The 72,089-nt window shown below is 45.2% G+C and overlaps 2 protein-coding genes across 2 annotated transcripts; one reads left to right on the top strand and one right to left on the bottom strand.

Annotated features, from left to right (window-relative positions):
- The first annotated feature begins 18,212 nt into the window (after window positions 1–18,212).
- MCFD2 (multiple coagulation factor deficiency 2, ER cargo receptor complex subunit) lies at window positions 18,213–28,172 on the top strand. The gene is made up of 4 exons (XM_069954500.1): window positions 18,213–18,344; window positions 24,198–24,362; window positions 25,393–25,552; window positions 28,023–28,172. The coding sequence occupies exons 2-4, from the start codon at window positions 24,205–24,207 to the stop codon at window positions 28,152–28,154; spliced, it is 450 nt and encodes a 149-aa protein (XP_069810601.1). The 5' UTR covers window positions 18,213–18,344; window positions 24,198–24,204; the 3' UTR covers window positions 28,155–28,172.
- Window positions 28,173–34,575: 6,403 nt separating this feature from the next.
- LOC138774590 (homeobox protein unc-42-like) lies at window positions 34,576–41,533 on the bottom strand. The gene is made up of 3 exons (XM_069955616.1): window positions 41,443–41,533; window positions 36,460–36,701; window positions 34,576–34,971 (listed from the first exon to the last, which is right to left on the bottom strand). Exons 1-3 carry the CDS (start codon window positions 41,531–41,533, stop codon window positions 34,576–34,578), a joined length of 729 nt encoding a protein of 242 aa, XP_069811717.1.
- Between the last annotated feature and the right edge of the window lie 30,556 nt (window positions 41,534–72,089).

Raw genomic sequence — 72,089 nt, 5'->3', positions numbered from 1 at the left:
AACAGGTATGACATTGCAGCTTGCTCCACAATCCAGCTGAAATCTTATGGGCTGTTCATCCAACATAAATGTGGCAAAGAGCTGCTTTGCATCATTGGCTACGGGCTGTTTTACTACATTGACATTCTCTGTTGCATGCTGCAGCTGCAGCCATGTAATGTCCTCTGTGCTGTCACTGTCTGTGGTCTGGGTCACTGTGTGGACTTGTCTGTGCTGTTTGCCTGGTCTCAGTCTGCACACAGCAGATAAGTGATTCATCTTCCCACAAGTCCTGCAGCTCTCCCCATATGCCGGACATTTCTCTTTGTTTCTCTCATGTCTTTTGCCACAGTATTTGCACTGGACTGAGCTTGCAGGAAGCCTGGGCCTTGCTTTCACTTTCACAGATACTGCATGTATTGAGGTATCACTGGGCCCTTCTATCATCTTCAGGCTGTCTTTAGTCAGCTCAGCAGCCCTGCAGATGTGCACACATTTCTCTAATGTCAGTTCTTCCTCCTTCAGTAATCTTCCTCTGAGGTGGGGGTCTCTGATACCCAGGGCCGGCCTTAGGTTAAATGGCGCCCTGTGCGAAACCTTTCTTGGCGCCCCCCCCCCCTTAAAGGGGTTCTCCAGCGCTACACAAAAATGGCCACTTTCTTCCAGAAACAGCCGCTCTCTTGTCTCCAGTTTGGGTGGGGTTTTGTAACTCATTTCCAATGAAGTGAATGGAGCTTACTTGCAAAGCACACCTGAACTGGAGACAAGAGTCATGCTGTCTCTGGAAGAAAGTGGCCATTTTTTTGTAGCGCTAGATAACCCCTTTAAGGTAGCATAAAACTTCTTCAGCTTCCCATCCCTCCAAATGACATACAGCAACCATTACCTGACCCCCCCCCAGCCATAAACACAACTACCCCTCAGCCATTTACGCAACTACTACTTCCCCCTCAAGCCATACAAAAAACTACCCCTTTAGCCCCCAGCCATACAAACAACTACCCCCCCCCCCCAGGCCATACAGCTACACCCCCCTCCAGTCATTCACACAACTACAACGACCTTTAGTTTTAACATAAAATAAAAGTTTAAATTTTTTAAATAATTGTGGTTAAAATTACCCTATTCTATTCCAGCTTTTAGGCTATGCTGGGGTTGTAGTCGTGTCATATTTCAGCTATCCGGCTATGCTGGGGGTTGTAGTCTTGTAATATTTCAGCTATCCGGCTATGCTGGGGGTTGTAGTCTTGTAATATTTCAGCTATCCGGCTATGCTGGGGGTTGTAGTCTTGTAATATTTTAGCTATCAGGCTATGCTGGGGGTTGTAGTCTTGTAATATTTAAGCTATCAAGCTATGCTGGGAGTTGTAGTTCACCGGCAGCCACAGGTTGGGAACACTATGAGATACAATAACATCTACTGACAGTCTGTACTTGAGATTATCAAAACTACCCAGAAAGTCTGATACAATGGCTGCAGCCATCACCATCAACAGGGACTGTGCCAGAGTCTATTTTATCCACTAGCATAGCTCTGCTAAACCAGGTGCCAGGATCACTGATACAGCTTTGCTACAGTAGTCATTATCATTAATACAATTCTGCTATTCCAAACAGCCTGATCACTAAAACTCTGTTAAAAATATCTTTACTAACACAGCTCTACTGCATCAGCTACCCTGACCACCCCAACAGCTCTGCTACAACAGCTACTGTCCACACCAGTTATTACAGACACCATTTAGCTGCATTAGTTTCCGTGATCACTAGGTTGTGCAGCCATTTTTTTTTTCTCCTCAGGTTCCTCTGCCCTGAGAGCAGAGGTCAGAGGTTATCTCTGTACTGATAATCTCCGTGCAGGACTTCAGTGCAGAGAAAACCATGTGCTGCAGCTGCCAGGATCCCGCACTATATCCAGAGCAAGTCCGATACCCCAGTCACCCCCACATCACTGATACTTCTGACAGCCCCCACCTCACAGCCACCTGGATCCTCGCATCTCCTCCCCCGCTCTCTGCACATCCACTGGCTGTCCTCTGACCTCCTGTCCCGGACTGCCCGCTCTCCCTCTTCTCTCTCCAGCCGTCCATGCACCTCGGCTCTGAGTCTGGCTGAGCCTATTATCAGAGAGATGCAGGCCGCGCTACCCGGCCAGGCAGACAGAGCTGCACACCTAACTTAGTAATAGCAGTTAGATGTGCTGTGTGCAGGAGCGCCCTGAACGAACCACCAGGGGAGGGGGGCGGGCGGGCGGCCAGCTGGGGGGGCGCTCCTGCACACAGCACATCTAACTGCTATTACTAAGTTAGGTGTGCAGCTCTGTCTGCCGGAGCGCCCCCTGCCTGGCCGGGAGTGAGGCGCCCTGTGCAAGCGCACAGGTCGCACACCCCAAAGGCCGGCCCTGCTGATACCACACAGTACCCTGTCTCTGATGAGGGAATCTCTAATGTCCCCAAACCCACAGGTTGCAGCCAGTCTCCTCAGCTCTGTCACATATCTTTTCACACTTTCCCCAGCTTCCTGATTCCTTGAGAAGAACTTGTATCTCTCCACTGTCTCATTCTTTTTGGGGTCACAATGTTTATCAAATGCCTGAAGTATGTCTGTCAGTGCCAGGCTGTCTGTGCTGACTGGGAGCAGGGTTATTGGGCTATCTGGGCTATTTCTCTGCCTTTTTCCCCAACTAAGTAGTAAAACAGCTTTTCTTTCCTCTGCTCATCTCTGGCGGCCACTGTCAGATCCACATACAGAGTAAACTCTTCCTTCCAGTGTCTCCATGTCTGTGAGAGATTAGAAGAAGTGACATCCAGTCTCTGAAGGGGGTTCAGGCCAATCTCCATAGTGCAGTATGTGAGGCATACCTCCCAACTGTCCCGTTTTCGGGGTGCTGTCCCGCGGTCCCGGAATGGCCCCCCGTGTCCCGCATTAAATGTGGCCCCAGCGAAAAAAACAATTAACCAGTAACTCACCTGTCTGCCGGTCCCAGCAGCTCCTCTCCTGGCAGAGCGCGCACTCCCGTCATCCTCCGGGGCGGGCAGCGTGGTACAGAGACACTGACTGTACCGGAAGTGATTCATGATGGAGGCTGCAGGTCACTTCCGGCACAGTCAGTGTCTCTGTACCCCCCTGCCCGCCCCGGAGCATGACGGGAGTGCGCGCTCTGCCGGGAGAGGAGCTGCTTGGACCCGAGGACAGGTGAGTTACTGGTTTATTGTTTTTTTTCGCTGGGGCCACACTAATGGGGGGTTTGGCTACTCTGTGGGGCGCTATATGGGGGATTGGATAATATGTGGGGCACTATATGGGGGATTGGCTACTATGTGGGGCTCTATATGGGGGCATAGGCTACTATGTGGGGCTCTATATGGGGGCATTGGCTACTATGTTGGGCACCATATGGGGCATTGGATACTATGTGGGATACTATATGGGGCATTGGATACTATGTGGGGGATTGTATACTATGTGGGGCACTATGTGGGGGATTGGATACTATGTGGGGCACTATATGGGGGACTGGCTACTATGTGGGACACTATATGGGGGCATTGGATACTATGTGGGGCACTATAATGGGGGATTGGATACTATATAGGGCATTTTTGGGGGGATTGGATACTGTATAGGGCACTATTCAGTCAGCAGCATGTGGTGACTGTAGGGGAGTGTCTATGGAGGGTTGCTATGGGGGCATGGCTATGGAGGGTTGCTATGGGGTGTGTGGCTATGGAGGGTCGCTATGGGGGCGTGGCTATGGAGGGTTGCTATGGGGGTGTGGCTATGGAGGGCGGCTATGGGGGCGTGGCTATGGGGACCGCGGCGCACATGTCCCTCTTTGCTCTTTGCAAAAGTTGGGAGGTATGTGTGAGGGGATCTGTACTTACAGTTGCTATGATTCACTGTACAGTTGTATCTTCACACAAGCTGTATTCACAGACATCAGACTTTCTATTCAGAGGTCCTGTGCCCAGCTGCCACCATGTTCTGTTAGTTGGTGCTTTATCCAGAGGCTCAGACAGTGTTGTGAGTAGCAGACATTTTATTCAGCTGCCATTTCACATGAGGTAAACTACTGAACAACTACCAACAAGATAACACAGTACAGTTGAACCATATGAACAATATAAGTAGTGAGACCCCTAGAGGCCATACAGAGCATATACATATTGCTACACACAGGAAACCCGTGTCTGCCCCCGCGCTGATCCCTCTGTCGCTCTGGCCAGGGGATATGGAACTTAGATTCCAGATCCCCGGGCAAGCCCTGAAGATGCGGGGGTTGCAGGGCAGGTGCTGTTGGGCGCCGCCGGGCACACCCTAGCTGTGGGCGCCCCGTGCGGTGGCCCAGCTCACCTGGTCCTAGAAACGGCCCTGTACAGTGGTACCTCGGTTCTCGAACTTAATTGGCTCCAGAAGGCAGTTTGGGAACCCAGCAGTGCTTTCCCATAGGAAAAAATGTAAATGTGTATAATTGGTTCCAGCACCCATCAATTATTACCTACAGTACCCATATATTACATTGTATAGTGACCAGTGTAATCTCTACAGTACCCATATATTACATTGTATAGTGCCCAGTGTAATCTCTACAGTACCCATATATTACATTGTATAGTGCCCAGTGTAATCTCTACAGTACCCATATATTACATTGTATAGTGACCAGTGTAATCTCTACAGTACCCATATATTACATTGTATAGTGCCCAGTGTAATCTCTACAGTACCCATATATTACATTGTATAGTGACCAGTGTAATCTCTACAGTACCCATATATTACATTGTATAGTGACCAGTGTAATCTCTACAGTACCCATATATTACATTGTATAGTGCCCAGTGTAATCTCTACAGTACCCATATATTACATTGTATAGTGCCCAGTGTAATCTCTACAGTACCCATATATTACATTGTATAGTGCCCAGTGTAATCTCTACAGTACCCATATATTACATTGTATAGTGCCCAGTGTAATCTCTACAGTACCCATATATTACATTGTATAGTGCCCAGTGTAATCTCTACAGTACCCATATATTACATTGTATAGTGCCCAGTGTAATCTCTACAGTACCCATATATTACATTGTATAGTGCCCAGTGTAATCTCTACAGTACCCATATATTACATTGTATAGTGACCAGTGTAATCTCTACAGTACCCATATATTACATTGTATAGTGACCAGTATAATCCAGTAACCCAGTAAACATTCAACAAAATTAGCCATTATAGGACAGTAGTCACTAACTCCTTTACTATATCGAGTCCCCCCATCTCAGCACTGTAATGTATGGGAGATGGTGGCGCACTGACTGTACTACTACTGGGCTGTATATGCCCTCCAGCAGTCTTATACAGTACTGTATGTGAAGCCTCACCAGTGCTAAACCCACCAGGTAGAACCCACTACTAACGCTGCTAAACGCTAAAAAGTCCATTTAAAATTCAAGAGCTTATTTAATCATTTACAGAGAATTACAGGAACACAGCAATTACAGCCATATTTGTGCTTTTCTTATTAGTATTGACAGTTCTGTCTGTATATTAAGGAGTTAATCTATTTCCCCTGGCCGGGGGGCTCCTCCACTCCTCAGTACATTCTGTTCAGTCAGTCATTTCTTGTAGCCTGTGAATGAAGTCTACAGTGATGGAAAAAGCAATTAGACTTGTTAATTGGCGACTAATCTGCTTAGCATAAAATCAAACTCCGCTCCCCGCTTTATATTGATCTCTCCCTTTCACCAGGTATCAATTAAGGCTGTCACCGGCGGAAACGTAGAACTCTACAGAGAAAACGGCTCTCAGCTCAATGGGTTCCTGCTGTAAAAAGATTGAAAATTTTCAACTTTTTGATTCAAATTGTTTATAAGAGATGAGATGCAAGATGGGATGCACACTTCTCCCGACCCCTTCTCTTCATTGGTGGGGAACCCCCACAGATCAAAACTTTTAACATATCCTGGGACGTGTCACACAGGTTTTTTTTTTCTGAGGACAGGCACCCTTTAATTTGAATGTAAAACAACAAAAAATTCTCGGGTGCTCCTGTTATTTCATGCAATATTCATGTAATGTAATTCAAAGCTGTCATGTAATGTCATGTAAAGCTGTCGTGTGAACAGGAGGAGAGACGCTATTTCTGGTCATTATATAAGTTGTATATGACATTTTCTTCTAGTTTTCCCCTCTGCAGGCTTCCTTTGTATTGGGTGAAGCATAACCTCTATGATGAGTCCCATACACTGTACACAGTACCTGCCCATCTACATCCTTATACGCACCCTAAGAAGCAGCAGCATGGAGGTCATTATAGAGCAGTGTAACCTGGAAATCCAGACCAGGGGTGAGGTCTATAGGCACTCATAAGCTCCTGTAGTCTCTTTGCAGTCTGTTTGTTTCTCTTTCCAGCCACTCCTCCTCCCCTTCCAACCTCCCACTTCTATGGACAGCATGTAACTGATCCCTCAGTAAGCTTAGTTACTCTTGCCTCACAGGATGTATATGAGCTGTTTTTCAGAGTGAAAAATAAGTTTAGGAGGGATAGGGCAAGAAGTAATAAATAGAGAAAAATGTTTATATTTTCTTGTACTATTAATTTATGCAGGTTTTTTTTGTTTTAACAAGGTGACCACTTAATCCCTTAACAACATGGGGCATACATTTACGCCCCCGCACCCTGGACTTTGGCGTAAATGTACGCCCTGCCGGGGTACAGGGTTATGGAGCTGGTTCAGGAGCTGAGCTTGCTCCATAGTGGGTGAGGGCCCTCAATGGCGGGCTGCTGCGATCGCGCGGCTGTCCGCCATTGACCCCTTAAATGTGCGATCACCGTGTGTCTGTGGGGCTCCTGATCGCACTGCCTGACTGCCGGAGGTATTCTCCTTACCTCTGTGCACTCTGATCTTCTGATAGAGTCTGCCACAGGCCACAGGCAGACTCTAGCAGAAGATCACAGATACAGTAACACTGATCCCTGCTATGCTATGGCATAGCAGTGATCAGTGTATGGAATCTAATGTATTGATGTAAAAGTCCCCTAAGGGGACTATAATGGTGCGTTCACACCTACAGGATCTGCAGCTGATTTTCTGCAGCAGATTTCATTTAAATAACTAAACATAGCATCAAATCTGCTGCAGATCTGTTGCAGATCCTGTAGGTGTGAACGCACCCTAAAAGTTTTAAAAAAAAGCTGTCTATCAATCATGCTGGGACTGGGCTAGGAGGTAGAGAAAGATGATGTTTGCTTACAACATTTCAGAGGCCTGGGAAAACCTCTCTGCTCAGAAGAATAAAAGCATTTCTATACAGTATGGAAGCACAGACAGATATATGAAAGGTACTATGTGTGGCCTTGACCTAACAACTATCTAACAGTGTCAGCAGATTGTTAATTGCAGCTGACAGATTTACTTTAAAGAGTTGCGTGTCCTAAAACAAGACATTCTCAAAAGCAAGATGTGCATTAAGATGAACAGGGTGAACATAAACAAATCGCTATAAGTTATATATAATCCCTGAGGTGGGCTGTTTTTTTTGATTGTTCTGCCAGCTCACGTAACATACAAAGTTTCCTCACAAACATCTTGGTGTTCTTCTGATTCTGACAATCTATTTTCTACGACTTGCTGTCTCTGGCCACAGATCTCACCATGCTCCCCAGCTGTTTTGTTGTTGTCTGTATTCATAGTCTCATTGCTTTGAGTGTCAATATAGTGTTCCAAGAAAGGTAACAAGGATTAACATAAGTGGGGACCAGAGAGGTGATGGGGAATCACAGAAGTGGGGATCGGAGAGGTGGGGGGGATCAGAGAGGTGATGGGGAATTACAGAAGTGGGGATCGGAGAGGTGGGGGGGATCAGAGAGGTGATGGGAAACCACAGAAGTGGGGATCGGAGAGGTGGGGGGGGATCAGAGAGGTGATGGGAAATCACAGAAGTGGGGATCGGAGAGGTGGGGGGGATCAGAGAGGTGATGGGGAATCACAGAAGTGGGGATCGGAGAGGTGGGGGGGATCAGAGAGGTGATGGGAAATCACAGAAGTGGGGATCGGAGAGGTGGGGGGGATCAGAGAGGTGATGGGAAATCACAGAAGTGGGGATCGGAGAGGTGGGGGGGATCAGAGAGGTGATGGGGAATCACAGAAGTGGGGATCGGAGAGGTGGGGGGGATCAGAGAGGTGATGGAAAATCACAGAAGTGGGGATCGGAGAGGTGGGGGGGATCAGAGAGGTGATGGGAAATCACAGAAGTGGGGATCGGAGAGGTGGGGGGGATCAGAGAGGTGATGGGAAATCACAGAAGTGGGGATCGGAGAGGTGGGGGGGATCAGAGAGGTGATGGGGAATCACAGAAGTGGGGATCTGAGAGATGGTGGTGGATCAGAGGTGATGGGAAATCACAGAAGTGGGGATCGGAGAGGTGGTGGGGGATCAGAGGTAATGGGAAATCACAGAAGTGGGGATCGGAGAGGTGGTGAAGGATCAGAGAGGTGATGAGGAATCACAGAAGTGGGGATCAGAGAGGTGGGGGGGGATCAGAGAGGTGATGGGAAATCACAGAAGTGGGGATCAGAGAGGTGTGGGGGGGATCAGAGAGGCGATGGGAAATCACAGAAGTGGGGATCGGAGAGGTGGGGGGGGATCAGAGAGGTGATGGGAAATCACAGAAGTGGGGATCGGAGAGGTGGTGAAGGATCAGAGAGGTGATGGGAAATCACAGAAGTGGGGATCGGAGTGGTGGGGGGGGATCAGAGAGGTGATGAGGAATCACAGAAGTGGGGATCGGAGAGATGGTGAAGGATTAGAGAGGTGATGGGAAACCACAGAAGCCGGGATCAGAGAGGTGGGGGGGGGTCAGAGAGGTGATTGGAAACCACAGAAGTGGGGATTGGAGAGGTGGGGGGGATCAGAGAGGTTATGAGAAATCACAGAAGTGGGGATTGGAGAGGTGGGGGGGATCAGAGAGGTTATGGGAAACCACAGAAGTGGGGATCAGAGAGGTTATGGGAAATCACAGAAGTGGGGATCGGAGAGGTGGGGGGGATCAGAGTGGCAATGGGAAATCACAGAAGTAGGGATCGGAAAGTATGGCCCGGGGGGGGGGGGGGGGCGGGGGATCAGAGAGGCGATGGGAAATCACAGAAGTGGGGATCGGAGAGGTGGTGAAGGATCAGAGAGGTGATGGGAAATCACAAAAGCGGGGATCAGAGAGGTGGGGGGGGATCAGAGAGGTGATGGGAAACCACAGAAGTGGGGATTGGAGAGGTGGGGGGGATCAGAGAGCTTATGGGAAATCACAGAAGTAGGGATTGGAGAGGTGGCAGGGAATCTCAGAAGTGTCAGGGAATCAGAGAGGTTGCAGAAAAGCAGGATCGTCAGAGATCAGAAAGGTGAGGGATTGGAGAGGTTGTGGGGGAACAGAGAGGTGACAGCTCATTGCAGTATCACACTACAGAACAACCAACAAAATGCGACAATAGATTTGAACCAATATAAACCAATAATAAACCAAGTATTTCAACCTCTAGGGGCCGTATACGGCATTTACATATTTCTACAAGAATGAAACCCTACTGGACATATGTGACTATTTGTACTTATCAGCTGCTGTATGTCCTACAGGAAGTGGTGTATTCTTTCCAGTCTGACACAGTGCTCTCTGCTGCCACCTCTGTCCATGTCCAGAGCAGAAGAAAATCCTCATAGAAAACCTTTCCTGCTCTGGACAGTCCCTGACATGGACAGAGGTGTCAGCAGAGAGCATTTTGTCAGACTTAAAAAAATGCACTACTTTCTGCAGAACATACTGCAGCTAATAAGTACTGGATAACTTTTTTCATTTACAAATCTGTACAACTTTCTGACCCCACTGGATCTAAAAACTTTTTTTTTCTCTGGAGTTCCCCTTTAATATAAGCTTTAATTTTGAAGAAGCTCTCTGTCTTGGCATATCTTTCGCGTTGATAAGGTTGTTAGTTTGTATGGTCTCACATGACGACTCTCGCCTAGACACTTAATACACAATATTGTTCAATAGACAAACAGCGCAGCTCACTCCGCCATTGTATTCATGACGTCATGTCACCAATACCGGCATTATAACGAACACTGGCAGGAGAGACATGAAACCTGAAGACGCTGCTTAGAATGCTGAGCTTTGGCTTCCTTTGTCTCGGGCCTCGAATGCACATAACTTTGCTGATCTGCGCAGATCAGGCTGATGTAAAAGAGTTAAGAGAAAATTACTTATTTCTAATTTGTCATTTAAACTTCAAGCCTGGACTGAAATGCCAACGTTTCCCCTCCGCCCGTGGATTAGAAGGACTTTCACAAAGTTCTGCTAAATGGTAAATTGATCGCTCGCTGGTTTCACTTCCAATAATTTAATATCGTGAGAAAGGACGTGCAGCTCATAGCGGTGGCGGCTGACAATGGTACTAATTTATCTAGAAGGCTCTCTGGATTTACAAGGGTTTTCATTAGGAATACTTTTAGAAGGGAGTGACCTGGGAACGGGACAAGAGTTAAGAATTTTAGACCCCTTTTTACTGGCAGACTTCTTAAAGGAACAGTATAGAATATTTTTAGGAACAAGTTTAGGCAGTTTTGCACTTAAATATGATTGCCAAACCCCTGTAATACTGAACATAGGTAGAAGACTTGTAGGACTTGGGGGTCCTGTCTAGGTAGTGCAGAACTCTGTTAGGGCGAATGTAATACCTGACTGTTGATAGAAGAATACCCGTACTCACAGTTTAGAGAATACTGTCTCTTGCCGTAAGAGATCACAGAGTGCCAGATCTAGGAACATGGGCCCTGGGCTTGAACAACTGGTCGGAGCTAATCCCTTAAGATTACCCATGGAGATCAAGTGAGGTTCAGTGGGATACTTCGGCTTAACTTGCTGCTTTGCCAACCACTGGGGATAGTCCTGGTCAGCTGAAGGACTTCCTGAGAATACTTTGTACAACGTAGTCACCTCAGATGTATACAGATTGTGGACCCCATTAACAGTAGTTGCCCCACTTAGAAGTTAAGCAGGCCATAGTTAGTTGGTTGTAGCTTTGAAGAAATGAAGAGTCCAGCAGGACTGGGCACCTGACCATAAGGGCAAGGCCCTGAGGAAACTCTCTCTGTAACAGCAGACTAAGAACCAGACTGACAGAACACTTTCCTACTAAAGGGCTAGGACTGAGCTAATCCCCTATTAGTGAAGGAGAATCTGAGGCCATTCGATTTCCCACTAGTGGAAACCTGTTTCAGGACATTACACATCGACAGGAATACAGCTGTGTTCTGTATGGGGAGAGGTTGGGTAAGCCGAAGCCAGAGAGACTCCAACTTATGTCTCAGAAAACAAGGGGGTAAGGAAGTGATTTTCCAACACGCCCAACCCCTATCTCCACCAACATCATCTGGTGGTGGACGGTCGGAGAGCCCCATAAAAGAGTGGTGGGTACAGCCGACAAAAGTATCAAGTATATGGGGACCTTTAGAGGCAACGCTGGAAAAGGTTGCAGTCTACCTCAATAGAATAGTAGACTGGTTGTGCCAGTCCTGTTTCCTGGCTGCAGTCAGTTTGCAAAAAGTGTAAATGTAGCCCAAGACCTTCAACCTAAAGGGGCTTAAAGGGGAACTATCAGCAGGTTAGAGAAATCTAACCTGCCGATAGCCCCCTATTGGGCACGGGTGCTGACAAGGAAAGTATGTCTTTTACCTTCCTCCTTACTGCTGATCCCATGCCGTTAGAAGTGTAATCCTCAGTCCGGAGGACTGCTCCACCCCCATTGCACGAGCCAACTCGCTCTAACAATAATTAATAAAGCAGGCAGGGCAGTGCTCCTAACGGTGCTCTGGATTGAGGATTATACTGCTAACAGCGAGGGAATGACACTAAGGAGAAAGGTAAGAGTCATACCTTCCTCCTTGGTGGCCCATGTGCAATAGGGAGCTACCAGCGGGATGAACTGGCCCTAAGGCTAACTGTACACAGATGTAATAAGGCCCAAGTGCGTTTCTCATTACCTGGACTGACAGCTGTCTAGCCAGGTTTTACAGCCACAATACGCCCAGGTGAAACCAGCTTAAAGGAGAAGTCCAGGAAATTTTTTTATTAAAGCATTTTATTGCCCCTAAAAGTTATACTAATCACCAATATTCACTTATTATGGGAAACACTTATAAATTGCTTTTTTCCCTGCACTTACTACTGCATCAAGGCTTCACTTCCTGGATAACATGGTGATGTCACTTCCTGGATAACATGGCGATGTCACTTCCTGGATAATATGGTGATGCCACTTCCTGGATAAAATGGTGATTTCATGACCCGACTCCCAGAGCTGTGTCGGCTGTGGCTGCTGGAGAGGATGATGGCAGGGGGACACTGAGGGACACAGGGCACTGGAGGGACACTGAGCATCCCCCTGCCATCATCATCTCCAGCAGCCACAGCCCGCACAGCTCTGGGAGTCGGGTCGTGACATCACCATTTTATCCAGGAAGTGACATCACCATTTTATCCAGGAAGTGACATCACCATTTAATCCAGGAAGTGTATATTGGTGATTTGTATAACTTTTGGGGGACAATACAACTCTTTAATAAAAATTTTTGCCGGACTTCTCCTTTAAAGAGTAAATTCACGTCGCAGATTTGCTGCAGAACTTTCCGCTACTTTCGTAAACTATACATTGCCATCTGAAGTAACTATAGGTAGCTATTAAGGATCACCTCTCTCCTATCCCTTTGAGACAATCCTACGTGACCGCCCAATCTAGTCTACACCCAATTCCCTACCTGCATTGCTGATTAAAGTCACCTATGATATCTTGTTTGAGCACAAACAACCCTTCAAGTGCCACTCTCACCTTTCCCCCTTACTGCAGACCAGAGACCTCTTAGGGGCCTATTCCACGGAGCGATAATCGGCCGTATCGGCCCGATTTGGCCGATTATTGTTCGGTGGAATAGAGAAAACGATCTGCCGATGATCGTGTCATCGGCTGATCGTTTATTTAGGCCCAAACCTAAAATCATCGGTCACCCACCGCGCATCGCTTTGTGGAATAGCAATGCGCGGCGGGCGACCGACCATTTGAGAAGCACCATACATTACCTAGCAGGGCTTCTCCTCCGCTCCATCTTCCTCCCCGGGTCCCGTGGCGCAGTATCAGCTTCGGTGCGACCTGACTAAGCTGTCAGACCGCTCAGCCAATCAGTGGCCGGGACCGCCGCGGCCAGTGATTGGCTGAGTGGTCTGACAGCTCAGTCAGGCCGCTCCGGAGTTGATGGTGCGCCGCGGGACCCGGGGAGGAAAATGCAGTGGAGGAGAAGCCCTGCTAGGTAATGTCTGCTGCAAGGGCTGCAAGGACATCGGTAACGATGTCCCTGCAGCCCTCGCTAACGATTGTCGGGCCGTGGAATAGGCCCAGTAAACAAGCACCGATCTAGCAGATCGGCGCTCGTTTACATTGTTGATGGGCCCTGCTCGGCCCATGGAATAGGACCCTTAGATACTTCGGCCCATGTACCAAAGTCTTCTTACCTCCTCCCCCACTCTCTGCTCCCAGTGGGTCTACTCCCCACACATAAAGAGAAGTGCCAGCTCATCAACAGCCCCAAACTAGACTTTTTATCTTACACCAGATTACTCAACACACTCAAACCTCAACCCACCTATGTTAGTATTGATTAAACTGAAAAGCAGAGGATGAGTGCTAATCTCATGGATATGCGGCCATGTCTGTTTTATTTTTATTTTTTTTTGTCTTCATCGAATTTTTATAGAAAAGGGTTTCGGGGATATATCCTATAATGAAAAAAAGAACAAAAAGAAAGGCACAGGCGCCTAGTGCGTTATCCAAGGTACAGAGAAAGGTAAAGGCGAGGTAAATGCTCACCTTGTAGCCACTTGGGCTTGATGCATATCACCCTAAACGGGTACAATGGTGCAATAATCCACAATCCGGGACTAGAAAAGGGGGACTGCAAGCTGGTGATACCTTGATGGCGGATGCTCCTGAATGGGTAGCCCGCAAATAATGGAGGAGGATAAAAAAGGAAAAAAGAAAAGGTATGTGCACTGACCAGCGCTGTCCCAGCAAAAATTCTCCTTTGGAAAGATTCTCCTTTCAAAGCGATGTAAGGTGAAAAAGGTTTTCCTTTATTGAAAGCACAGCGTTAACATGTTTCAGGAGTAGGTTCTCCCTTCCTCAGAACAAACGTGCATAATGAGCTTTAGACAAGTCAGGTTTAAAATACATACAAAGCCTGCCAAAGACACACCCAATTAGGGGCGGGAACAAGGCAGGGAGTAAAGGAAAAAACCAAATGAATTAATTTTAGTTCATTTAGCATAAAGTTCATTCGGTAAAAAATTCATTAAGTATAAAATGAACATACAGACATAGAATGAACGTACAGAGACAAAACACCAGTCTGATGGATAAATAGCTTATGAACAAGCTGCAAGGGGCTGATAGTGCGCCAGACAATGGTATTGTCCGGATACATGCCCGAGAAATGGTATGGTCCGGGTGCCTTGCTGATAATGGTATGACCCGCCGGCAGGTATGCATTCTCCATAGTGCCGTCACGGAGTACAAAAGGGGCGGGCTTGCCTCTGAACAGCCGGACGGCCCGTGGATGTAGCGCACACAGCCGTGGCAGAGTTGAAAAGGGGTGGGCTCCATGGGACGCCGAGACGCTTGCAATCATAGGTTACAGGCGGACCTGAGCGATCGCTATAAAATGTCAGAATGAAAACCGATCTGCTAATGGGAACGGATATATTACTAGAATGAATAACTATGTAAACATCGATACGGACTGTTGCTAAAAATTGCTATAGTGTTGCATGCATCATCAGGATATATCCTCCAATGCAATCCCATCAGCAAAGCTGTGAGCTAATATGAGAGATAATGAAGCCAGAGAAGGCAACTGTAAAAAATGCCAAAAAACAGGGAAACTCCAGTAGAGAGACAGCTGTGGGCTGTGGTGGTTGCTGGGATTCTGTCATTCTCAGTCCCCATCACATATTTGTTCAGTGACTGCATGTGCTGCTTCCAAATAACAAAGGTTGTGTTGATTCTTCTTATGATCCGAGCCGCAGTTTATTAATAATTATCTTCACCCGCACACAGCATGCAGCAGCGGCTCCTAAATGCAGACTATTACAGCTAACACATGGGTTACCACCAACATTCTCCAACATCCGATGGGTAAGGATCCATATCTACTGTACAGATGTGTGCACAGTGCCTAATGTAATAGTTACATAGTCGATAAGGTGTAAAAGAGACAAGCCCAACCTATAACCATACTCGGTTGATCTTCATTTCTGATGAATTGGGATGCAGGTGCGCCCGCATCCCAATTCACCGCTGCACATAATGGAGCATGCGGCCGGAGCCGTGCGCTCCATTGTGTGACTGACATACGTTGTGTGAACATGGCCTCCCCGTGGTGTTGGCGGCCTTAAAGGGAACCATTCACCCCGTGGCCCCCGTTAGAAACAGACAAACAGTTACATAAAGGTCAATATACTTACCATATCGCTCCCGGTCCCGTCCCGGATCTCGTTGTTGACACGGAGAAATCGCCGATTCTTCTTCTCCCGCCCATTATGGTAATGAGCTGAGATGAGTCCAACGTCCATAGGAAACGACGGACGAGTCCAACTTATTCATGAGGTCCTCTTCTCGTCGCCGCCCATCCACGCCTCCTGGAACTTGATTGACGTCTTCAGTCTTCAGTCTCCTCACGAATTCCCGCGCAGGCGCCGTTGCGAAGGTCTCGTCATCTCTTCTGCGCCTGCGCGGTAAACAGGATACGTGCTCGTGACGTTCCTGTGTACCGCGCATGCGCGAAGTCCAACACGTCGCTACAGCTCTGACAATTGGCGCACGTGCAGTAAACATTGAAGCTGTGGAGCGACTTCAATTGTGAACTGCGCATGCGCCGAAAACGATCGTCACGGCGCCTGCGCGGGATCCGGCGAGAAGAAAGAAGACGAGGAGGAAGAAGACCCGGCGTCAATCAAGTGTCGGAGGCGGGGAGAAGGCTGGACTTCGGGCCGGCGGCGCTCATTACCATAATGGGCGCGAGAAGAAGAATCGGCGATTTCTCCGTGTCAACAACGAGATCCGGGACGGGACCGGGAGCGATATGGTAAGTATATTGACCTTTATGTAACTGTTTGTCTGTTTCTAACGGGGGCCACGGGGTGAATGGTTCCCTTTAAATGATATGTTGATCGATATTAAAGAGATATGACAATGACAAATCTAAATGACAATTGTTTCAAACCACAAACAATCTTCAGTCGCCTTTAAGCAATTTATTTGCTCGATGCTAAAGAACCATTAGCCACCAAGCTGCACGATTCCTGCCAAAATTTGGCCTTAAAGGGGTTGTCCGACAAAGCAAAGTTGGTAAAATCCCACATGGACCACACACATATGTAAAGGAGAAGAGATGTGCTGATTTTCAGTACTTCCTTGCACTGTTCTTCTGCCCCATGGATCTGATCACTTCCTGGTTTTCTCTCAAACTTTTCTCCCCGCTGTTGCTATGCAACAATGCAGACACTTCCCCACAATCCCTCTTGCTTGCATGTGTAATCAAAACCAACTACCAATAAAATGGGACAGATCAGAAGACTACAGTAGAACTGAGCATGTGTGACCACCTTACTGGATGTCCACAGATGGGTCATAACCAAGAGCAACAGGTTATCATAGAGAACCATGAAGACAGGGGGGAGAGCTTCACACTGCTTTTTCATGATAAAAATGCATTTTTGGGCTACTAAACCCAAATACAAAGTTTCCTAAAATCGCCTGTACTATAGATTTTTACTATTTTTTTTTTTTTAAACAACAGTGACACTTTAAGATAATGCATCAGTATAGATCTAGTATTCTTTGTGACACAACCCCTTTAAAGAGGTTGTCCAGGATCGGATAGACTTAGCTGCTTTCTTCCACAAACAGCACCAGCTCTGTCATCAGGTTGTGCGTGGTATTACAAGCACACTCCTTTTTACCGGGAATGAGCTGCAATACCACAAACAACCTAAGTACAGGGGTGGTGCTGTTTCTGAATGGAAGCAGCTATGTTTGGCAAAGTCCCCATATAGCCCTGGCCTGTCCAGGAATGATGGGAGTTGTAGTTTTGCTGGATGGTGGGAGGCTCTCAATCCTTGATGTAAACCTTTAGGGTGCCTTCACACCAGCCGTATCACAGTAGAAAATCCGCAGCAGATCCGCAGCAGATTTAACTAAATGAATGAACACATCAAATCCGCACTTACAAATCTGCTGCGGATCTGCTGCGGATTTGACAGTGCGTATTTAATGCTGTGTTCATTCATTTAGTTAAATCTGCTGCGGATCCGCAGCGGATTTTCTACTGCGATACGGTAGGTGTGAAGGCACCCTTAGGCCCCGTTCCCACTGAGCAAAGCTAGCGGAATTCCGCGACGGAATTGTCCGCCGCGGAATGCCGTTAGCCTCCCGCTCATAATGGGACTCTATGGGAGGCGCGCGCTGCTGCTCTGTCCGCGCTGAAGAATGAACATGTTCATTCTTCAGCGCGGACAGGGCAGGAGCGCGCGCCTCCCATAGAGTCCCATTATGAGCGGGAGGCTAACGGCATTCCGCGGCGGACAATTCCGTCGCGGAATTCCGCTAGCTTTGCTCAGTGGGAACGGGGCCTCAGGGGGAGATTTATCAAACATGGTGTAAAGTGAAACTGTCTCAGTTGCCCCTAGCAACCAATCAGATCCCACCTTTCTTTTTTCAAAGAGTCTGTGAGGAATGAAAGGTGGAATCTGATTGGTTACACCATGTTGGATAAATCTCCCCTTTGGTCCCCAGCTCAGGAATTAGTATGTGTAGGCTATGTTCTGGTTGCTACGGGCAACAGGTCTAGTTTCGATATACGATCCCCTCTGGCATACGATGAAGCTGCCATCTGATTGGTCGGCATCAGTACCCTTGCTATTTACACACAGCCTTCATTCCCCCCCATACGCAAGCGGCACAGCCCGCCCCCCGGCCACTCCGGTGTCATCATTCCCTACTGAGATAGTTACACGTCTGTTCTCCCTACAAACACACTCATGTCAAAATGAATAACCCGAGCCGCTACTGCGCATGCCCAGAGAATCCCCCGTATCCAGGCAAAAGCAGCAGAGCGCGGATGAATCCACAGCGTACTCGCTGGAGTTTGTGTGTGCGCTCGGCGCTCGGATGCTTCTGCCTGTGGAGTTGAGGCTGTAGTCAGCGGTACACCGGGTGAGAGGAGGGCAGGATTGTAGTCAGGCTGAGCGCTGTACTCAGCTCTCCGGTAAGTGCCGCACTCTATATGTATGTGTTCAGACTATGCTGCTGCCTGCAGATTAGTGTGGGGGACATCTCTGTGGCTGACGCTCATAGGGGCCATCTGGGAACTTAATGAAGTTATTGTTCAGGCACAAAGCGTCTGGATTTATTCAGCAATAGAGAAAACCCCCGTATTCCAGCATGTGAGGGTGCACTGACCCCCCTGATCCCTCCACAACCAGCCAGCCAGGGCGCACATAGAGTGGAGCAGGGCAGGGGATGCCCCCCTGCCCCAGGCCACCCCCTGCTGCTGCCCCCCTGGCCCAGGCCACCCCCTGCTGCTGCCCCCCTGGCCCAGGCCACCCCCTGCTGCTGCCCCCCTGCCCCAGGCCACCCCCTGCTGCTGCCAGCCTGCCCCAGGCCACCCCCTGCTGCTGCCCCCCTGGCCCAGGCCACCCCCTGCTGCTGCCCCCCTGGCCCAGGCCACCCCCTGCTGCTGCCCCCCTGGCCCAGGCCACCCCCTGCTGCTGCTGCCACTCTGCCCCAGGTCACCCCCTGCTGCTGCTGCCACCCTGCCCCAGGTCACCCCCTGCCCCAGGCCACCCCCTGCTGCTGCCAGCCTGCCCCAGGTCACCCCCTGCTGCTGCCCCCCTGGCCCAGGCCACCCCCTGCTGCTGCCCCCCTGGCCCAGGTCACCCCCTGCTGGTGCCACCCTGCCCCAGGTCACCCCCTGCTGGTGCCACCCTGCCCCAGGTCACCCCCTGCTGGTGCCACCCTGCCCCAGGTCACCCCCTGCTGCTGCCAGCCTGCCCCAGGCCACCCCCTGCTGCTGCCAGCCTGCCCCAGGCCACCCCCTGCTGCTGCCACCCTGCCCCAGGCCACCCCCTGCTGCTGCCACCCTGCCCCAGGCCACCCCCTGCTGCTGCCACCCTGCCCCAGGCCACCCCCTGCTGCTGCCACCCTGCCCCAGGCCACCCACTGCTGCTGCCACCCTGCCCCAGGTCACCCCCTGCTGCTGCCGCCCTGCCCCAGGTCACCCCCTGCTGCTGCCGCCCTGCCCCAGGTCACCCCCTGCTGCTGCCGCCCTGCCCCAGGTCACCCCCTGCTGCTGCCGCCCTGCCCCAGTCATTTCCAGATGCCCAAGTTGTAATTGCAACTCCCCCTCTTTTTTGTGATGCACTGCCGGAGATTGGGGGGGGGGGGGGTCCAGAATTCATGGGGCCCGATGAATCCTAGCTATGCCCCTGCTCCACCCCCAGCTATCTCTTGTGGTCTTCTGATACACACATGCTTAGCTGAGGGTGCATGTGTTCTTAAAGGGGTTATCCGGTGCTACAAAAACATGGCCACTTTTTTTCAGAGACAACACGACTCTTGTCTCCAGCTCAGGTGCGAATGCAATTGAAGGGACTGTATCATCAGGCCTGGGCCGAAGCACTGGAGGCGGGCTGACCCACCCCCAGTGGGAGGAAACCCTCGCCCCTCTATGATACAGCTTTATTGATTCTAATGGAGCAGTGTTTAGAAGATTTTACCATCAATAGCGGATAGGGATCTGCATAGCTGTGTACCTGTATATACACATCCTGTAGTGTGTACATGGCTGTATACCTGTATATACACATCCTGTAGTGTGTACATGGCTGTGTACCTGTATATACACATCCTGTAGTGTGTACATGGCTGTGTACCTGTATATACACATCCTGTAGTGTGTACATGGCTGTATATCTGTATATACACATCCTGTAGTGTGTACATGGCTGTATACCTGTATATACACATCCTGTGGTGTGTACATGGCTGTATACCTGTATATACACATCCTGTAGTGTGTACATGGCTGTATACCTGTATATACACATCCTGTAGTGTGTACATGGCTGTATACCTGTATATACACATCCTGTAGTGTGTACATGGCTGTATACCTGTATATACACATCCTGTAGTGTGTACATGGCTGTATACCTGTATATACACATCCTGTAGTGTGTACATGGCTCAGTGAGTTACTTTTTTTATTTTTTTTTTACTGTATTGAAAAAAAATATCCCCAGGTTGGCACAGTCAGGTGGGTGTGGCTTGCAAAAGGCCAGGTGACAGGTTGCTCAGCCAATCACTGGCAGAGAGATGGGACAGCACTGTGGCCAGTGATTGGCTGAGCTGCCTGTCACTTCAGAGAAGGGTGGCAACTCCGGTCAGCTGGGAGGAGTCTGGAGAGCGTGGACAGGTAAGTATATATGTTTATTATTTACTAAATACTTTTATTGGCCACAGACCACTTACCTCCTATTACACTGAGCGATGTGCAGTCAGCAGAGAATGATTTTTCCACATGTTGAAAGACAATCGGCTCCTTGGCTAATTCTTTATTACATGGGATGCATCTATCTAACCTTGTCTGCAGTTTGGAACATGAATTACAGCTGACAGATTCCATTTAAAGTGTCCCTGTCGTTATACCTTTCAAAATCCATATCAACAGTAGGTGTGAAATAAAGTTTACATTCATTTTTGTTGTTGTTGTTGTCATGCTGTACTTACCAGAAATCCAGGTCCAGTCTCCAGAAGGCAGATTTTCTGACTTGTGCCGGTTGGAAAAAAACAGACTAAACACAGGAATTCCGACCAGTACAGAGAGTCACAGCTCAATGTGTCCATCAGTCACATGACTGCCTTCTCTGTTTGAGCGCTCAGATGGCCTGGGATACACAGAACTTCCTGTTTTTTAACTGTTTCCTGTTTCTTGAGAAAAAAAAAAGTCAGAAAAAATATATGTATATTGCAAACTTGCTTTATATCACATCTGCTGTTTTTGAACGTTATAACAACAGTGACACTTTAAGCCCATCGAATGGGTTTGGTCCCTTGTTCCACACTGGCCCTGCCTTGGATTGCCGCTACAGGAGGAAATATCTGCTGTGTGCAGATGCCCTCAGGCGTTCTACTGACACGGCTACATATGTTATTGCTGCTGCTAGTTATTTTGTAGACTAGTTACATGGCTACTGTTGGACACTGCTGCCCTTATAGCAGCAAGTTACATGCCTGACACATGAGGCTCCTGTGCTATATATATATATCTCATGACAATACTTACCGTTCTGCTATATGTATCTCATAACAATTCTTACTGTTCTGCTATATGCATCTCATGACAATACTTACCGTTCGGCTATATGTATCTCATGACAATACTTACCATTCGGCTATATGTATCTCATGACAATACTTGCCGTTCGGCTGTATGTATCTCATAACAATACTTACCGTTCTGCTATATGTATCTCATGACAATACTTACCGCTCTACTATAAGTATCTCATAACAATACATTCTGCTTTTCTTCAGCGTTCTCACACAGACATTAGGCCTCAGGCATTAAAAAACTGATGTAACTAGAAGCGTCACAGGAGCCAGTCAGGTTCCAGCTTTCTGGAAATAAAAGAAGAGGCCTGATTGTTTCCTATTGGCAGCTCTGCCATTCTTTGATCCATCTTTATTCTTACTGAGTATGGTGTGAATCCAGATCACCATACACATCAATGATCAATTCCTTACTGGCTCCATTAGCGGCAGCTACGTGTGAACATTGATGGAGACGGTGGAATTCCAGCAGTACAAGATATTTTAGGGATTTGTATTGCCCCTACTGTGTCTGTGCACCTCGACTGAGCACTTCTCTCTAATGTCTTGCAGCAGAAGGTGGACTCTACACTCACCGGACACTTTATTAGGTACACCTGTCCAACTGCACGTTACCACTTAATTTCTAATCAGCCAATCACATGGCGGCAACTCAGTGCATTTAGGCATGTAGACATGGTCAAGACAGTCTCCTGCAGTTCAAACCGAGCATCAGTATGGGGAAGAAAGGTGATTTGAGTGCCTTTGAACGTGGCATGGTTGTTGGTGCCAGAAGGGCTGGTCTGAGTATTTCAGAAACTGCTGATCTACTGGGATTTTCACGCACAACCATCTCTAGGGTTTACAGAGAATGGTCTGAAGAAGAAAAAACATCCAGTGAGCGGCAGTTCTGTGGGCGGAAATGCCTTGTTGATGCCAGAGGTCAGAGGAGAATGGGCAGACTGGTTCGAGCTGATAGAAAGGCAACAGTGACTCAAATAGCCAACCGTTACAAACAAGGTAGGCAGAAGAGCATCTCTGAACGCACAGTACCTCCAACTTTGAGGCAGATGGGCTACAGCAGCAGAAGACCACACCGGGTGCCACTCCTTTCAGCTAAGAACAGGAAACTGAGGTTACAATTTGCACAAGCTCATCGAAATTGGACAGTAGAAGTAGTAGAAGAAAACGTTACCTGGTCTGATGAGTCTCGATTTCTGCTGCGACATTCGGATGGTAGGGTCAGAATTTGGCGTCAACAACATGAAAGCATGGATCCATCCTGCCTTGTATCAACGGTTCAGGCTGGTGGTGGTGGTGTCATGGTGTGGGGAATATTTTCTTGGCACTCTTTGGGCCCCTTGGTACCAATTGAGCGTCGTTGCAACCCCACAGCCTACCTGAGTATTGTTGCTGACCATGTCCATCCCTTTATGACCACAATGTACCCAACATCTGATGGCTACTTTCAGCAGGATAATGCACCATGTCATAAAGCTAGAATCATCTCAGACTGGTTTCTTGAACATGACAATGAGTTCACTGTACTCCAATGGCCTCCACAGTCACCAGATCTCAATCCAATAGAGCATCTTTGGGATGTGGTGGAACGGGAGATTCGCATCATGGATGTGCAGCCGACAAATCTGCGGCAACTGTGTGATGTCATCATGTCAATATGGACCAAAATCTCTGAGGAATGCTTCCAGCGCCTTGTTGTATCTATGCCACGAAGAATTGAGGCAGTTCTGAAGGCAAAAGGGGGTCCAACCCGTTACTAGCATGGTGTACCTAATAAAGTGGCCGGTGAGTGTATAGTAAGTCTATGGAGCATGGGCATAGTAGAGTTTATACTATGCATGAGCTCGGCTTGTGTGATAAGATAATCCCTATGCTCTTATACACTTCTATGTGTTTGCTGAGCAGTTCAGTGAAGCTTACAGGTTCCTTTGCTCTGAAGTGAGGCCTGGTTGCCAGAGTAAATTTGACAAAGTATTTGCAACAGTGTTTGGCTGCCGTCCAACTCGAAGAGTGCAAACCAATTCCTGTAAATTTCTCTATGTTACTCAATTGACCTTGCAAACTTTGGTTTTGATTTCAAGATGGCTAAATAATTGATAAATAAGGACCTCAGCTTTTAATATCTTGTAAGCCATGTTCAACTTTAGAGAGGTACTTTGGGCAAAGGTAGAAAAAAATCAGGGAGAGATAAGGGATGGTGGAAACATAATAATGAAGTGATACTCACCTGTCCTGGTGTCCCAGCTGCACCAACGCTCATGGTCACCCTCCTGTATTCTGTCATCATGACTCCACAGGAACCCTATTAGTCATAGTCCCAGTCCTGTCACAGGATTAGGAGATACAGAAGGCCGGCATGTGACAGTGAGCGGTGACAACAGGACGGGTAGATATCACTTCATTATTACGATCCCATCACCCCCTGCACTCCCTGTTTTTTTAACCTTTTCTTAGAGTACCCTTTTAACTGCTGGTCTAAATGCATTTAAATGGGTTGTCAAATCCATTTAAGTTACTAAGTTACATGCCATAGCACCTTGCTGGGGGGTGGGGGGAATAGGATATATCTTACATATGACAAGTACATGTGGCAAGCTACTGGCTAAAGTCACTGCTGTATGGTATACTACTCTATTAGTGCATATGGTAGTAAGATTTTTTTTTTTTTTATTGTACAGTATATTTTAAATTTTTAGTGTATTTTTTAAAATTCTTGCTTATCTCTTAGGAACACAATGAGGCACTACAAGACCTACACGTCCTATCTCTTCTGTTGTCTGGTTTCTGCTGTAGTAGTAATGTCTGCAGCAGCAGAAGAACACGCACATCCGAAAGTGGAAGAGGAATTGCACACCCGAACCCATTTTGATAAAAATGTGGTACACGATAAAGAGTAAGTATAACTAAAAGCAACTTCATGATTTTCATGTCTCCTGAACCACCAGTCATCTGGGCTGTCCCCAGCCGCTTCTGTCAGTCCCTCCAGTCTTTCACTATACTCGAACTGGGTAGGGTCAGGAAAAAGCCACCAGGGACACCAGAGACTGGGAAGAAAAGCAGATCAAGAGGATAAGAGACAGAATAAATCATGTACTAAGTAGGATTTAGATTTGTTGCAGCCATGCCTTACTGACTTAAGTGCAGTTTTTTTTAAATGTTTGGTATTTTTCTTTAAATAATAATTCACACCAAAATCCACAGCCGAAAATTGCCATCAAAATCCACATGATTTGTTACAGGCTTTCTGTGGGTCTCTGGTCTCAGACATAACCTGTGAATAAATGTATAGACAGGAATACCCCTTCAATTCTGGGTGGGTTCACACATGCAGGATTTCACTCTATTTGCCAAAGCAAAGACAACCGCAGGGGCAAAAACACACTTCCGGAGTAGGTTATGGTTCTATGCGGTAGACAGATGTTTGGTCTCCTGACCTTGGGCTATGTGATGCTCTTAAGCAAAATGAAATAAAACCCACACACGAAAAGCTATCCTTTGGCAGTCAGGAGAGAAAAACCCACGGTGGTGGTAACCTCTAGGGAACCATGTAAAAATGATTTTACTTTCTGATGCTTATACTGCTGTGAAAAGGCCATACTTCAAATTGAAGGCTTCTTGAACTCCAAGAAGGGAGTGCATCCTCCAAGCAGCAACTAAGTAAATTCATTCCTACATAAGCTCAAGGGAGGGGCAATCATTCAGCCATGGTTTCCTAGAGGTTACCACCACTGAAGGTGGCCAAAGGATGACACTTTGTAAGCATGTTTTATTCATTTTGCTTGAGAGTTGGCATTCATCACATAGCAAGTAATTGTGGCTAACTGACTGTGGTGACAATGAGCTGGATTCAGATGTAAAGTCCTATCTTTTGTGGGTGCAGCATTATTGCTTATTTAAGTCTTGTTATTCGCTCTTTTTCTTAGTCACATCATGGAGCACTTAGAAGGAGTTGTCGAGCAGCCAGAGGTAGAAATGTCCCCTCAGGAGCTGCAGCTTCATTATTTCAAGATGCACGACTACGATGGCAACAATTTATTAGACGGTCTGGAGTTGGCAACTGCGATTTCTCATGTGCACAAAGAGGTAAGCAAAATCTAATTCATGATTTAAGTGGGTTCTTGGATGAAACATTCACATTTCTTTTGTGTTAAATGCATTGTCTTAAAGTCCAGCGAAAACTTTTATTAAAGTATTGGATTACCCCCCAAAAGTTATACAAATCCCCAATATACACTTATTACATGAAATGCTCATAAAGTTTTTTTCCCCTGCACTTACTACTGCATCAAGGCTTCTCTTCCTGGATAAAATGGTGATGTCACGACCCGACTCCCAAAGCTGTGCGGGCTGTGGCTGCTGGAGAGAATGATGGCAGAGGAACATTGAGGGACACAGGGCACTGGGGGGACACTGAGCATCTCTCTGCCATCATCCTCTCCAGCAGCCATAGCCCGCACAGCTCTGGGAGTCGGGTCGTGACATCACCATTTTATCCAGGAAGTGAAGCCTTGATGCAATAATAAGTGCAGGGAAAAAAGCACTTTATAAGCATTTCCCGTAATAAGTGGATATTGGTGATTTGTATAACTTTTGGGGGGTAATACAATACTTTAATAAAAATGTTCACCAGACTTCTCCTTTAATGGCCAATGCAACATATGTAAATATTCGTCGTTTCTGTGCTTCTTAAAAAAAGAAAATACTTATCCAATCTATGTGCCCTTCCATTCTTCTTGGATGGTGGCTCTGAGACTTCCCTTTAAAGTGACTCTGTACCCACAATCTGCCCCCCCCCCCCCCCCCCAAAAAAAAAAAAACAAAAAACCACTTGTACCTTCAGATAGCTGCTTTTAATCCAAGATCTGTCCTGCGGTCTGTTTGGCAGGTGATGCAGTTATTGTCCTAAAAAACAACTTTTAAACTTACTGCCCCATGCCCTACGGGAGTATCTGTGCCCTAACTTTGCACCTCCGTCCCTCCTCCCCACCCTCTTCATCATTAGGAATGCCACTGGAACATTTTCTCCATGCTGAACTTTTGCACAAGTGTCTTAACGATCCAGCCCATGTGCCGGGCTGACACAGTTGATGAATAGGAGGCAATCTGCCTGGAGCATTCCTAATGATGAGGAGGATGGGGAGGAGGGACAGAGAGGGTGTGCCAGCCTAATGCATACACAATCTAGGCCACTCCAGTAGGGCACGGGGCTGCCAGTTTAAAAGCAGTTTTTTAGCACAATAACTGCATCACCTGCCGAACGGACCCCGGGACAGATCTTGGATTAAAAGCAGCTATCTGAAGGTACAAGCGGATTGGGGGGATTGTATGTACAGAGTCACCTTAAGGTAAATAATAACATATATACTGTGTTTCCCTGACAATAGGACATCCTTCTAAAATAAGACACCCCCACTATCCTACCAACTAGGCTAAAGTAAGGCACCCCCCGAAAGTGAGGACACGATCCGTTGCCCCCTGCTACTCACCTAATCCCCTTGCGAACCATCAACAGCGGCACTGGCTGCTGCTCGCTCTGCCATATCTCCCGCTGCACACTCCACCACACGTCCCACCACATGTTCTGCCGCACCTCCCGCCGCACGCTCCTGGACCTCTCCTAGGTTGGTTACTGAGCTGGGGGCTTTGCAGGGATTGAGATCCGTGGGGGAGAGCCAGGGGCAGATAAATAAGACATCCACCGAAACTAAGACATAGGGGGAGATTTTTCAAAAGGTGTAAAATTTAGACTGGTGCAAACTGCCCACAGCAACCAATCACTGCTCAGCTTTCAGCTTCGGAGAAACAAGGTATGAATGTAGGTATATGAAGTAGAACCAGAGGGTGCAATAATGCCCCTACAGGCATCATTATCGAAATGCAATAAATCCCATGCTTATTCCTATGCAGGAGAAGCATACCACAATACAAACCCCAAAATTCCAGCCAATAAAAAAAAGCTTTTTACTTGCAGTCACTTCCCATTGGCTGCAAGTTGAGAAGCTGCTGTCTGGTTGTTTTGAGAGGGCTGCAAGAGGGTCTGTGTGTTCAAGGGGTATCCCAGTGTCTTAAAGGAAACTTGTCACCCCGTGCCGGGGTGAAGGTCGCCCGGCCCCCGCTAGAGCCCCTGATACTTGCTCCATCTTGCTAAGTACGGCTCCTGGAGCCAGTCCCTGAATGAAGATATCCTTGTTGGAAGCCTGATGCGCACGCTGCATAGATGAGTCCGATGCCCATAGAGAATGAATGGAGCTGTCGTTCTCTATGGCCGTCGGACTCAACTTTGCAGCGCGTGCATCGGGCTTCCGACAAGGATGTCTCCATTCAGGGACTGGCTCCAGGAGCCGGACTTGGCAAGATGGGGCAAGCATCCGGGGCTCTAGCGGGGGGTTGGGCGGCCTTCACCTCGGCACGGGGGGGTGACAGGTTCCCTTTAAGAAAAAAAATCCTCTATTGCTGGGGCTGTATAAAAAAAGAAGCTAAACTACTAACCAGTATCCCTTCGACTTATAGGCAGTATACTAAAGCTAATGCAAACTTTGCGTTTCTCTTTTAGGGCGGTAATGACCACTCCCAGGGGCCATCTGAGCAAGAACTAATAAACTTGATAGATGATGTTCTTCGAGATGACGATATCAATAATGACGGATACATTGATTATGCAGAATTTGCTAAATCAATGCAATAAAGACTTTTTACAGATGGATGTTTTCTCTCCTAAATGTGACATTTTACACGTCTCTGGGGTATAGCTTTCTGTACGGCACCATTGTCTGTATTTTGTTGTGGGTGCACAGTTGGGATTTCCTGTGGCCATTGATCTATTTATATAGATTAATGATGAACCAGAACTTTTAAAGGAGAACGCTGTCTATCCATCCCCCATCACATTATCTATCTCCTATCTATCATTCTTTTATCTATTTATCTGTCTTCTATCTATCTGTCATGAGAATTTCTATACATATGTGATACATATCAGCCAGTGCACACACTTAGTAGCTGCACGATTGATGGGTGAATAAACAAGCCTTCTATATTTTCACTACTTCATTGGAGTGACGCCTATCATTCACTTTTACCACTAAATAGCTGTTGGTCATGTGTTTGTCGCCCCCCCCCCCCCCCCCCAACCCTTGTCACTCTCCAACCCTTTTGTTCTTGGAGGTATAAGCCAGCGGTAGAGCAGTATGGTGGCTCACCCCTCCCTTCTCAATAAAGATCACTCAAATGTTCTGCCATACCGAATGTTCATGTGTATAGTCAGGCCGGGGGAGAGGTAAGGTGGCTTTTATTGAAGGTGTATGGCCACCTTTACAGTGTATACTCAATAGAAAACTCCTTTTTACTATTATCTTCCTGTAGTTCTCCTTTAATTCAAGCTTCAAGGGAAAATCCAGCTTTGTGACTATTTGTTATTTGCTTTTGTTCCAATAAATCGGAAATGATGCAACTTGTTTGTAGGTTGAACTCGATGGACTCCTACATATAGTATCAGGGAGAGAGCATTGATTTTAGTCTGTTACCATGGAAACATGTAGGTCTGCATAGGAGCTGTAGACACAAAATGATTTTGGACTTTGAAAGTTGCATCATTTTATTTTTTAAACACATTGGTGGACCTCCCCTTTAAAAGGACACTGTTATTTCAGAAAACTTTGATGCGTCAAGTTTTGATTGGTAGAGGTCTCAACATCCAGACCATTGATCGCTAGATATAGTCAGCAGAAGTGTGCGTTTAAAGGGGATTATTCAGGTTTACAAAAACATGGCCGCCGCCTTCAAGAAACAACACCTCTCGTCCTCAGTTTGTTTGCAGATTTTGCAGCTCAGTTCCATAGCCGTCATTAGAGCTGAATTGTAATAGTACACACACAGCCTGAAGACAGGGGTGGCGCTGTTTTTGCAAGAAAGTAGCTGTGCTTTTTCTATTATGGATAAACCCTTTGTGCGTAAGACTGACTTCTATAGAAAGTCTATGGGCCTCTCTTATGTTGTTGATAGGGAGAAGCAGAGCAGCATGTCAAAAGGTTTTAGTGAACTGTTTTTATATAGTATTTTGTGTACTGAGCATAGATTGTATTTTATATGATTATAAATGAATCTTTGCCGTTTTGCTGCCTTTTACATAAATGTTACCCTGTGTAGTGTTCAGTTTTTTACATTTCTTTTTTTTGTGAGACAGTAGCAGACATAAAAGCCATTAGATTCCCTGTGTATTTTTCTCTTTGTAATTATGGAAAAGACGTCTCTACTGGCCGACTATATTGTATATTAGATACTGTATAGTGCTGTATACTGCAATCTGCTGCTCTGGATCTGGGTATTTATGTTGTACTGTATAGCACAGTGGTGGAAGCTACTTTAACTGGATGAAATCTGCCTTCTAGAGATGAGCGAATCTCGAGCATGCTCAAGTCCATCCGAACCCGATCGTTCGGCATTTGATTAGTGGCAGCTAATGAAGTTGGATAAAGCCCTAAGGTTGTCTGGAAAACATGGATACAGCCAATGACTATATCCATGTTTTCTACATAGCCTTAGGGCTTTATCCAACTTCAGCAGCCACCGCTAATCAAATGCCGAAAGTTCGGGTTCGGATGGACATGAGCATGTTTCAGGTTCGCTCATTTCTAGTGCCTTCACTTGCTCTCCCTAGAAGAAGTCTGTGCTAAAATGCGGTTATATTAGCATTGGCTATCAACACACTAAGCACTGATGAATAGTACAAGGAAATATAAGAAAGTTTGTAATATACCTTGTCAGACAAAAATGCTTCCTTCTCCTGTTATCAAGCTGGTTTCCTCTCCCCCTTCCTGCTAAACTGTCATCCAATCTGAAAATCAGCTGAATTCTGTCCTGTGTTTGTAGGACAGACCTGCATCCCAAATTACAGCTGCCTATACAAGTCTGTGGTGGAGGTAGATGAGTGCCTGGAGAGACATAGAAGCTGCAAGCAGTGTAGAGAGTCAGTAAAGAGACAACTATAAGGAAGGGGCTTGTGCATAGTTTAGGCTGTTTTCTACTGCTCTCTTATTTCTTCAATGCTGCTGCTACCTCTTAGGGTGTGTCTAGAAACACAAGTGCAGGATCTCCTCCTCTGAGTGAGTGCAGACACCATAGACATTAGGCACTGAGCTCTGAAGCCTGCAGAAATCTGCTGGAAAAATGCCATATACATGTTCTATAACAGCCAGAAATAGTGCCGCTCTTTATGTACACACTGCTTATCCTGAAAAGCTTTAAAGAGGTTCTCAAGGATTAGATATAATGGAGCTATTTTCTTGGAAAACACCACCACCTCTGTCCTCAGGTTGTGTGTGGTGTTAAAATTAAAGGGGAGCTCTAAGTAGGGAAAAAATTATTTTCTATTAAAAAAATACATTGAAAGTTGTATTTGTTGATTTTTGGTGTGGAATCCAGTCTAAAAAAAAAAAAAAAAACCACAGGGAGATTTATGATGCTGTCAGAAAGATTTTTGTTGTTGCCAATAGCAACCAATCACTGCTCTGTTTTCATTTTAGCAGAGGAATTTGAGAAATGGAAGCTGAGCTGTGATTGGCTGCTATGGGCAACACAAAAATCTTAGTATAAGACAGCACCCTTAATCTCCACCATACCTTTATAAATGGAGTATGATGTCTCTGGATTTTTTTTATGAACAATAACAAAAAACGAGAACTCCTGTACGGCAGCCATTTATTGTGAGCGTTATATCAGTGCAAGTTGTAAAAAGAGCAAATAAGACTATATCTGGCAATTCCGGCATAAAAAAAAAAAAAAGTGATGTCCCTTGTTTTAAGGGCTGAGAAATTGGCGACACTGTTTTAAAGCTCATAGATTTACAGCATAGTGTCAATAGTAACAACTGTTTTCTATTGAAGTCAATAGGTGGTGAGAGTGAAGTATAAACATTGGGGAAATTTATTGTTTGTGTATTTATACCACAACCCTCATGAACATGTAGGAAGAGATGACGGGAGCTTCCGTGCTGCACCAAGCTCAACCTGTTATCTATATACTTGTCACAGTATACAGTGCTGAGATACAATGACACTTGTCGCTTTACTTCTGCCTGCTGGGCTTAGTGGCCAGAATGGAAACTACAAGATTTTAGTAATACTTTAAAATGTAGATAATAAAATGGAAAATTAGGAAAAAAACAAGTGTACCTGCCATCATAAAAAAAAACCCCTTAACATGTTATAGAGACATGCATTAACATAAAGATGCAACAGCAACTTGCAAGTACCAGGACTTACCATATACACCCCCCCCTGTTGTATACCTGTTGTATATCACCTGTTTTATGTCACGAGCTGGTTTGTTTGGTTAGGGGGGTGCACGGATCCCAGCTAGCCGGCCCGCTTAATATAAAGGTCACCAGAGAAGAAGTGGATGGATCCAGCAGGTCCAAAAGGGTGAAAAAACTGTTAAAAGCGTAAACTTTAATTCATCTTAAAGGGGTACTCCAGCGTGGGGGCTATTTTTATATGTGGCTGGGGAGGAGGTGGCTAAAAAAAAAAGACGTCCACTCACCTCCCCGGTTTCAGCGGCAGGTCCCGCATCGCGGCGCTCTGGTACTGGTTCTCGGACGCTTCCTGGTCTCTGACGCGGGCCTGAAACCTGACATCTCAGGTCCGCTCAGCCACTCAGTCAAGGCACTGGAGCGCCACGATGCGGGAGCCGCCGCTGGAACAGGGGAGGTGAGTGGACGTCTTTTTTTTCCGGCCACATCTAAAAATAGCCCCCACGCTGGAGTACGGTGGCTGGACGACGCGTTTGGCGCATGCGCGCTTAGTCATGTCTACAAGCTGTGACCAGGTGCGTGAATTAAAAAGCCAAAATGGCCAATTGGAAAAATGAAACAGATCACATGTTTAAAAGTTAATGTTTCATGATTGAACAGCTGTACTAAATGCAGATATTGCAATATGGTTGCTATATTTCACAATGTGGCTTAGGGTATAAACCCACACACCGTATATGCAGCGTATTTACTGCTGCGATACGCAGCAAATACGCAGCATGTGTGGGTTTGTACCCTTAAACTATATGATTATACATAGAAGATTACAAAGTTACCATAATAGCCTCCTTGAATAAATACACAGATAAATAAACTGGCCACACACTTTTCTTTCACACAGAGGATAATGTGGGGTATGTAAAAAGACGCAGGAGAGATAATATTTGTTTAAGGTCTCATGTTGAAGACACCAATTATAACTATGTTATTAACTTGTAAGCACGTATGAATTGATTGAAATTTTGTATCTTATATTAAACATGAAATTTATACACATGATTAGGATAATAATATAACCAAAAAAGCAAAAGAAAACATGATACTTAAGTAAAAACTGGTATGTGACCTTTCTTTAGTTCGTTTGAATTCATGGGCTATTGAATATCTTTTCACTCCCTCTCCACCAGAACCAGAGTTACCAAATATTGATTATTGAAAAAACGCAATATCAAGGCTACATAGTATGAATATGTGCCAAAATTCTTTAGACGAAAATTAATGTCGAAGATACAGGGAAAATCATTTTTTTTTCTTTTGTATGTTGATCAGATAATTATTATTTAAATGTGCATATCCACAAGTTTTATAAGTTGAACATGTGTGTATGGTGTTGCCTATTAATGAAATAATAGGTCATTCTTAAAATTTAGGCCTTTGGGAGCCCTTGTGTCGAGGCGGAATATGTTTTCGGCCTCGACATGCAAACGTTTTTTCTATGGTATCACAAAAGTACAAAAACCTATTAGAGGTGGTGACTGGCAAAAATAAATTTTTGCATGCCTCCTGTCTGCATCATCAGCCTGTGCTCAGCAAACACACACAATGTGAGACAGAGGCATGGAAGATTTGTCTCCTAAGGTGGGAGAGCAGTGGGAGCAGGAGACAATGTGGATTGGCACAGAGGCCTTTTTCCTTCACTTCCTGGATTTTTATCAGCTACCAGTGTGGCAGGACCGTGCCGATACAGTAATACATTGTATAGACACATCTATATAACTTTTAATGTACTTTTAATAGAAAACAAGTTTTCCTTATGTAGAGTTCCCCTTTAAACAGTAGGTGATTTTGACTATGACACATTCCCTTTAAATAGCATGGGGTAAATGAAAGCTGTTTCCTTATCGGCTGCTATGGGTAACAAGGCCAGTGTTGCTGTTTGACAGTTTTGACAGATGAGGCCTGTACACTTTTAGTTTATTGGTAGCAAGTAGATCTTGGAAATCGTGAAGAAATTAAAAGAACGTGAAATCAAAAAGTCACAATTCATGTAATCATACCTTTTCTCTACAGAATGATTGCGCTTGAACAGCCCTTTAAGCAGATGCAACACACCATGGCACTGAGGCCTAAGCTATGTATACATATATATATATATATATATTGTCTATGAAAAAGCCACTTATAAATGTCAAAGTAGTACTTGATACTTCAGGGTTAAAAGTCCACAATACAGTCCACCTTTAAATAATCAAGTGCAGTTGGTCGTTGATGATTACGGTTACATGGTTGTGCCAATAGAGATTGCCAATGAAGCTTAAAGGGGTACATTTGAAAAAAAAAATGTTTTCAAATCACCTGGTGTCAGAAAGTTTTGTAATACACTTCTATTTTGAAATCGTCAGTCTTCCAGTACTTATCAGCTGCTGTATGTCCTGTAGGAAGTGGTGTATTCTTTCCAGTCTGGCACAGTGCTCTCTGCTGCCACCTCTGTCCATGTCAGGAACTGTCCAAAACAGTAGCAAATCCTCTCCTGCTCTGGACAGTTCCTGACATGGACAGAGGTGGCAGCAGAGAGCACTGTGTCAGACTGGAAATAATACACTATTGCTTGCAGGACATACAGCAGCTGATAAGTACTGGAAGACTGGAGATTTTTAAATAGAAGTCATTTACAAGACTATATAACTTTTTGACACCAGTTGATTTGAAAACAAGTTTCTTCTTCCTTCGGAGTACCCCTTTACGAGAAATGTTTCTGAATCCAGGACATACCCCCAATCCTAAACTAAGATGGAGTTGTGTCTTACATCTTATTAAGCATATACTCAAGTCTATAGTGTTCATATAAGCTCGACATAGCTTAACTCCAGTGAGTGGGTGGATCTAATGGGGCCATTGGTGCTAAGGTTATCATGGAGGAGGACAATCCAGTGCTGGGGGAATTGATGGACCGAAGTGAATTGTACCAGTCATCATGCTGGCGGGAGGGAGGGGCAGCGGAGGGTAGATGAGGATGTGTGCTGGAACACATGAACTGGCCCACAGATGACGGGGGCTGGTAACCTGTAGGGCCCATTGATGTGAAGCGGGGGATGTGGTTTAGGGTATGGGGATATTGATACTGGCGAGAAGCCGGGGACATAGAGCATACTCCAGGCATAAGGCTACTGCAGGCGATCATGCCGCTTGCTGACACGGATTTCTGGTTGGTCCTTTCGTGCTTGCGGTGTTTCGCTCTGCGGTTTTGAAACCAGACCTGTAATATAGAGAAATGAATGTAAGTATTAGACTTGAAGTGAATATCCACATTGGAAGACCATTTTATTTCTTCAGTTTTTATTCAACATTCTGTACCGATTTATTCCTTAAGGGAATCTGTCAGCTGAAACTCATGTTGCAAACTGCTGACACTGTTAGATGCTGTTTGGACGAGGAGACACATTTCATATATCCAGCTTTGCTTCCAGGATGTATAAAAAATACTGTTATTCTATAGTACATAGAGGCGTTCCCGAGCTCCTGAAGTCACTCCCCCCCCCATACCTGACCTTGCCTGGGAAGGGGAGAGAGGAGACATTCTAGCTTGCTGCATATCAGGACTCTTTGTACGTCTCGGCAGTGACAGCCCACCCAGCCAATCACTGGCCGCAGTGCTATCTCCTCTTAGTAAGGGTGGGTTCAGAATACGGAATTCTCGCGGATAAATTCAGCGGAATTCCGTCACCTGTACGCGCTCATGGCCGTGCCTTTCCACCGGCTCTATAGACACCATTCTATGAGCCGCCTGATTCCGCATTCCGCCAAAAGAATTGTCACGTCAATACTTTCAGGCGGAATGTGGAATCAGCTGGCGGAAAGGCGCGCAGCCGTGAGCGCGTAAAGGCGACGGATTTCCACTGAATTTATGGGCGAGAATTCCGTAGTCTAAACCCGCCCTCAGTGATTGACTGAGCAGGCTGTCACTGCCAAGATCAGTTTGAAGAGTGAAGAAGTCCAACAGCATCCAAGATTCAGAGTTCTTCAATTTATTGCAAATCCAAGACCCCAACAGCAATGTTTCAACCCAAAAGGGTCTTTGTCTAGCATGGTTAAAAAAGACCCTTTGGGGTCAAAACGTCGCTGTTATACCTTTAGGATTTGCAATAAATTAAAGAACTGTAATTGAATCTTGGACCCTGTTGGACTCCTTCACTCCTCCTATCACACTAGTCAGCATTGGGCTAGCTGACACTCCAGCGTGCATCCCCATCACTGACTGCCAATTCCTGGACCTGGTTCCACACTGCTGTTGAACTTCAACTCTTTGGTTATGCCGAGTCAGTTTTTAAAGGTAACCAATCGCCCGAAATATCGCTACAAAGCTAGCAGACCTTTTCGTGATTTTTCGTGTGACCGTGGCAGGACCATAGGCATGTGGAGTTTTCCTTGCAAATTCCACATGGTCTGCTTTGTCTTATGCTGTAATATGTTGACCACGGTGCTTTTAGGGGATAGTACAGGGCCCCATGGAACATACCATGGAACATTTACTATAAAGAGACTGCATTGCAATGTTCACACCGTCCTACACACTCTAGATCAGGAGTAGGGGTAGCTTTAGCTGTCCAGGCATGATGGGAGTTGTAGTTTTGCAACAGCTGGAGAGCCAAAAGATCCCTACCCCTGCTCTAGATGAAGCACATTATGAAACAAAATGCTGTAAAACTTTAATTCATTCATTCATTGGAACCATTACAATATTCACCTGTATCCTTGCTTCATTCAGTTTGGTGATCTTTGCCAGCTCCTCTCGGCAGTATATATCAGGATAGTGGTTTTTGCTGAAAGCCGCCTCCAAATGTTCCAGCTGTTCTTGACTGAAGGTAGTGCGGTGTCTGCGCCTGGTCGGGGTCGGATAATGGGGGGGGACGTGCCTGTTTGATGATAGTAATGCGCTGCCATCTACACTGGAGACGTCCGTGAACCCCTTGTAAGAACTGTCAATGTCTAAAAGGAAAGGATAAAATAGGAGGAAAATTATTTTACTGTCTTTCTATTACACAGAGAAGAAGATTTAAAGGAGAACTCCAGGTTTATGTGATGCCATATTATGCAGGTTTATTTCACATAATACAGGACATATGTACTACAGTTCATGAAGACAATAGAGGGAAAAAAGTTTCATTTCAATAATTATATATATATATATATATATATATATATATATATATATATATACACGTATTTACATATATTTTTTTGAACGGCGCCTCCTGCTGGTTGAAAACTTAAAAATTACCTTTTAGATAACCATGAGACACTACCGGTATAGAGTTATATATGGAGGGTCGTTGTAAAATACCTAAACTAAGGCCTCATACACACTGAACAGTCATATTAAAGAGCGGTCTGTGTGCTGCCATACAGTGTTACCATACGGTGTTCTCTCCTAGAAGCAATACCTATGTAATATGACAAGGAAGAACATGCTACAATAATTTTTACCAAGCATTCTATGATAAAAAAAATAAATCCTGTATGGCTCTGTATACAATTGTAGGTACATGGAAGTACAGTATGGGACTATAGACTTCAATGGGTGCAGTATTAAAGGGGTACTCTAGTGAAAATATTTTAGATCAACTTTTAAATCAACTGGTGTCAGAAACGTATATATTATTTGTATTTTACTTACACTTTAAACTGTTTAGTCTTATAGTACTTATAGTCTCCTGCAGGAAGTGGTGTATTACATCGAGTCTGACACAGGGCTCTCTGCTGCCACCTCTGTCCATGTCAGGAACTGTCCAGAGCAGTAGCAAATCCTCACAGAAAGCCTTTTCTGCTCTGGACAGTTCCTGACATGGACAGAGGTGTCAGACTGAAAACAATACACCACTTCCTGCGGGACATACAGTAGCTGATAAGTACTGGAAGACTGGAGATTTTTAAATAAAAGTAAACTATAAATTCATCTTTCTTACACCTGGTAACATGAAAGAAAAAAAAATTACCGGATCCCTTTAAGTTAAGACTACATGACGACTTTGATCACATGACATAATGTTGTGTTCCTTTGCGACATCACACCTAATGATTGTCAATGCGGTTGCAATATAACACAACTATGACGCAATGTTGGACTTTTAGCTTTGTCACCTCTGACATTGATGCAGGTCGCATCGCCTGCAACTTCTCTGCTGTTTAAATTTTTAGCAGTCAAACCGCAAATGTGATATAGTTGTGAAACAGCGAGTGGCAGACAAGTGGATGAAACTATGCAATACTTGGTTGTGATTTACTGTCATGTGACATCTTTTGCTGTGTAGTCCTACAGATCTGTACATATGAAGCATAACAGTTTATAACATTGGAAATTTTTTAAAAAAATTAATTCAAAATATTATGAATATATTTATGATTAATATAAATTTTATCCCATGCATCAAAAAACATATAGGATATCTGATAACCTAACCCCAACCTGATCCCATCAACCTCATTACATTAAATCAGGGCTGGGGGAACCTTCTGCCCTCCAGCTGTTGCAAAACTACAATTCCCATCATGCCTGGGCAGCCGAAGCTATGATGGGAATTGTAGTTTTGCAACAGCTGGAGGGCAGAAGGTTCCCCATCCCTGCATTACATAATTACAGTGGTACCTCGGTTCTCAAACTGCTCGGAATTCAAACTGTATTTTCAAGGAAAGTTTGCTACAGTAGTAGTACAGTCAGTGCACCACCATCTCCCATCCTGTACTGTATAAGACTGCTGGAGTCCATATACAGTACAGTAATAGTACAGTCAGTGCACCACCATCTCCCATCCTGTACTGTATAAGACTGCTGGAGTCCATATACAGTACAGTAATAGTACAGTCAGTGCACCACCATCTCCCATCCTGTACAGTATAAGACTGCTGGAGTCCATATACAGTACAGTAGTAGTACAGTAAGTGCACCACCATCTCCCATCCTGTACAGTACTGTATAAGACTGCTGGAGTGCATATACAGTACAGTAATAGTACAGTCAGTGCACTACCATCTCCCATCCTGTACAGTACTGTATAAGACTGCTGGAGTGCATATACAGTACAGTAATAGTACAGTCAGTGCACCATCTCCCATCCTGTACTGTATAAGACTGCTGGAGTGCATATACAGTACAGTAATAGTACAGTCAGTGCACCATCTCCCATCCTGTACAGTGCTGTATAAGATTGCTGGAGTGCATATACAGTACAGTAATAGTACAGTCAGTGCACCATCTCCCATCCTGTACTGTATAAGACTGCTGGAGTGCATATACAGTACAGTAATAGTACAGTCAGTGCACCATCTCCCATCCTGTACTGTATAAGACTGCTGGAGTGCATATACAGTACAGTAATAGTACAGCCAGTGCACCACCATCTCCCATCCTGTACTGTATAAGACTGCTGGAATGCATGTACAGTACAGTAGTAGTACAGTCAGTGCACCACCATCTCCCATCCTGTACAGTGCTGTATAAGACTGCTGGAGTCCATATACAGTACAGTAGTAGTACAGTCATTGCACCACCATCTCCCATCTTCCACAGTGGTGAGGTGGGGGCTATACAGAAAAGGATGAGTGAGGAGTTGGTGACTTCTGTACTATAATTGCTGGTTTTGTTGAATGTTTCTTTTGTGTAATGTCCTGTACAGTATAGTGCTGTTCTCTCCTGTACTGTAGAGATTAAACTTGGCACTTATCAATGTAATAAATGGGTACTGTAGGTAATTATTGGTGGCTGCTGGAACCAATCAAACACATTTACATTATCTCCTATAGGAAAAAAATGCTCGGTTCTCAGACTGCTCGGTTCTCAAACTGCCTTCCAGAACCAATAAAGTTTGAGAACCGAGGTACCACTGTATATGGACTCCGCAAATGTAAAATTTCATGATTTAGAAGCCAATATTATCATTTTATGGTTGTATTGAAAATTTGTACTTTTGGGATTCTTACATACGATTTGTTTCCTGCTGGAAAATGGCACAAAAAATGTGGGGGATAAGATATGGTAATAGTCACACTGCTGGGCACTTTTAATCTTATTGATATCAATGTATCAAAAATCTAGCTTTAATGTTGCCAATGTTTGCACATAGTGTGTAAGCTGCAGATAAATAACTGACCGCAGCATATATGCTACATGTGAACATGCCCATTGGCCTCATGCACATGGCAGTATTTCACATAAATGCTATGAAAAAATATGTAACATGATGCTCTACTGACCCATTATCTTGTTATAATAGTTTAAAGGAAACAAAGTTTTTCAAGTAACAGTGTAACAATACAAAATGCATAGACACAGAAATAAACATAACCTGAGAGAATTGTAAGTACATCCAAAGGTTACAAGATTTCGTCAAAAACAACTATAATAAGAATACTACATTTGAGTGGCACAGTATGTAATATATGATGTAGGGGCACGCAGTATTTTCTTTAGCATATAGATAGCTAGTGAGAGTGATAAAAATATACAGTGGGGAAAACAGATAGAGATAGACAGATAATAGATAGATAGGAAGGAATGAGATAGATAGATAGATAGATAGGAGATAGATAGATAGGAGACAGATAGATAGATAGATAGATAGATAGATAGATAGATAGATAGATAGATAGGAGATAGATAGGGGATAGAAAGGAGATAGATAGATAGATAGATAGATAGATAGATAGATAGATAGGAGATAGATAGATAGATGGATGGAAGATAGATAGATAGATAGATAGATAGATAGATAGGAGATAGATAGATAGATAGATAGATAGATAGATAGATAGGAGATAGATAGATAGATAGATAGATAGATAGATAGATAGATAGATAGGAGATAGATAGATAGATGGATGGAAGATAGATAGATAGATAGATAGATAGATAGATAGATAGATAGGGGATAGGTAGATAGATAGATAGACAGATAGGAGATAGATAGATAGATAGATAGATAGATAGATAGATAGATAATAGATAGATAGATAGATAGGAGATAGATAGATAGATAGATAGATAGATAGATAGATAGATAGGTAGATAGATAGGTAGATAGATAGATAGGCGATAGGTAGGAGATAGATAGATAGATAGATAGATAGATAGATAGATAGATAGATAGGAGATAGATAGATAGATAGATAGATAGATAGATAGGCGATAGGTAGGAGATAGATAGATAGATGCAATGATGCATCATGTGCATAAGGTCCGCAACGTTTCTCAGCCTCAAACAACTTTTATTGAAAGTTTTTTCATTACCATATAGAAAACTAGAGAGTGAAAAGAAGAAACAGTGAGATAAATAGAAAATTATTATTATTATTATTATTATTATTATTATTATTATTGATAGATTGATAGATAGATAATTATTATTATTATTATTATTACCACCAATAGATAGGTAGATAGATAGATAGATATATAGATATGAGCTAGATAGATGATAGATAGGAGATGATTAGATTGATAGGAGATAGATGATAGATAGATAGATAGATAGATAGATAGATAGAAAATTATTATTATTATTATTATTATTACAAATAGGTATATATATATATATATATATATATATATAAAAATATGAGATAGATAGATGATAGATAGGCAATGATTAAATAAATAGAGATAGATAGATAGATAGATAGATAGATAGATAGATAGATAGGAGATAGATAGAATTTGGCCCCTGCATCCTCTTACCTGCTGTTGATGTCACTGCAGCAATCTCAGTGTAGACTTCATGGTAGTCTGTGCATTTCTTTTTGGAGACTTTGATTCTTGCATCCTCCATCTTCCGCCTGTCTCGTGTGCCTTGTGGTCCAGTCGCTGGGGGTTTGGTTGTCGCACTGATGGAGCTCCTGTTTTTTTTCTCCACAAATTTAAGTTCCCAGGTGTGATGTCATCCTGGGCCTGGTGTGATGCCTCCACCAATCCCATCCATCCGCTGCTAATTACATAGAGCTCCAAACTAATCAGCGGAGGAGCACAGGCCCCTGCTCAACCTCTGACCTGACTGAGACATTGACTGCAGCAGCCTGGGAAGCTCCAGCCATTGTAAGGTGCCTGCAGTTTGGATAATAGACATCCCTGACTGTGGGTGGCATGAGGAGAAGTGGACAAAGGGAAGTCTAAACTAAGATGGTTTTATTTCTTAAGGGGCGACATATTCAGAGTGTTAGAAGAGCCTTGACCTCACATAGACATTGCAGTATTATAAGATGTATTACCTATAACCCATTCACAACCCCTTCTTTGTAGGTAAACAAATGGACGTATGGTTTCCTGTGAAGACACGCTAAGTGTTATATCACATCTTAAAGGAGTTATACACTGCTCAAAAAATAAAGGAAACACTCAAATAACACGTCCTAGACCTGAATGAATAAAATATATTCTCATTGAATACTTTGTTCTGCACAAAGCTGAATGTGCTGACAACAAAATTACACAAAAATTATCAATGGAAATCACATTTATTACCCAATGGAGGCCTGGATTTGGAGTCACACACAAAATGAAAGTGTAAAAACACACCTCAGGCTGATCTAGTTTTGCTGTAATGTCCTTTTAAACAAGTCAAAATGAGTGAGTATTGTGTGCGGCCTCCACGTGCCTGTATGACCTTCCTACAAGGCCCGAGCATGCTCCTGATGAGGTGGCGGATGGTCTCCCTACAAGGCCCGAGCATGCTCCTGATGAGGTGGCGGATGGTATCCCTACAAGGCCCGAGCATGCTCCTGATGAGGTGTCTGTATGACCTCCCTACAAGGCCCCAGCATGCTCCTGATGAGGTGTATGACCTCCCTACAAGGCCCAGGCATGCTCCTGATGAGGTGGCCGATGGTCTCCCTACAAGGCCCGGGTATGCTCCTGATGAGGTGGCTGTATGACCTCCCTACAAGGCCCGGGCATGCTCCTGATGAGGTGGCTGATGGTCTCCCTACAAGGCCCGGGCATGCTCCTGATGAGGTGGCAGATGGTATCCCTACAAGGCCCGAGCATGCTCCTGATGAGGTGGCGGATGGTCTCCCTACAAGGCCCGGGCATGCTCCTGATGAGGTGTCTGTATGACCTCCCTACAAGGCCCCAGCATGCTCCTGATGAGGTGTATGACCTCCCTACAAGGCCCAGGCATGCTCCTGATGAGGTGGCCGATGGTCTCCCTACAAGGCCCGGGTATGCTCCTGATGAGGTGGCTGTATGACCTCCCTACAAGGCCCTGGCATGCTCCTGATGAGGTGGCTGATGGTCTCCCTACAAGGCCCGGGCATTCTCCTGATGAGGTGGCCGATGGTCTCCCTAAAAGGCCCGGGCATGCTCCTGATGAGGTGGCGGATGGTCTCCCTACAAGGCCCGGGCATGCTCTTGATGAGGTGGCGGATGGTCTCCCTACAAGGCCCGGGCATGCTCCTGATGAGGTGGCGGATGGTCTCCCTACAAGGCCCGGGCATGCTCCTGATGAGGTGGCAGATGGTATCCCTACAAGGCCCGAGCATGCTCCTGATGAGGTGGCGGATGGTCTCCCTACAAGGCCCGGGCATGCTCCTGATGAGGTGTCTGTATGACCTCCCTACAAGGCCCCAGCATGCTCCTGATGAGGTGTATGACCTCCCTACAAGGCCCAGGCATGCTCCTGATGAGGTGGCCGATGGTCTCCCTACAAGGCCCGGGTATGCTCCTGATGAGGTGGCTGTATGACCTCCCTACAAGGCCCGGGCATGCTCCTGATGAGGTGGCTGATGGTCTCCCTACAAGGCCCGGGCATTCTCCTGATGAGGTGGCCGATGGTCTCCCTAAAAGGCCCGGGCATGCTCCTGATGAGGTGGCGGATGGTCTCCCTACAAGGCCCGGGCATGCTCTTGATGAGGTGGCGGATGGTCTCCCTACAAGGCCCGGGCATGCTCCTGATGAGGTGGCGGATGGTCTCCCTACAAGGCCCGAGCATGCTCCTGATGTGGTGGCCGATGGTCTCCCTACAAGGCCCGAGCATGCTCCTGATGTAGTGGCCGATGGTCTCTCTACAAGGCCCGAGCATGCTCCTGATGAGGTGGGGGATGGTCTCCTGAGGGATCTCCTCCTGGACCCTGACTAAATCATCCACCAACTCCTGGACAGTCTGCGATGCAACGTGATGTTGGTGGATGGAGCAAGACTTGATGTCCCAGATGTGCTCAATCGGATTCAGGTCTGTAGATCAGGCAGCCAGTCCATAGCTTCAATGCCTTCATCTTGCAGGAACTGCTGACACACTGCAGTCACATGAAGTCTAGCATTGTCCTGTATTAGCAGGAACCCAGGGCCAACCGCTACAGCATATGGTCTCATAAGGGGTCTAAGGATCTCTGGCGAGCACATTGAGGGCTGTGCGGCCCTCCAAAGAAATGCCACCCCACAACAATACTGACCCACTGCCAAACCGGTCACGCTGAAGGAAGTAGCAGGTAGCAGATCACTCTCCACGGCGTCTTCAGACACTGAGCACCAGACTCTTGTGCTGTGTTAACCTGCTTTCATCTGTAAAGAGCACAGGGCGCCAGTGGCGAATTTGCCAATCCTGGTTTTCTCTGCCAAATGCCAAGTGTCATGCATGGTGTTGGGCTGTGAGCACAACCCCATCTGTGGACGTCGGCCAATACCATCCTCATGGAGTCGGTTTCTAACCGTCTGACAGACAATATATAGAAAAATAATATAATATTTCTGCAAGAATAGGGGAAATGTCTCTTCACCCTGTTACAAGCTATATGTGAATCACGTACAACTGAAACAACATCACTGCCTGAAGATTAGAGATGATCGAACATGGGAAAATCGTAGGTTCAATCGAACTCGAACATTCTCGAACCTGCCTCATTTGATTGCTTATGCCTTCCCGGTCCGTGCGGAAGGAGGAGGCAGCCCGGGTATCGCCTGGAATTCTGGGATTCAGCCTAGGTAATAGCCTGGGTAATAGGTGTTTCTGGGATTTAGCCTATTACCTAGGCTGAATCCCAGAATTCTAGGCGGTACCCGGGCTGCCTCCTACTTTCGCACGGACCGGAAAGGCATAAGCAATCAAATGAGGCAGGTTCGAGAATGTTCGAGTTCGATCGAACCTACGATTTTCCCATGTTCGATCATCTCTATGGAAGATATCATCCCATTGCCTGCCATGAGGTGTCATTTACTAATAATATAAATAAAGTGACATTTGGCGACTATGAAACCTGAGCATGAGCTGGTTGCATTTAACGAATGCTCCGGCGAAAATGAGTTTCTTTCAAATCAGCAGTTATATAAATTGGTAATTTACTTCTATTTAAAAATCTCTAGTTTTCCAGTACTTATCAGCTGCTGTACTATATGTCCTGCAGGAAGTGGTGTATTCTTTCCAGTCTGACACAGTGCTCTCTGCTGCCACCTCTGTCCGTGTCAGGAACTGTCCAGAGCAGCAGCAAATCTCCATAGAAAACCTCTCCTGCTCTCCAGACTGGAAAGAATACACCACTTCCTGCAGGACATACAGCAGCTGATAAGTACTGGAAGACTTGAGATTATTTTTTAATAGACGTAAATTACACATCTCTGGCACTTTCTGGCACCGGTTGATTTGAAAGAATTTTATTTATTTATTTTTTTTGTTGGAAAACCCCTATAAATGGACAGTTTGCACCCGCACCACTGCCAGTAATGAATGGCATCAGGTGCAGGGCTGTATTAACAGCTGCTGCTGCCCTAGGCACTAAATCTGAAGACGCCCCATCTTCACGCACCTATTGGCGATACCAGACCTGACCAATACCACCATACCCCCCACCCCCCTGGAAAAGGCACCAGATTTACTGGCAAGTCTGAACGGGAGGAGGGAAACTAAAAAAAATAAAAACAAAAAAAATAGTTTTTTCTGTCCCCCTACTCCCTGGTGCTGCCCCCCTGCAAGGTGCTGCCCTAGGCACTGGACCACGGGTGCCTAGTGGTAAATACGGCCCTGATCAGGTGGCAAGAGGGCAGGTCTAATGCCCCCTTAGTTCCGCTGCAGTGATGAGGGTTTCCCCAGGGCACACCCTAATACAGTATCATAGCTGATGGTGTTTGGAGGGTACCCTTGATATTGGTGAGGTGCAAATCAAAACCAAAACACCGAGACTTAAGGAGTTGCATTGCAAATAGGTAACTTTACTAAGCAAAGCATAGTCACTAAAAGCAGTCACCACATTAGAGATTGTTACCAAACAAATCAACTTCATTGTACAAAAACCTACACAGTTCTGGGTGTTACAGATGGGGGCTGAGAAGTGAAGAGTTAACCCATGCAGTGAGAGCATGCTACTGAGTCTAAAGGTGCGTTTACACGAAACGATAATTGGCCCGATGTCGGAGTAACGATTTTTTTTTTCATAACGATCAACATTTAGACGGAACGAAATATCGTACGGAAAATTCGCTTTGCGATCACTTAAGCCTATCTCGCACATTTGTTAAATCGGCGAGCGACTGTTTACAAGGAACGATTTCTCGTTCGTTGTTTGATCGTTCGCTGTGTTTACACATACAATTATCGTTCGAATTCTATCGTTATCGCGCAAATTCGCACGATAATCGTTACGTGTAAACGCACCTTTATGCTGTGCTGTCCCCTGGGGTTTTCTGCTATTGAAGGTACTGAAGGTTTACAGGTACCAGGCAAAACAAAGACGTCTTTGTGATACTCAAGTTTATAAGAAAATTGAAGAACAGGATCCTTCAGGCAGGTGTAAGGTGGCTGCCAAGACTTCTCTTCTCAATTATCAGGAATGAGGGATGCTGCTCCTGCGGACTTATAGTAGGCCTCCAGCTCTGACCCTGACTCCTGACTCTACCCAGCATCAATCAACACCAGCGAGTTGGCTCTTTATAGACAACTCATTATGCTAAGGGCCCTATTCCACCGGACGATTATCGTTTGCATAATCGTTAACGGTTAACGTTCTCAAACGACCGCTATTGCGGAAGACCTGAAAACGTTCACTCATTTCCATGGAACGATAATCGTTACTTATGATCGTAATTGCGATAGTTTTTTCTTGGCTATTTATTCGCTATTGCGTTCGTATCTATTGCGAACGACCGAACGATGTCTTATTCAATGCGAACATTTTGCGAACGAGCAACGATAAAAATAGGTCCAGGTCTTATAAAACGATCAACAATTTCTCGTTCGGTCGTTAATCATTAACTGCATTTCAACCGAACGATTATCGTTTAGATTCGAACGATTTAACGATAATCTGAACTATAATCGTCCGGTGGAATAGGGCCCTTAGTTTACAGTCTTCTATAATGTTCTGAGACTTCGTATCTTACACTACCACTAGATGGCGGCAAACTGTAACCTGTGTGAACAGTGTGTATGTGTGATGTCAAGTCCTATTTAAAGCAGGGATGGGGAACCCCCGGCCCTCCAGCTGTTGCAAAACTACAATTCCCATCATGCCTGGACAGCACAGGCATGATGGGAATTTTAGTTTTGCAACAGCTGGAGGGCCAGAGGTTCCCCATTTCTGATTTAAAGAACTCCAGCCTGCCAACTGACGTAGTGCACCTAACACGTCATGTCCCAGGTCTCTGTTCAGACCTAGAAGCAGCCATTATCGAGGGACCGGAGCTACGGGATACTGTTACCAGAGCTGTAGCGGGGGAGGTGAGAACATGATACTTCTTTCATCCTTCCCTTTCCCCAGCACTCTGCCAAAAATCACCCCAGCCAGGAGTTCTTTAAAGTTTCACTGTCGTATTTTTATTTTTTGTTGTTGTGCAGAAATCAATAGTACAGGCAATTTAAGAATAAGAAACTTTGTAATTTGGTTTATTAGGCAAATATGCCATTATCTGCATTCAAAAAGGCTTTCCCCAGGTCCCCCCCCCCTCCTCTCTCTCATCCACTGCTCATTATCAGGAAATTACTTCTTGTTACATCATGCCCCTTTCTGTTCTATGGAGAGGGGAGGAAGGAGGGAGATTAGTCGGCAGCAGAGAGCAGAGAACAAATGATTACACAGCAGGAGCTGTGTGAAGGCCAGTATTCAGAGGTGAGAGGTCAGTGCTGACTTAAGAGGAGGTAGCTCGGTGATGTAGCTGTAAATTAACTCTTTGTTGTCCTGTTTTGATGCCTCATCTCCCTCCACCCCTCCCCTCTCCATAGAGAACAATGAAGACAGGGGGGAGACCTTCAAACTGCTTTCTCATGATAAAAATGCATTTTTCGGCTAATAAACCCAATTACAAAGTTTCTTAAAATTGCCTGTACTATTGATTTCTGCAAAAAAAAAAAAAAAAAAAAATTAACACACTTTAAAAATAATGTTTTATTTTTTATTTCATATTTTGTACCATGACAATAATGTATACAGGAGGAACACAAATTGTGCTGCACCAAACCAGACAAGAATTTTCAGGATACGACTACTGTGCATTGGTATAATAATGGTATATCATATAAATATGGGGTTCAAGCTTTAACCCCTAGACGACCCTGGACGTAGGGTTACGTCATGGAAGTCTGTCCCCAGACGACCCATGACGTAACCTTACGTCCTGGGTGTTTCTCCCGCTATGAAGCGCGCTCCGGAGCGGAGCGCGCTTCATAGCAGGTGGGGGCCGGCTGCAGTGAGCAGCCGGGACCTCACCGGTAATGACACGCTGCAGCGATCGCGCTGCCGCGTGTCATTAACCCCTTAAACGCCGAGACCGCGGCGTTGAAGTGTAAGTGACAGGGGGAGTCCCCTGTCACTTACCGATCGGGACCCCCGCAGTGTGACTGCGGGGGTCCCGATCGGTAAAACGGACTGCCGGAGGTCTCTTACCTGCCTCCGTGCGGTCCGATCGGCGATCTGCTACACTGAGCCTGCACAGGCAGGCTCAATGAGCAGATCGCCGATAACACTGATCAATGCTATGCCTATGGCATAACATTCATCAGTGTAGAAATCTAAGTATTGTATGTAAAAGTCCCCCAAAGGGACTTCAAATGTGTAAAAAAAAAAAAAAGTTCAAAACACTAACACACTACCCCAAAACCCCTCCCCCAATAAAAGTCTAAATCACCCCCCTTTCCCATTATATAAATAAAACATATAAAAATAAATAAACAAATAAACATATATTATACCGTAGCGTGCGTAATTGTCCGAACTATTAAAATATAACAAGCGTCATTGTGATCGGTAAACGGCGTACACGAAAAGAGGGGAAAAAGTTCGCGGGTTACCGATTTTATGTTACATTATATATTACAAAAAAATCAATAAAAAGTGATCAAAACGTCCGATCTTCACAAATATGGTATTAACAAAAACTAGAGATCATGGCGGAAAAAATGACGCCCCATACAGCCCCATAGGTGAAAAAATAAAACCGTTATAAGCGTCACAATAGGCCCATTTTATTAATATTTAATTGCCAAAAAAAGGATTTCATAAAAAAAATATATATATAACATTAGAGAATCTGTGTAACCTGCATATGGTTGTGTTCGGGCTGACTTATAGAATAATAGTGTCATGTCGCTGTTACCATATAGTGCATTACGTAGACACAGGAACCCCCCAAACGTTACCATATTGCATTCTTTTTTACGATTTCACCTATTTATATCTTCATAAATAATATATTTGGGATTCCATCATACATGTTATGGTAAAATGAAAGACGCCATTACAAAGTACAACTATTGCTGTAACAAACAAGCACTTACATGGCCTGTAGATAAAAAACTGAGAGTGCTAGAGCTCTTAGAAGGGGAGGAGGGAAAAACGGAAACACTAAGATCAAAATTTGCGCGGTCCACTGGGTCATTTTGGGCCTGGTCCTCAAAGGGTTAAGGGCCCACAAAATGAATTGACCTAATCAAAGTGCACGTGTATGAAGTGTACGTTGGGTATATTAATAGCCCTGTTGAAATGTGTAGGGGTAGTATTTTGGTCCCATCCTATACTGGCAAATTCAGTATCTAAGCTCCCTCTCTATTAGGGCTGTATCTATAGGGGTAAGAAATTGTATGTTCAGCTCACCCTCCTTGTGTCACAGCACGGACTCCCAGCTACTTGTACTCTAAAATAAAAATTCCAAGATGATCCAGCAAGACTGAATAAAAACCTTTTTTATTCATCCAGTTCAAAAATCCATATTGGTATAAGCAAACTGTGTAAAAAACAAACAGCTAGTTTCTGGGGACTTTGCACCTTTAGGGTATGTCCACACTATGGAATTCTCGTGAAAAACTTGCCGCAGATTTTCCCGCGTGCTCCAGCTTTCCAACGTTTCCATAGACTTCCGTGACAAGTTATCAGCAAGAATTCCATAGTGTGGACATACACAGAGAGAATTATCTGACAGATTTTTGAAGCCAAAGCCAGGAAAAGACTGTAAACAGGGAACAGGTCATAAAAGAAAGACTGAGATTTCTCCTTTTTTCATATCCATTCCTGGTTTTGGCTTCAAAAATCTGTAAATCTGCTGCGCCGTGGGACCTGGGGAGGAAGACAGAGCAGAGGAGAAGCCCTGCTAGGTAATGTATGCTGCAAGGGCTGCAAGGACATCGGTAACGATGTCCCTGCAGCCCTCGCTAACAATTGTCGGCCCGTGGAATAGGCCCAGTAAACGAGTGCTGATCTAGCAGATTGGCACTCGTTTACATGGTTGATCGGGTGAATTAGGGCCCTTAGTCATCCTTGACATGATGATCTATAGGGGGTGCAGAAGTGAATGAGAGCAGCCCATTGGCTCCTGCTATGTAGTAGAACAGCGGTGTTATAAGGAATGCACAATATTAGCTGAGATCTGTTAGGATGTGTTCACACTACATTTTTGCCATCCGTTTTGCATTCGCGTGCATCCGTTTTCCCATTGACTTCGATTATAAAAGAAACCAATTAAAACGCATCCTATTTTTATATGTATACAAAAACAAGGTCAAGTATGTTTCTGTGTACGTTAAACAAAACAGATGCGTTTTTTAATAATAGAAGTCAATGGAAAAACAGATCAAAAGGCATGCTCACAACCACATCCGTTTTTCCACCCGTTTTTTGCTAAAACATGAAAAAAACTGATTGAAAAAATGTAGTGTGAACCCAGCCTTAAAGGGAACCTGTCACCCCCCCCGTGCCCGGGTGACAGGTTCCCGACCCCCCGTTAGAGCCCCCTATACTCACCTAATCCCGCCGGGTCCCGCTTCTGGATCCGGTCGGGTGACGGAGACCTCAGCCGCTGAAGCCCGGCGTGCGCGCTGAGAGATGAGTCCAACAGCCATAGAGAATGACAGGAGAGTCCAGCGCTCCGTCATTCTCTATGAGCGTCGGGCTCATCTCTCAGCGCGCGCGCCGGGCTGCAGCGGCTGAGATCTCCGTCACCCGACCAGATCCAGAAGCGGGACCCGGCGGGATTAGGTGAGTATAGGGGGCTCTAACGGGGGGTCGGGAGCCTGTCACTCTGGCACGGGGGGTGACAGGTTTCCTTTAAAGCTCTTCCATCGCAGCCTATGAGAAAAAAAATCTATCAATTTAACTGGATTTAGAAAGTTATACAGATTTGTATTTTACTTCTATTTAAAAATCTCAAGTCTTCCAGTACTTATCAGCTGCTGTATGTCCTGCAGGAAGTAGTGTATTCTTTCCAGTCTGACACAGTGCTCTCTGCTGCCACCTCTGTCCATGTCCGGAACCTATAGAAAACTGTCAGGTTTTCTATAGGTATTTGCTGCGGCTCTGGAAAGTTCCTGAAAAGGACAGAGGTGGCAGCAGAGATCACTGTGTCAGACTGGAAAGAACAGCACATACAGCAGCTGATAAGTAATGGAAGACTGGAACCTTTTTTTAATAGAAGTAAACCAGTTGATTTGACAGAAAAAAAAAATTGTCGCAGTACCCCTTTAAGATTATATCCTTTAAGAGGGTGAAGCCTCTTGCTTTTACTCCTCAATAATCAAATTATTATGATTAAAATGTCTAAAATCCCCCATCTTTTGTGCTGATTTTAGCAAAAATTGATGACTACTTTGTCAATTGCAGATTCACTGTGGATTTTACCTGTGGATATGTGCAGGTATTATGTGCAGTGGACTGTAGTACAGGTATATAGTTTGCCTATCTGTATGTGTACATGTACATGTGTATATACTGTATGTAGAGAATCCCTACAGCCTGGAGAAGCCCTACAGCCTGGGGAAGCCCTGCAGTCAACTTATCAATCACCTCTGCTAGAGGGGTCTGTATGTGGAGAGTGACTATAACTGCACACTGGAAATCCGGTCATGGCCATCACCAATAAAGTTTCTTTTCAGGTCTTTGCTGTATTGCAAATAGCTTAGGAAAGCAGAATTGGAAGTCTGTTCTCCTGGTTTCTTTCAGTTTCTAGTGCATTAGAAGCTGGGACCTGTACGTTGTCCCCTGTGTGAATGCTTGACCACTGATCACCGGTTTGACAAGTAATCTTTTATCGCTTATAACTTTTATTAAGGGAATAACCCCTTTAAGGCTATGCTAAATAAAATCAGCTCTGGTATCGTGCACATCAAATTTCTAAGGTTTTATGTGTAAAAGTTTGGAGGTGGCAGACACAACCTATTAAAGGAGAAGTCTGGCTGAATTGAAAAAAAATCAAAACGGGCAGGAGGTGGGGCATAATAAAGACCTATACTTACTGGTCCTCCTGACTTTGTAGTGCTGCATCTCTCTCCTGGACCAAAGTCGGGATTCTCCACCTTTCACCCCCTGCTAAGTCACGACCAGGCTGATGGACATGAAGTAGTAAAAAATGGAGAGAAGATTACTTCTGGTGGGGTCCGGGAGCTTTGTGATGCGGCGCTGCAAGGGCACGGGGATCGGTAAGTATAGGTTTTTTATTATGTCCTCCTCTCACCGGTCCTGTAATTATAAATTTGACTGCACTTTTCCTTTAAGTGTAGATGATCACCTAGGTCACCACTGGGGGAGGAGGAGACGCATTATAAAAAGAAATGTAGACAAGAGATGTCTCGGCACCACTACCGCAGAGGAGTCGGACCATGTGAACTCCCGCTAGTACTCCTGCACATAAGTGGTGCTCTATCATCCAATGTAGTCGTGATAGTCGTGAACATGATAGTACAAACACTAGAGTCCTTGTAAAGATGAGACACTCACCTCTCCGTGAATTTCAGTAAGAAAACGATTTATTCATATCATAGCAGGTCACTTTAGACGCGGACGAGTGAACTCGGTGGCAGCCTGTTTTGCACACTGACTGCGCACTTCCTCTCGGCCCTGAGGAAGCGCGCAGTTAGTGTGCGAAACAGGCTGTCGCCTAGTTCACCTATCCGCGTCTAAAGTGACCTGCTATGATATGAATAAATCGTTTGCTTACTGTAGTTCACAGAGTGGTGAGTGCCCCATCTTTACAAGTACTCTAGTGTTTGCGTTATAAAAAGCACCATACAGCCACCATGACAAAAACTCAATGGGCCTCATTATTGTCAATGCGATACACTGCTGCAAAGTGAGAGACATGTGCAGCTGAAGCTTTAGCTCACAGAGCATTGCTTAAGCTGCATACAATTGTACCCACTTCTTGGATGAAGAGAGAACTATATATAAAGGGGCTTTGTGGGTTTGTAACATTGATGGGCTAGCCACCTGGCCAATCTACGGTTTCTTTTGTAAGCTCATGTTCAGACATAAGGATTTGTTTTAGATCTTCATTGTGGAGAATGAAATAGCTATAATATTGTTATTAGTTTTGTATTTCAGTTTTAAAATAAACTTTAAAGGGGTTATACACCAAAAAATGTTTTCTTTCTGATCAACTGGTGGTAGAAAGTGGCAGAGATTTGCAATTTATTTCTATTTAAAAATTTCAAGTCTTCCAGTACTTATCAGCTGCTGTATGTCCTGCAGGAAGTGGTGTATTCTTTCCAGTCTGGAGAGCAGGAGAGTTTTTCTATGAGGATTTGCTTCTGCTCTGGACAGTTCCTGACATGGACAGAGGTGGCAGCGGAGAGCACTGTGTCAGACTGGAGAGAATACACCACTTCCTGCAGGACATACAGCAGCTGATAAGTACTGAAAGATTTTTTTAATAGAAGTAAATGACAAATCTCTGGCACTTTTTGGCACCAATTGATTTGAAAGAAAAATTTTGGGTGAAGAACCTCTTTAACCATTGACAATTCTCTATTTTGAATGTTATATATACAACAACCCTCTGCGCTGATTAGTCATGTGACGGCCATACTTGTCGCATTGTTCTAGCAGCGAACGCTGACCCTGAGCACCTGTTATGTATCTAAGGCCATTGTTCCCTGTTAACCTTACATAAATATTTGCAGATTGTGTTACGGGGGTAGCAGGAGGAGGATGTAGAACGCGGCAGCCACTCGTCCCTCCACAACAATGCGGACGTCCAGCAGAGAATAGGCATTGATCTGCAGGCCGAAATACCATTCAATACTTGTAAAACAGATTAATCCTTCATCTTCAGGCCGTGTACACAAATCTGCGGCAGCCACATCTGCTATTCACTTGGGAGTTAGCGTTGTTAATTGGAGGTAATTGCTTAGAAGGTGATAAAATATTCATTGTCTGTATAGAAATTGGTGAATTCTGAGCAGATGAGGTCAATTGTTTTCTTAAAGGGGTTTTCCAGGATAGAAAACTCATTTTCTTACACAGTCTCCTGTTAGGGAATTCTGATTTAATAGAGAGGGCATCCTCTGTGCAAGTGGAGAGGGGAGAGCAGATAGAAGAGCAGCTCTTGCTCTGAAGGACCGGTCTTGCTTTACACACTAATCGGAATGGGGAATATGCAATGCCTCATTTTTCCTGTGGCGGCGCTGCTGAGAGATTGAACACTTACAGCTAGTTTTCTGCAAAACTGATCAAAAGGTTTCCCTACAGGGTGGGGGCATTTTGTGATCAATCTATTGTCCATTGACACAACTCTAAAACGTATGGCTTGCTCAAAGTGGAGAACCCCTTTAATTATTCAAATCCTCTATTACGTATAAAGTTAAAGGGGTTATCCAGGCTTAGAAAAAAAATGGACTCTTTCCACTGGAAACAGCACCGCTCTTGTCCTCATTTTGGGTGTGTGTTTTGGGATTATTACTTTTGGGGGAGGGGGCATGAGGGGGAGTATTGCAACATTGGGGCACAGAAGGGAGTATTATTGATATTTCTGGAAAAATAAGTTTGTACTATTAGTATTTGGAGGCACAGGAGGGCGATTGTTGCTATTTGGGGGCACAAGAGGAGAGTTTATTATTGCTAGGGGGCGCAGGAAGAGGGAACATAAATACCTTGGGGCACAGGAGAGGAATTATAACTACTGTTGGGCACAGGAGGGATATGATACTACCTAGGGGCACAGGGGGTTATTGCTACCTGGGGACATAGAAGGGGGGGTTTATAGGAAGTGTGGGGCACATTGGAGGGATTATTACTATATTTGGACACAGCAGGAGGTATTATTGTGGTGGGTTGGTCTATGTGTAAGCTCAGCCAGTGATGTTAGTTGTCGTGACGCCAGTGCTAGTCCGGCACACAGGTGTGATGTTGGTACCTGTTTGTTTGGTATGGCTGGCTGTGTTCCCTAAAATGGTTGGTAACCTGCCAGGCTGTTGTGGGTCCCTTGGGCTTGTGTCACGGCAACTGACCTACCTGGATTGTAGGTACTGCCATCCACAGAAACAGGAAAAATAACCCAAGGTGAGTGGTGGTGTTTGTACAGGTGCAAGTGCGAATAGAAGAGTCCCATGTGTTAGAATAAAAATATAACGAACTTTCTGTAAGGCTTTGCAATTTCACAGTACACGTCTCACAGACAATAAACTTGGTACAGACTTTGGTGCTTGAAAAGAGTAGGACAAGAAGTTCTAGTAGTGCTTGTTGAGTACAGGAGTTTGCCAGAGGGGCCCCAACCCAGTGTAGCTTTGTACTCTCCTGGATTATGTGGGTGTATCTAGGTGTCCGAGTGTTCCCAGTTACTTGCACTGCACAGTAGCATACCTAAACCTTTGTATACTGGTTGCTTTGTCCTACTGAGGCCAGTTCTTCAGGATATTGCCCTGCACTTTACAGACGTGTTCCTGGCGTGGGTCAGAGTGCTCCTTGGTGATGACTCTCCCTTGTTAGTGTTTAGCACTGCATAGTGAATATAGTAGTTTATATAGAAAAGCGTTGGTCTCTATCTGCATCTGCTCACTTTGGTGGCTAGACTCAACTCAACTTAGTGTCCCTGACAAGGGTCCTGGCATAAACCAGGCCCTGGCTTAACTTCTGCAGGAATGGTTTGTTTTGTGTCTTCTTTGACTGAGAATCTGAGCAGAACTAAAGTGTACTTCCTCCACCAGTAACTCCTCCTGTGTACAGAAGAAAGGAGAAAGAAAAAGATAGAAGAAGTGATCAGCACGAAACACATGGTACACAGATAAACATTAACCTATTACCTCTTGTAGCTGTGTATAGAAATACATATAAAGATACAAAACACTGGCATCTAGTGGGGAAACTTAATACCTCTTCCATCAACTTAACCCGAAAGAAAAGATTTACGACAGGTGTACAGGAGAGAACACTAGCAGTGGGACACCACATTATTATTACTTGGGGGTACAGGATGGAGGGTTATTGCTACTTGGGGGCACGGGGAAGGGATTATTGCTACTTGGGGGCATAAGAGGGGGATTTTTGTGATTTGTGGGTGCTGGAGGGGGATTGATGCTATCTCTGAGCACAGGAGTTTGGATTAATGCTACTTGAAGGCCCTAGAGAACTATGGCAGAGCTCAAGCTAGGGTAATTATGGCTTTTTTTCTTAACACTGAGGGTATGCCCACATGGGGACGAGGGGGTGGGGATTTCTATCAGGGGAGAGGCCTACCATGGTGAACACTATCTACTGGATGGGATACTAGGGGAGATGTTATCTACTATGCTATGCTATCCAATGGGAGAGGACTAATGAACAGGTGAATTACCGACAGTGGGATGCCTATAACATTAGGAGATACTACATACTGGGAGGGCGCTAACCACAGGGTTTACCTAGAGGGGGACGACTAACAGCAGGGTTGAGTACTGAGTATCAGGGGGATGCCTACATGGGGAATCCTTCATAGGGGGGGGGGGGGGGGGGGGGGGGGGAGGGGGGGGGGTCCCTACAGCTAGCTACTAGGGAGACTACTTGAAGAGGAGGGTGTATTTGCTAAATTGGGTATACTACCTACTGGGGCCTACGTATACAGAAAGCAATAACTATAATATAGATGCACAGAGAGAGAGAGAGGCCTAACTACTATATGGGGACACAGAGGGGGCAATACAGATGTGAAGGATGATGATGGTGCACAAGTGGGGAGCCAAAAATGTTTGTCTGGCAGATTATATGGGAATGGGCCGTGGCTGGGAAAAGTCCTCATGTTACCAAAGGCAGATGGAAAGGAAAAGTGGGTTACTCCAATCAGAGGAGATGCTCCCTGTGAGTCACTGGATAAAACTGCACTGTGATCACTCATATGGTAAGCAATGCCTGTTTAAAGCTGGACATACCTTTATATGGGCACTGTAAGAGGTGATATTGATCTTTGTACAGTTGTTTTTATTCAGCAGCAGTGGTGACATTAGTCAGTATGCATACCTCCCAACTTTTGCAAAGAGCAAAGAGGGACATGTGCGCCGCGGTCCCCATAGCCACGCCCCCATAGCGACCCTCCATAGCCACACCCACATAGCGACCCTCCATAGCCACGCCCCCATAGCAACCCTCCATAGCCACGCCCCCATAGCAACCCTCCATAGCCACTCCCCTACAGTCACCACATGCTGCTGACTGAATAGTGCCTTATATCCTTAATCCTTAATAATCCTTAATCCCCCCCAAAATGCCCTATATAGTATCCAATCCCCCATTATAGTGCCCCACATAGTATCCAATGCCCCCATATATGCCCCACATAGTATCCAATGCCCCCATATATGCCCCACATAGTATCCAATGCCCCCATATATGCCCCACATAGTGTCCAATCCCCCACATAGTGCCCCACATAGTGTCCAATCCCCCACATAGAATCCAATCCCCCATATAGTGCCCCACATAGTATCCAATGCCCCCATATAGTGCCCCACATAGTAGCCAATGCCCCCATATAGAGCCCCACATAGTAGCCTATGCCCCCATATAGTGCCCCACATAGTAGCCAATGCCCCCATATAGTGCCCCACATAGTAGCCAATCCCCCCATATAGTTCCCCACATAGTAGCCAATCCCCCCATATAGTGCCCACATAGTAGCCAATCTCCACATAGTGCCCCACATAGTAACCAATCCCCACATAGTGCCCCACATAGTAGCCAATCCCCACATAGTGCCCCACATGGTAGCTAATGCCCCCATATAGTGCCCCACATATTATCCAATCCCCCATATAGTGCCCCACATAGTAGCCAATGCCCCCATATAGTGCCCCACATAGTAGCCAATCCCCCATATATGCCCACATAGTAGCCAATCCCCCCATATAGTGCCCCACATAGTAGCCAATCCCCATATAGTGCCCCACATAGTAGCCAATCCCCATATAGTGCCCCACATAGTAGCCAATCCCTCCATATAGTGCCCCACATAGTAGCCAATTCCCCATAGAGTGCCCCACATAGTAGCCAATGCCCCCAAATATGCCCCACATAGTAGCCAATCCCGCATATATGCCCCACATAGTAGCCAATCCCGCATATATGCCCCACATAGTAGCCAATCCCCCATATATGCCCCATAGTAGCCAATCCCCCATATAGTGCCGCACATAGTAGCCAATCCCCCATATAGTGCCCCACATAGTAGCCAATCCCCCATATAGTGCCCCACATATTATCCAATCCCCCCACATAGCAGCCAATCCCCCATATAGTGTGGCCCCAGCGAAAAAAACAATGAACCAGTGACTCACCTGTCCGCCGGTCCCAGCAGCTCCTCTCCCAGCAGAGCGCGCACTCCCGTCATCCTCCGGGGCGGGCAGCGGGGTACAGAGTCACTGACTGTACCGGAAGTGATTCATGACAGAGGCTGCAGGTCACTTCCCGCACAGTCAGTGACTCTGTACCCCGCTGCCCGCCCCGGAGGATGACGGGAGTGCGCGCTCTGCCGGGAGAGGAGCTGCTGGGACCGGCGGACAGGTGAGTTACTGGTTTATTGTTTTTTTCGCTGGGGCCACATATATTGCGGGACACGGGGGGCCGTTCCGGGACCGCGGGACAGCACCCCGAAAACGGGACTGTCCCGCGAAATCCGGGACGGTTGGGAGGTATGAGTATGTGGTGGTAATATTTGGGCCGTGTAAACTGGTACAGTTAGTATTATTGGTCTTAACCCCTTAACGACGCATGACGGGTATACCCGTCATGCGGCCGTTAAGGGCAATCAGAGAGGGCTCCCGGCGTGAGCCCTCTCTGCAGCCCACGGTCCCCGGTTGCTACGTGCAGCCAGGAACTGCGTGCATTAGCTGCCGCGGCCGATCGCCTCGGACGGCTAATTAAGTATTCAAATGCAGCTGTCAAAGCTGACAGCTGCATTTGAATAGCAGCTGTGCCCCCTGTCCCTGGTGTCTAGTGGGAGATCTCCCCCCCCCCCCCCCCCCCCCGCGATGCGATCGCGGAGGGGAGATCCCTTGTACTGAGCCGGCCGGGGCTCAGCGTCGCTCCGACAAAAACTCGCCAAAGTGAAAAATTGCGCATTTTTGTTTACATCAAATCCAGGAAAAATGTAATAAAAAGTGATCAAAAAGTCGCATATACGCAATCAAGGTCCTGAAAGAAAGAACAGATCATGGCACAAAAAATGACACCTCAGTCGGCCCCATAGACCAAAGAATAAAAGCGTTATAAGCATGGTAATAGAGCGATTTTAGGGAATGTTTATTTTCTGTAAAAGGTTTTATTTTTTTAAAAGCCATCAAATAACATAAAAGTTATGCATGTTACATATCGTTTTAATCATACCGACTTGAGGAACATAAATAACATGTCAGTTTTTCCATAGGACTAACGGTTTGAAAACGAAGCCCCCCCCCCCCCCAAAAAAAAAGAAAAAGAATTGCGTTTTTGTTTCAATTTCACCGCGCATATAATTTTTTTCTGGGTTTGCAGCATATTTTATGCAAAAATTAAGTCTGCCATTGCAAAGTAGAAATAGTGACACAAAAAATAAGGGCTCATGTGGGTTTCTAGGTGATAAAATGCAAGTACTATGGCCTTTAAAACACAAGGAGGAAAAAACGAAAACGCGAAAACGAAAATCGGCTCCGTCCTTAAGGGGTTAATATACTGCATTTGGTCAGTAATAGTATGGTGGTATTAGTAGTGGTCAGGGTGTGGTGGTGTTATCTGCCCCTTGTATACTGACGCCCCGTGATCAAGCGAACGCGAAACGTGCGTTGGGGGAGGAGGAGGACCACGCAGTCCCCGGACTTAAGGTATATTCGGCACTAGCTTGTGATTCATTGGGAAGCTGGTTTGGCATTGTTGCTCCAACTGTGTGTATATGCAGGTAATAGTCGCTCATATGTGAGAGAGTTTATATTTAATATTTCCATAGCATTTTGCACCTTAATATATACTCTCATTGCTGCTATATATATTTATTGGATATTGTATCCGTTGCACTGGGCACTTTGTAATTATTCTATCCTTTGGTTGGGCCCCAGATTAAATGTACCGTGCTTCCCCGTACTACCTATCCCTGTCCGGGTGATCTCTGTGGCCAGGGGCTGGCTGGCAAATTTTAGCCTGGGGGGCAAGCACACAGCACTGGCCCATGAGTAGCCGCCTCGTGGCCCATCCTTCAAGGACCACTCTAGGCCCTCACTTATTACGCTCCCCACATCAGTGCAGGGAAGGTAGATGCCACCCACTCCAATACTTTCTCCAGTAGCACTGTTCTCACACTTCGGATAACACATTCGGCCCTTCCAGTAATTTGTAAACAGGGAATTCCTACTGCTCGCTGTGACGGGGTCGGGGATCTCTTTACTGTATAAGTATATGGGACGGCTCAGCGTTGACACGGAACCATCCCATAGACTTACATTGACAAGGTGACTTCTGGCCCCTTCACACAGAGCAGTAGGAATTCCCTGTCACAAATGACCAGAAGGGAAGGAGACGTTACCCCAATGGTTGGAACATCGCCGCTGGCAGAAGTACAGGCCTGGGGTGCCATCTACCGTCGCTGCACTGAAGTGGGGTGGGTAATAATAGGTAAGGGCTGGAGTGTTCCTTAAAGGGAACCAATTAGCACAATTGTGGTGATATGGTTTTCCGCTGCACAGTATAGATATACTATGCAGCTCCCCGAGGCTACCAGCCACTGAGTATAAGATGGTGGGAAAGCTGGGTGACCTCCATCTTACTGAGTATAAGATTGTGGGAAAGCTGGGTGACCATAATATACTGAGTATAAAATGGTGGGAAAGCTGGGTGACCATATTATACTGAGTGAAAGATATTGGGGAAGCTGGGTGACCTCCATTTTACTGACTACAAGATGCTGGGAAAGCTGGGTGACCTCCAACATACTGACTACTATATAATATGCTCCAAAATACCCTACAAACTGTGTATATTGTTCTGTATGAGTGCGTATTGTTCTGTATGGGTGTATATTGTTCTGTATGAGTGCGTATTGTTCTGTATGGGTGTATATTGTTCTGTATGAGTGCGTATTGTTCTGTATGAGTGCGTATTGTTCTGTATGGGTGTATATTGCACTGTATGGTTCTGTATGGGTGTATATTGTTCTGTATGGTTCTGTATGGGTGTGTATTGTTCTGTATGGGTGTATATTGCACTGTATGGTTCTGTATGGGTGTATATTGTACTGTATGGTTCTGTATGGGTGTATATTGTACTGTATGGTTCTGTATGGGTGTATATTGTTCTGTATGGTTCTGTATAAGTGTGTATTGTTCTGTATGGGTGTATATTGCACTGTATGGTTCTGTATGGGTGTATATTGCACTGTATGGTTCTGTATGGGTGTATATTGTACTGTATGGTTCTGTATGGGTGTATATTGTACTGTATGGGTGTATATTGTACTGTATGGGTGTATATTGTACTGTATGGTTCTGTATGGGTGTATATTGTTCTGTATGGTTCTGTATGGGTGTGTATTGTTCTGTATGGGTGTATATTGCACTGTATGGTTCTGTATGGGTGTATATTGTACTGTATGGTTCTGTATGGGTGTATATTGTTCTGTATGGTTCTGTATGGGTTTGTATTATTCTGTATGGGTGTATATTGCACTGTATGGTTCTGTATGGGTGTATATTGTTCTGTATGGTTCTGTATTGTTCTGTATGGGTGTATATTGCACTGTATGGTTCTGTATGGGTGTATATTGTTCTGTATGGTTCTGTATGGGTGTGTATTGTTCTGTATGGGTGTATATTGCACTGTATGGTTCTGTATGGGTGTATATTGTACTGTATGGTTCTGTATGGGTGTATATTGTTCTGTATGGGTATATATTGTTCTGTATGGGTGCATATTGTTCTGTATGAGTACGTATTGTTTTGTATGGGTGTATATTGCACTGTATGGTTCTGTATGGGTGCATATTGTTCTGTATGGTTCTGTATGGGTGTGTATTGTTCTGTATGGGTGTATATTGCACTGTATGGTTCTGTATGGGTGTATATTGCACTGTATGGTTCTGTATGGGTGTATATTGTTCTGTATGGTTCTGTATGGGTGTGTATTGTTCTGTATGGGTGTATATTGCACTGTATGGTTCTGTATGGGTGTATATTGTACTGTATGGTTCTGTATGGGTGTATATTGTTCTGTATGGGTGTGTATTGTTCTGTATGGGTGTATATTGCACTGTATGGTTCTGTATGGGTGTATATTGTTCTGAATGGTTCTGTATTGTTCTGTATGGGTGCGTATTGTTCTGTATGGGTGCGTATTCTGTATGGGTGCGTATTGTTCTGTATGGGTGCGTATTGTTCTGTATGGGTGCGTATTGTTCTGTATGGGTGCGTATTGTTCTGTATAGGTGTATATTGTTCTGCATAGGTGTATATTGTTCTGTATGGTTCTGTATGAGTGCGTATTGTTCTGTATGGGTGTATATTGTTCTGTATGAGTGTGTATTGTTCTGTATGGGTGTATATTGTTCTGTATGAGTGCGTATTGTTCTGTATGGGTGTATATTGTTCTGTATGAGTGCGTATTATTCTGTATGGGTGTATATTGTTCTGTATGGGTGCGTATTGTTCTGTATGGGTGTATATTGTTCTGTATGGGTGCGTATTGTTCTGTATGGGTGCGTATTGTTCTGTATGGTTCTGTATGACCGTATATTGTTCTCTATGAGTGTGTATCATTCTGTGTGTGGGGGTAGAGCAGTCTGAAATGTGTGTGTGTGGGGGGGGGGAGGGGGGGGCAAAGCAGCCTGAAAAGGGGGGGGACCGCAGCCTGAAGGGGGGGGGACCGCAGCGTGAAGAGGGGGCACAGCAGCCTAAAAGGGGGGGGAGGGGCACAGCAGCCTGAAGGGGGGGCACAGCAGCCTGAAGGGGGGACACAGCAGCCTGAAAGGGGGGGGGGGGGGGGAGAGGCAAAGCAGCCTGAAAAGGAGAACACAGCAGTCTGGGGGAAGGCTCACACAGCAGCCTTAGGAGGTACATATCAACTACAGGTGCAGAGGGGCAATGCAGCCTGTGGAAGAGGGTGCAGCTATAGGGGGTAAAGGGCAGCAGCTACAAGGGGTTGGGGGAACAGATGCTAGTGTGTGTGTTTGCCTCTGTCAGCCCAGCTCAGCAGACAGCCCTCTCCTCTCTGTCCCGACCTCCCTCTTATCTACAACCCGAAGTACCTACCTGCATTTATAGCTGCTGAGCAGAGAGCAGGACACGAGGGGGATGGTCAGGGAGCAGGAGCCTGGAGCTGGAGGTTAGCAGCAGCCAGCCTCCTCCTCTCCACACTGTGTAATACAGGAAGTCCCGGGCCAGGAGGAACATGGGACGGTACACAGGGGGCGGGGCTTAACGGGGGCGGGGAGCAGCTTCAGCTGCCACTAGCATCACAGAGCGGCCCTGCAGCACAGGCAGAGATGAGAGCGCTGGGGCGGTAAGCAGCCTCAGTGCGGCCCTGTAATGTACTGGGGAAGGCCGGCCCGGGGGGCAGATGCCACCCTGCCCCCCGGCCCAGCCCGCCCCTGTCTGTGGCCTACCTATATCACCTGTCAAATCTGTCTGTATTGTTATCTTGAAAGTTTTATGTGTGTTTTTATGAACTTCACATGAATTATTAATAAAGTTTATATTGTCTATTACATTTTTTGTGAGCTATCAAGTTTCTAGGAATTTATTACCCTTGTATACTGGTAGTATTGGTCTCTATATACAGGATTTAGTCAGTAACAGTATGGAGGTAATATATATGGTGAAAATATGTGCTCGCTATATACTATTTTTTTGGTAGGTGTATCACTATTGTGTTACAGCAATCACATACAAATACTGCAGTCACGCATTTTAAATTGTGTTATCTATGTACATAAGAGAGGTAAGGGAGGGGTTATAGTTAGAGGCTGCCTGATGCTCTATGAACTCTTTGCTCACTTGCTTTCTCTGATTTCTTTGCTACACTGTATATGCAGAGTATGTGATAAGTCTCGAGTCCAGGCCATTTAGCTCACAGATTATACCAAGGCTGGAAAAACTGACTCCAATTTTCGTCTGAGAACACATTCAGGAGTGAATTTATTCACTGCCAATAATCAGTGATCTTGAAAATGATAGATAATGGAAGCAAACGTATATTAAATACTCTTCTTTTCTACGGTGTTTGAGCTTTAGTGACATAAAAATTTTAAAGCCCCTTCAACCATGGTAGAGAGCGAAGTGGAGAGAATAGTAAATGAGTATGTTTTCATTGCATCCACTAGATGGCGTGGTTGTCTTGCAGCTCTACACTTTACAAGGTTCCACTTTTAGGGAATGATGAGTTATATAAGCGGCCATTTGTATAGAAGAAATAGACTAGTGTAGAATGTGTTTTTATAAATAATATTTGAGCGCTTTGAAATATTATTAGTACTTGAATTCACAAACCCTATGTCTTAAGCCTCCTGTCCCAATTTTACCAGGTAACAACCTCCTGTCTTTTCTTCTTATAGTTCAAAATAACCAAAATCATCCAAAAGCGACCCTTTACCTTTCAAATATAAACCAACAAAGCAGGTTATTTAAGTCATGAGATGGACAATGGTGTATAGGGTGATATGAAACTATGTAATGACCCTATGACAAGGCCAATGGTTATCTTGTAAGACACAGGGACACAGTAACTACCAGCACCAGTGTTATGAACAGCAGGGAATTGCAGCTATCTTACAGCTAATCTATTACTCTGGATCAGCTAGTCATGACTACCAGCCCAGTATGTTTTAGGCTTCCTGATTACATATCCTTTCTTTAAAAGGCCCTGGCTTTTGCAGTTTAGTGCGGATTACTGTTGGACCCCCCACTTCCCAATCAAGGGAACTCCAAAATCCCTGCAGAATAGAGCTCTCTTTTCGGCAGCTCCATTAAGAATGAATGGAGCTGTGGAGCACGTGTGGCCCACTGCTAAATTTTGCCCAGATTATGGGTTCCCTTCTCTCCTCCATTTATCACCATTATCCAGTTCCTCTCATCTCTTGGTAAGTTGCTATTTTAATTATTTGTACATGTCAGCATTGATATGTACTGTTCATGTTTTTACTGTCTGCTTTTAATACCATACAGGCCTACTGTAAGTCCTGGGGGCTCATAAGTACCGAGAGCCGCAAAAGGACCTGGGAAAGGCAGCTGCTTTAGGTGAAGACTAGTGATGAGCGAGTACTAAAATGCTCGGGTGCTCGTCACTCGAGACGAGTATTTCCCGATACTCGAGTGCTCGTTTCGAGTAACGAACCCCATTGAAGTCAATGGGAGACTCGAGTATTTTTTCGCAGGAGACTCAAGTTCGGTAGAGGGAAGGTCGTGTGACAACCTGTCAACCTCAGAAATTGATGGAAACACAACGGAAATGGACAGTAAACAGCAGGGGCAGCATGTATGCATGCCTCTGAGGCTGCCTAATGGCACCATTATGCCTAATTCTGTGCAACAGCCTGGTGAAAACAGAGGGACAGCAATGCATTCTGGAACCTGTAGTACTGAGTACATCTGCTCAACCAGGAAATACAGAAACACAAAACAGAACAAAAAACCACAAAACAAATGGATTTTTGGTAGTTTCAAAACTGGGATAGATAGGTAATAAATAATGCTATATGCTCCTGCAGAAGTTTCATTTTTTCTTGCCTCAATCCGGAGTTCCCCTTTAAGAAAAAAAAAAGAAAATATTGAATTAAGAAAAAAGTACAATATATCTATACATGGTGTCTTAGTAAGGAGTGGTGTGGTACAGTGCAAATGTTTTTTTTTTGGGGGGGGGCGGGAAAGCACACATCCTTCTAAACTATCAAAGTGGTAAAAGTGAACACAAACTGTGCAATCAAACAACAACAACCAATGAAAAGTGAGATAAGTGCAGAACTTTAAACTTTTACAATGTGAACTATGAACTGAAAACAGTCACCCAACAGTAGTGACATCCCATTCCCTAGTTGACTAATGTGACAATTCTAAGTGCTAACCGGTTTAAGTGCTAACAAACAAGCATGAGCACAGCTGGATAGATTTCTCTCTTATACTGTGCAAACTTACAATATGTATATATCCCAACAAATTAAACTGAAGGGTAACCATCATTTCCAAATTTCTGACATGTCCCCAAACTTGTTAGGGTCCAAGTGCTGACCCTAATTGCTTAAAGGAAGGGGCAGAAGGCCCTCAGCAGAGTGGTATCTGTTCCTTCCTGATCATCACTTCCCGGATAGACAAACAGAAATAAAAAGGTGACGACCTGACCACCTCTGCCCTATTTTGGCAACTGTTGGGGGTAAGGAGGATGACATGTCAATATGAAAGTTATAGTCATGTCAATCATTCTATGAAGTGATAGTTACCCTCCCCTTTAAGGCACAAACAGCATTAACAAACAATTAACTGTGGCGGTGTGTATCCTAAACGTCATTTTTGGCAACTCCATTTCCTCACTCTCCTCCTCACTTTGAGTTACATCCATCACAACAACCTCACTGTCTGACAACCGGGTCTCATTGTCATCATCAGACACCTCTTCCAACCCGCTTGCAAGTCCCCACTCTCATCACCCACTGACTGCGTGAGCTGCATAGTTTGGGCATCGGGACAGATCAACTGCTCCGGTTGCTCTGACTCAGGGAAGGGTCCAGAAAAGAGTTCCTGGGAGCATAGTGGTGGATCTGAACCCCTTCTTTCCCTGGAGGGGCCAGGCTGTGGGGAAGGAGGCTGAGCTGCTGGAGCAAGTGTTCCACTCCCTTGGGTAGCGTGGGCGGACTGCGTGGAAGACTGGGTGCTGGATAAGTTACTGGACACATTATCCGCTATCCACGTGATCACCTGTTCACACTGCTGCGGTTTTAATATCGGTCTACCATGAGACCCCGTAAGCTGGTCAAAGATGCTAGGGAGTGGACGTCTGCGGTGTTCCACTGCTACCTGCTCAACAGGTGCTGCTGTGTCACCCTGCCCTGAACCACGGCCTCCTGGGGTTCACCATTTTATGGACATTGCACAGTATGGAACTTAGATAGGCTTTGCGTATGAAATACAGAAATCAGGAAAAAAAAATTGTGCTCCCACAAGTTTTGTACGGTACAATCTGGTAGTGGCTGGACTTAGATACACGCTGTGATACCCCCTTACAATGAACAGTGAAGTTTTATGCAGGTGTACTACAAATCCCAGCAATACAGTGTAGTACCCACTAGTTTAGGGGGGGTTGTACGGTACTATCTGGTAGTGGCTGGACCTAGACGCAGTCTCTGACACCCCCGTCCAATGAGCAGTGAAGTTCTATGCAGGTGTACTACAAATCCCAGCAATACAGTGCAGTACACCAGGACCACCAGCCCCAAAATCAAAAAAGAGTACACTGAGCACTTCTTAGGGGTCTGTATGCAACACCTAATGCCCCCTTTCTGCCAGCAGCCGGTCACCACAGTGTGCTGGTTAAATCGCGGTAGCAGCACTGCAAGTCCCAGCCAGAAGTCTGTAGTAATAGTATTAAAAAACACTTTGAAGCCCTGAAAAGGTCAGTTTGTTTATATTGCTAGTATATACCCTGCCTACTGGAACGCTAAATCCTACACTGACACTCTCCCTGACCAGCAGCAGCTCTGTCCCTGATCTCTGACAGCATGCGTCTGAAGCGAGCACTGCCGGCGCCGAGTTTTATATGGCAGGGTCATCTGATCTGGCCAACCAATCGCTGCTATCGACATGTATGGGTCCCACCTGATCGCAGGATGTACCAAAGAGTCTCCTGCATGTTTATTGGCTGAGAAATAGCGCCCAAACTTACAGGAAACGGATGATGAGATTTTCTTGAGTAACGCGAGATGCTCGTCCGAGTAACCAGTACCACTGTGTACACTAATACTCAATTGAGTACCAAGCTCGGACGAGCATGCTTGCTTATCACTAGTGAAGACCAGTCCCGCTGTATTGTGACAGGCTAGTATAGGACATTTCAGTACTGTGTAAAGATCAGGGACCACTCTTTCGTTAGACTCTCCCGACCTTTAGCACTAATATTGAATCTATGAATCATATTATATCTATGAATCCAACCTTTATTTTGGTGATACCTTCTGTCATTTTAAAGGGGTATTCCACTCAAACAAAACTTTTCATATGTTGCTGCCCATGGTGAGACTAACAATTATTCCTTCCATACTTGTTAGTATCTATTCAGTCTCCTTCCCCCAGTTCTGAGCTGCTGCTTTCTGCTGAAGACACAAAAATCTGTGTGTGAGCTTTTCTTTCTGTCTCCCTCTCCTCCCCCCTCCCTTCTGAGACAGCTGACAGCAGGTCCCTGACTGGCCTTATCTGCAACATTGTAGCTTCTTTGTAATGCCGGGAGGATTAATCACAGTGAGTTCATCAGCAACTTGACCTCAGATTAACCCTCTCAGCATTACAAAGAAGCTACAATGTTGCAGATACATCCACTTAGGCCTCATTCACATTATCCATGGCGCAATAACTGGAGGAGGATAGCGGGACGGATCTCCTAGCAGTTTCAGTTTAGTGTTTCTGTGAGTCACAATATTCTAGAATCTTTATAAGAATATCTCCCTCGGGGTATATTTATATAAGAGCTTATTTTTGTGGTATTGTGTTGCTTTTCTGCAAATTTCACAGTTATAGCAAAACCACAAGATTTTTGCTACAAGTACGAAAATTGACAAGGGCGAAAGAAAAACCCCCCAAAACAATGTAATGTTATATTCTCGTATACAGCAAGAGTGGGATCATGTCACAGATTTCTGGAGAAAATGAAAGACCTGCAAGTGCCTATGCGTAAAATCATAGGGAAAAACCTATCCAGTCACTCCTTGGGGCACATCCTTTTGCTACAGCAGCATTCCTTATTCTAGCGTAGTTAAAAACTGAACATTTTTAGGGCATGCCTGGATTTAAAGGGAACATGTCTCCCAAAAATTGCAGTCCAATGTGAAGGCAGCATGGTATAGAACAGGAGGAGATGAGCAGATTTATATTTAGGTTTGTGTGGAAAGTTCCAGTACAAATAGTCATTTATTTATATGAATGCATCACAAGTTATCCTGGAATTTTTTTCTACAAACTATGCGGGAGATTTATCAAACATGGTGTAAAGTGAAACTGGCTCAGTTGCCCCTAGCAACCAATCAGATTCCACCTTTCATTCCTCACAGACTCTTTGGAAAATGAAAGGTGGAATCTGATTGGTTGCTAGGGGCAACTGAGCCAGTCTCACTTTACACCATGTTCGATAAATCTCCCCCTATATGTCTCAAAGGATGTGATGTTGTATAGTCAAAGGAAGAAAGGGGGAATGGTAACACCTAGTTAGGTCTAGGCTAGGGCTATATGGCGGCCTTGGTCACATGACATCTGTGTAATGTTATGCGTAATGTTAGAGAATGGTGTAAAATTGTGACTCTGATGTGATGGTTTCTCAGTCACAGGTTTCAAATCGTATACGACTTATATGGCCTCAATGTAAATCGCACGTGACTGTGACTTGTTGTTACTTCTCTGCAGTTTGTCAATTTTATTAACAGCAAAGTTGCAGCTGTAATAATGTTTTATATTAACAATCTGCACAAAAAATGTTAACACTTTTTGTCAAGTGACCAAAGCCTCTGTGTATCTACGGCCCAAGGCCTTTGCTATATAAAACCCTCTAAAACCATAGTGATTGATTTTAACCATTAAAGGGGTACTCCAGTGAAAATCTTTCGCTTTTGAATCAACTGGTCTCAGAAAGTTATATAGATTTGTAATTCACTTCTATTTAAAAATCTCAAGTCTTCCAGTACTTATCAGCTGCTGCATGTCCTGCAGAAAGTGGTGTTTTCTTTTCAGTCTGACACAGTGCTCTCTGCTGCCACCTCTGTCCATGTCAGAAACTGTCCAGAGTAGAAGCAAATCCCCATAGAAAACCTCTCCTGGTCTGGACAGTTATTATCTCGGACATTGGCAGCAGAAAGCACTGTGTTAGGGTGGGTTCATACTGAGGAATTCTCGCGGATAATATCCGTGGAATTCCGTCGGCTGTCCGCGCGCACGGCCGCGGCCTTTCCGCCGGCTACATAAACATGTCACTTCTATCGATGGATAGCAGAATACGCCGGCCCATAGAATGGTGTCTATGGAGCCGGCGGAAAGGCGTGCGGCAGTGCGCACGGACAGCCGACTGAATTCCGCGGAGTTTATCCGCGAGAACTCCGTAGTGTGAACCCACCCTGCAGAGAACACAGCAGCTGATCAGTACAGGAAGACTTGACATTTTTTAAATAGAAGTAAATTACAAATTTATATAACTTTCCCAGTTGATTTAAAAGAAAATGTGACCCTTCAAGTGACATCTGCAATCAGCACCATTGCATACAGCTCAATGTACAGCATAGTACTAGAGCTGGGGTTCCCGAGTTAAAATTATTTTGTTACCTTACAAAAAGTTTCCATGTAGGTCAGGCCTTATTCATACATTTCCAGGAGGAATAACAACTCTAAGTAAAGATGCTCCAGAAATATCTTATGGGAAATAAAAAGATTTAATATAAGACATGTCAGGAGTAATGACAGGTCCAAATCCTGTGACTCACTGGTGACATCTTCCCTGATTGTAGCTGTTCTTTTTCCTTTACTTCTTAATTTGGCCCGGAGTGTCAGCTATTCCCAGCCTCTATAACATATATATTCCAACTGTAGTCTTCAATTACAGTTCAGACCCCCAATAAATTAAGACCCTAGAGCAGCCCCCTTATTCAGTGCAGATCCCAAATAGCCAAGATACAGGTTCCTCTTCCCTGGCAGCCGCAGGACCCAGCTCGGGATGAAGGAATGTAATTGAAAAATGAAGCAAAGAATGCATTCCCTACTAAGAGGTCCACAGGTTCTAAAGAACTTTACCATTAAAGTGAATTGACCAAGTGTAGTCTATGGGACCTTTCTCACAAGCACTTTACAGTTTTACCATTAGGTGGCAGCAAAGTATAAAAACACATGTGCAGTGTATACAGATGTAAAAAGGTTCAGAAAGCATTTTGCATAGACAACTCACAGCATGAAGATTAGACTACATTGTGACATCACTGAAGCCATAGCTTTAATGGAAGTATGTCTTGTACCAGGACAGTACATAAATATGCAAAAAAGAGCCTGTGGAGTCTTATTAAAGAGTCTTGAAACACAGGACTAGCCAGATATCCCTCTGGGAAGGACCCAGCCAAGGGGTGGCTCCGGTAGGAAACCACCAAAACCACCATAATAAGTGGCCCTATAAGTCAATGTAATGACAAGGGAAAAACCAAGGCTAGGTAACCATCCACATACAGCTGTTTCAGGGTGTTGCCCCTCATCAGTGTGGAGCAGGATTCTGGCTATATATATATATATATATATGTATAGAGAGAGAGAGAAAGTGTAACGTCATATGGGGGGGGGGGGGGGGGGGGGTTGCAGCTGATTTGCCGGCTGCAAGGGATAGTGTATAATGTACCAAAATGTACAGCTTCCATCTTGAACCAGGTTCTAGCAAACTTTGTTCGGTACCGGATGCATTACGGATTATTTTTTTTGCGGATTGCGGACAAAGATTGTGGGTTATTGCAGAGATCATATACGATCTTGAAAAACTACTGAACATGTGAATATAGCCTTACGCAGG

The sequence above is a fragment of the Dendropsophus ebraccatus genome, chromosome 15 (genome assembly GCF_027789765.1).
Source record: "Dendropsophus ebraccatus isolate aDenEbr1 chromosome 15, aDenEbr1.pat, whole genome shotgun sequence".
Taxonomy (NCBI): domain Eukaryota; kingdom Metazoa; phylum Chordata; class Amphibia; order Anura; family Hylidae; genus Dendropsophus; species Dendropsophus ebraccatus.
Note: the sequence above shows the minus strand (reverse complement) of the source record. Positions and strands in the feature narration are given on the sequence as shown.

Coding starts and splice junctions, on each gene's coding strand:
- MCFD2 (XM_069954500.1), top strand. CDS start 24,205: ATGAGGCACTACAAGACCTACACGTCCTATCTCTTCTGTTGTCTGGTT. Junction 24,363..25,392: donor AATGTGGTACACGATAAAGA/GTAAGTATAACT, acceptor TCTTTTTCTTAG/TCACATCATGGAGCACTTAG. Junction 25,553..28,022: donor TTTCTCATGTGCACAAAGAG/GTAAGCAAAATC, acceptor TTTCTCTTTTAG/GGCGGTAATGACCACTCCCA.
- LOC138774590 (XM_069955616.1), bottom strand. CDS start 41,533: ATGGAGGATGCAAGAATCAAAGTCTCCAAAAAGAAATGCACAGACTAC. Junction 36,702..41,442: donor TGCAGTGACATCAACAGCAG/GTAAGAGGATGC, acceptor CTTTCCTTTTAG/ACATTGACAGTTCTTACAAG. Junction 34,972..36,459: donor TGAATGAAGCAAGGATACAG/GTGAATATTGTA, acceptor TCTATATTACAG/GTCTGGTTTCAAAACCGCAG.